The sequence below is a fragment of the Daucus carota genome, chromosome 9 (assembly GCF_001625215.2).
Source record: "Daucus carota subsp. sativus chromosome 9, DH1 v3.0, whole genome shotgun sequence".
Lineage (NCBI taxonomy): Eukaryota > Viridiplantae > Streptophyta > Magnoliopsida > Apiales > Apiaceae > Daucus > Daucus carota.
In genome coordinates, this window is record NC_030389.2 from 28,856,101 (window position 1) to 28,928,189 (window position 72,089).

Genomic DNA, 72,089 nt, shown 5'->3' on the forward strand with positions numbered 1-72,089 from the left:
TCGAGATATGTTTGTTCGTCTAAGCACGAAATCTGCAAAAAATAAAGTATCTAACATCAGTGATTCGTAATGATGAATCTATTTACATAACTACTCAAATTTAAAAGTGAATCGTTAGAGTAGTGAAAGGAACAATGTCGACGAACACTTGCAAGAACAAATTGAGCAGCGTTGAGCAGCAAAACACAGCAATCGAGCAACGTTGTTGAGAGATTTCTGTAATTTGGGGGTGATTTGCTAGTGAGAGTTTGAGTGGGTAACGTTGTTGGAACTGATTTTAATTTTTAAAAATCGCCGACGTTTAGAATGATTATGTTAATGGGCCTAATTTTAGCTCAATATCTAGTTCTATTTTAAGCCCAGTATCTAGTTCTCACCACTTAAAGACTAGAGTAGCCCTCTATATATATATATATGTGTGTGTGCATATATATATATAGAGAGAGAGAGGGGCTCATGATCAAATACAAACCACCCTCTAAATACAAACTAAAAACCTTTCTTTTATACTACCCACCAACTCCACATTATCTCTTTTATCAAACCCCCTTCATCTCTCTCTCTCTCCTCTCTCTCCACCTCTGCTAGCACATCTTTGCCGACCCACTCCTACCAACACTGCACTCATGTCATTGCTTCCGATTACACCATTATCATCACCACCAGCGGCTGATATGTATACAAAAATCGGTGATATTCTGGTATATAATTTAGTAATATCTGCTGTACATTTTAGTGATTTTCGCTTTAGAAATTAGTGATATTCACTGTAGAATTAGTGATATTCGATATAGAAGATCAGTGAAAATCTCTCGAACTTGATGAAGACCTCCAGATTTGTCTTGTTTGTTGATTCTGATGGTTGTGACGACGCTGGAGATGGAGGTGGTGGACACAAAAGGGGCGGGAGCATGGAGGATGCGGGGGTGGGGGTTGAGATGGCGGAGGTGGAGGTCGATGTCGAGTATGGCAGAGGTAGGGGCTGAGATAGTTGGCTGGGGTGAAGGTGGTGGTGGTAGAAGTCGAGGTGGACGTCGTGGTGGCAGAGGTTGAGATGAAGGCGGTGGAGGTGGGGTTGACGTTGGTGGTAGAGACGGTGGAGGCGAACCGGAGGGATGGTAAACGTGAACGGGGAGGCGGGGGCGGTAGACATGGAGGGAGCGGCGGACATGGAGTTGCCAGGAGCGGAGGCGGAGCCGGAGAAGATGGAGGTGGGGTTGTTGAAAGATTTAGTGATAGTGTGTTTAGAATTTAGTGATATTGGAGCTCGGTTTTAGGTTTGTAGATTAAGAGGGTTTGTATTGGAGTAGTACTCTCTCTCTCTATATATATATATATATATTCATTATGTGGAAAAAATAAAGCTTTTAGTTTCTGTCTTTATAGATACCTAGCTAACCGAAATGATAGTTCGAAAAATATTAATAGCAAGCAATATCTGCCGTGAATTTCAAAATTTCAGAACACTAATCAATAAGAAGGGAAATCCTATAAGACTCCCTTGTCAAGATCGTAGTTATAGAAGTCATATATGATTGGTGTCACAAATGCCTGTTGCACAACCAAAAAGAGTTGCCTTCAATTTTTTAAACCGATCCGATGTTTCATCTTTGCTCTAATCATATACACCCACATAAATCGGTTGATATCATCGACTAACAAGAGAAAATATTTGTTCCCGGATGGCGTTGCGGGCGAGATGGGACCACAGAGATCCCCATTAATAAGATCAAGACACTTCTTTGCTGTGAAGCTTGACTTGGGGGGGGGGGGGGGATTGTTGGGATATTATGGGCTCTGTGTCCAGCATCTCCCTAGTTATATAAACACGAACACAGGGGCGGATTGTTGGGGATATTATGGGCTCTGTGTCTAGCACGAGGCGCTTGTAATGTCCTAAGTATAAGGAAATAAGGCTGCACCTTCTCTAAACGCTCGGGCTTTTAGCGCACCGGTAAGCACATGATCCTAAAAATATTGAGGAAAATTAGAATAAGTGATTTAAAATATGCCACGTCAAATATATAGATTACTTCTAAATGTATTTTCTATGTGTATACTAAATGCAATAGATCATTGCAAGAATAAAGTCGTGCCCATACGGAAATGTATATATCAGGAAAAACATAAGGAACAACGCTAGAGATCTCTTGCACTGCAGAACAAAGCTAGAGATAATAAAATTAAAACATCAGACTTCTGTAGAAACGACAAGTACAAGCGTAACAATACTTGCTGCTTTCATGTGAGAGACCACCCTTCCTCCCATAAAATTACCGGAAGCATCTGCAAATTGAAAATGAAAACAACTAATAATGTGTCCAGAAGCAGCATTACAAACAACTGTAAGTCCCAGAATTAGAAATCAACTGGAAGCTTGTAGAAACGCACTGAGGAGGGATTGCACCTAGTGGATACGCAACATCAACAACAGAAATGTGTCCCTGGCTACTCTTCTGCATAAATATATAACTAACGATAGCAGATTCTGAACACAAATCCTTATTCTGGGCTTTTTGTAACTGTGCTTACTGGCCTGCAGGGACTCATTTCTGATGTCGATGTTGCGTATTCACAGGGTGCAATCCGTCTGCAGTGCAGTTCTACATGCTACCAGATAATTTCATTTTCGAGAACTTACCGTTGTTCAAATGCTGCTTCTGGACACATAATTGAACGAATAATGAGGAGATCCTCCATGCCTCCCTGGAGCTGTAGATATTGGGCTTGTTAAACAATGTTGGTTTGAATTACTCATCACTGAGAAAATGTTATTGCTGTCAACTAAACAATGAAAGAGATAAATATATATAGGGTGTTGCACTAGGAGGCGAGCAATTTATAGATGTTCATGATAAACCTCTCTGATAGCAATATGAGCTGTAATTTGTGATTTTTGTTATTTATATGAGTTTAAAAAGATAATAAGGGATATGAGATTTCACAGTTATTGAATAAAACAGCTGTGTTCATGGAATTTATAGCTAGAGACAATCTCTTGCATATTTTCTTCACATATATAATCTTTCCACTCATTCAGTGATAGAAGAGATATATATGTACTGAATTCTTAATAAAGAATTTATGAATTTTTATAGAATATAACAGATTTTGATTCTATGCAAACTCTGGCCATGTATTTGGTTGAGATTTTAATTGATTGTTTTTAATATATGGATTTTAATTGATTGTATTTGATTTTGATTTTATGTGGGTTCTTGGTAAATTGCCATAGAGTTGATATAATTTTTTTACGATTTAAGCACAATCCTTCAAAATCTCATTGATTTTGGTGTGATTTCAAAAAACATAAAATACACTAACCAATCCCACAAAATCCCTAATTTTTTTTAATCCAAAAAAATCCATCAACCTTCATATTTTAATAGATTTTAAACAATCTCAATTGAATATCATAGGATTTTTAAGCATAATTTGAAATCCTAATTGAATACCACCAGTAGCATAATTTAAAATCTCAATTGAATATTCCAAGATTTTAATAGATTTTAAATAATCCCAATTGAATACACTCGGATTTCATGGATGAAAAAAATCTTTTAAAATCCCAATCGAATACACCCCCTTAAAGTATAATATTCGTCCTAAATTATTCAAGTATACTCTACAAAAATCTCGTAGATTATGTTCGGGAAAAAAGATAACAATGAAGAAAATCATATATTTGATATCCACCAAAAGAATTCAAGTATACAGTATACTCTATCAAAATCTCGTAGATTATACTCCACAAAGGAAAAATAATTATGGAGAGGTAACAATCCCAAATTCTCAAGTATGTAATTATTATTTAATAACTTTATTTTTTAATTGTCAAAAAATTACTATTTATGAATAGGCGTGATTAATATTTATATTAACATAATTAATCTTTGATTAAAGTTACACTGACGCAAGAAATATTTAATAACTTAATTATATATTTTAAGTACCGTGACGAGGAAATAACAAGTGCGCGCGATAATAATATTTTTTATTGATGAGGTTACGAGATACACAATTATATATATATATAGGCAAGTGATCACATAGAAACCAAAGTTATTCTAGAAACTAGAAACCATTCCTTCTATTACCGTTTATAACTACAGAAATCACAAGTTTATATGTTGTTAATCACTATTTTATGCAATAATATCATCAATTTTATTTTTAATAATTAAGATAATTTCCTTATGATTGTTATTAGTGGTTGATTATTGATCATCAATTATAGTTGTAGGAGCTCCATGATGGTAGCAAATGAGGTGTGTGGTGGTGGTAGATAGTCATTAGTAGTCACAAGTTATGATGACAAGGAGCAATAGGCAAATCATGGTTATAGTAGTGGAAGAGGTTGATAATGATGCAAGTAGTTTCATTAATGTAGTGTGAGTGAAGATAATGATGATATACATTATATATATGTGTATTTATTTATATATCTATATTTTTCACATTTCTTATATATAACATAGTGATATATGATATCCAAATTATTGATTTATGCAGATAAAAACAGTGGTGAAAAATTGATCAGCGACTAGTTTCTAGTTTCTAGGCTAATTATTTTGTAGTGGAGTAAGCCCATATATATATATATATATATATATATATATATATATATATATATATATATATATATATATATGTATGTATGTATGTATGAAGGGTAGCTAACTGGATCATTCATGTACATTTGATATTACAATAGTCAAATACATGTGTTGCGTAGAGTATTAGAAAAATAATTATTTGTAATATGATAATAAAATTTATAAAAAATAATTTTGAAAAACTAAAATAATTTTAATTTATTAATTATTAAAATATGATATATTAAAATTCAACACCTTAAGGGACATGATGAGTTTGGTTTGTCAACATGGCGTTTTCACGAGCCTCCTCGTCTAATTGCATAGGTTGTGAGAGTTCTTGAAGAACCTCCCCCAAACCCAAAAATAGCTACTATTTTAAATAGAAATGACAAGCCCGTGTCACGGAGGATAAAATGACACAAGTTGCCGAATAGAGCAGAGACTGCTGCAAAGGCCGCAAGGTTTTCCGAACCATACATAGCCATTAATTCTTGTGCTGCATTTTATCTGGGACTCGAGTGACAATGCGATATGTTTTGCTGAGTTTGAAGTTATTTGCATGGATTGTTTTAAACATAGTCATGACTTCTACTAAGTAATCTTCCATGATCATTTTTTCTTGATATCAGATCAAATTGAAAGCAGGGAAATCATTAGTCTCGATGTGTACCTTGTGAAATCCCATGCCAGCTCCTGATTGTATTCCCCACATGACCGCTTTGAAATTAGTCATGTAATGCATAAGGACACAAGCTCCCTAGTCCCAATAGTCTCCTGCCATCTGCATTCATGAGAACACGAACCCGTAGGAGTTGCTGTTAAAGTCACTAGTTCATATTGGCACATTGTCAACTCTCCTAGATCAGCAGACCATGACTTTGTGGCTCAACAGTAAATAGCCGCATCTCATTTATTAGCTTAGACATTTACTATATGTTATTTCTGTATAAATATGTTCATCTCCTAAAAAAATCCTAAAAAAATATTCTATAATGCAAAAAGTGCAGCAGCAATGATTGCAATAATGTCGGCATTAGGAGTCACCACCATAGTCATCATTCCAAAAAGAGTGCTGCATAAAAGGGTGAAGAAGGTGAAGAATACATACCAAAAGAATTTCACTACTGTCCAATCAAATCCGATCATTGCATAAACGATAATACTATACATAATACACTCCAACTTGTGCAAGAGCATTATATGGTATTTCTACCAATACCTTTTTAGAGAAAAGAAGAGGGACTTGCTTAACATATATGGTACAAATAAGAAAATTCAATTTATCCGGGAACGTCATATCCACCTATATATTACATGTGCAAAGGCATATGGCAAGACGAGTACATTCATGCCGGTCGTTTTCCATAAAAGACGGTGCGTTTGACATCCACTTCTGGCTGCACTGACGTAACCATTTTCGGAACCGCTGATTTCTCATGTCTTCATCATTGCTCTACTCCCTCATTTCCCCTCCTCTCCTGTAATTTCTTCGCAGGCACAAAATATGTACTTGTGTGTATATATAAAAATATTCAACAAACTGAGTTAAAGCTTTTGGTTTCCGTCTTTATGGTAAAGTTCAATAATTAATAGTGAGATCTTTCAATTTATGGCGGGAATTTCAAGTTTTCAAAAGAACAATAAGTACTAAAATCCTAGAAATTGATGAAAAATACAATAAGAGATTTAGAAGACACGTCAGCCTCTTGAGATCCTCCTTTATATATAAGACTGCCTTGCCAAGATCGTAGTTATAGAAGTCATATAAGATTGGTGTCACAAATGCCTGTTGCACAAGCAAAAAGAGTTGCCTTCAATTTTTTAAAACCATCCAATGCTTCATCTTTGCTTTAATCATGTACACCCACATAAATCAGCTGAAATCACTACAAGCAAAAAGCTAATAGACATCAGTTTCTGGCCGATGTCTTTAGTTTTTTAGACCGATGTTGATGTCGGTGATGTCTATTCTAGACATCAGTCGACAACTGATGTGAAAACCTTACTCACACATCATTTTTTTACTGATATTCAGATGTCTATGCCACCATTTCTTACAAAATATATAACTTTTACTTAAGTTTATACTAAAGTTACTTGCAATTTAAGACATATAACATGTAATTACACTAACTAATTAAAGGCTTGAACATCAGGTTTTACACAAGAAAGTGATTTCTATTTTGTTTTAAACATCACCTTGTACTGATGTCATTGTCTCTATAGACATCGATTCTTTTAGAAAATAACTAATGTACTTAACAATTTTTCACATCGTCTTTAGATGATGTCTATTTTTGTAGAGACATCAGTCTTTACAGAAAAATTGTGATGTGCATTCTTCCAATAGACATCTCTTTGAGGTGATGACTTTATTATTTTTAGACATCTGTTTTAAATCAAAAAAACTGATTTGTATCTTAGTTTAAGACATCAAAATTTGTTGAAAAATCTGATGTGCTTCTTACAAATAGATATTACTTTCTACGGTTATATTAAAAAAACTAATGTCCATCCATGCACAAACAGAATTTAAAAAACTGGCATCCATAATATACCATCCTGAATATATATTGCACCATCCACAATACACATCCAAATCTACTTCAATCCAACCAAACAAATTCAATTTGCAAAACCAACAACAATTCTGCCATCAACCAACAAACCAACTACTACACAAAGCCAACTAAGATCATACGTCGTTCAATACGCAAAACAAACTACTAAATACTTAAGCATATGCAAACCACTTATCATTGTACCCATTCAATCCACAAAAGCTACCAAAAAACTACTAGTTACTGTATATCAAATTGTTCACGGTAGAAACCTCCACTTGTCCGCAACCAAAATGTTTAGACAGTTGAAACCTCGACTGCTAAGAAAGTACTGGTCATATGTGGTCCTGGCAGAACTGGAGAGCCTCAATACGCACTTCATCAAGCTGCTCCTCGGTGTAAGAAACTCGACTCTTGGCCAGCCACTAACAAATTCATGAAAATTGATAAGTGCACGTATATAACTAAAAGGTATCTGATATATATATAGCAAAACAACTATGCATACCTTTGAAGTAAAACTTAATCTTGTGTCAGCGATAATTTCTTTTATGTAACGCATGACTATGTAACCGCATTCATGGCCACCAGGTTGTTTGGGAGATCCCTATTTGAAAAATTAAAATTACACCACAATTAAACTACTTATTAACTATAACTATGTACTCAAATGATGAAGTGTAAAAGTACTTACACTTAAAAACTTTGCCTTAGCTGGCTTGTTGCTCCTACCAGTTTCAGAATTAAACGTCTTAATCGCGCTGCATATACAATGTACACGGTTTCAGAATTGACATTTAATTTCCATCAAAATGTTAATTAAGAAAAATAAAAAATTACCTTGATAACACTTATCAAGCTCTGGAAATTGTGTTGGGTGAGGGAGCGGATTGAGAATATATATTTCGCCTTCCCAAATAATAGTCAGAATCCAATGCATACTGTTTTCATCAAAAATTATAAACATTTTACAGCAGATGTTTCTTATACAAGTTTTTAATATAAGTAAAATTTAATAAACAACTTACTTCTGATTGTGTGGCCAAAAGAACAGCCGATCCGGGTTACCCTCTTTCAACCGTTCAACAATGTATTTTTCAAAATTGGCATTTAAGTGATAAGTGGATCCCGGGTCAATAAATACAAATGTCTCTGCCAGTGTTTGTTGTTCAGAGATCTCATTATGCAGGTGCCTACGAAAAAGAGTGCAAACATTATAACTACGAACAACTAGAAAATTAACAGAAAAAGAAAAAGAAAATAGAAAATTAACAGAAAAAGAAAACTTACGCCATGTAAGCTGCAAGTACAACTTGTCCTAGCATTTTAAACTCCAACAATGACAAGATATTCTCATCTATCAAGTAAACTGTCTTTTCATGTCCAAACACATCCGGATCGCATACAATCTTTATCGAAACGCCTGTATTTTTCATCCAGATTGTTGCGTGTTTGTACAATAAATTAAAGCCTTTCGGCACCTTTGGACTTGGCTTCACACTAATGAACTGCGACTTAATTTTCTGCAACTGATCATTCTGATTTTTTTGTGCACTTGGCCGCAACCTATCTTTCTTCTTAACCTGTAGATAATCAAACCATAAAAAATGTCAAGTATACACATCACATATATATTCCTACTACGAATCAAAATTCAACATCTCAAACAAAGAATTCACATACCACTGCAGTTGTGTAGCTGATTAATTCCTCAGGCCATGCTACAAAAGAGCCAAGTGCATCGCGGACTGTCACCATTTCACCACGTATCGGCACCGGAAGCAAGGCATCTGGTTTGATGAGGCCGTCGACAGAAACACACTTATGGCCATCTGGTATATCAATTCCATGAACTTTTTCTCTATCCACGCTAGGATACACCATACCAAATGCAACTTTATTTTCTTTCTTGTCCACAGATAATTCACAAGATCTTTGCCCCTACAATACGTAAATGACCAAATTAAAAAAATTAAGGCAAAAAGAATTTATAAATTCAGGAAATTATTTAATTAAATACAAAAAATTCAGGAAATTATACCGAAACTGCAGGAGGTGTAGGCTTAGGTTGATCATACATGACACATTCCTCATCATCATCCACATTTTCCTTTTCAAGCTGTGGACTTTCCTTTTCAGGCTGGGAACTTGCCTTTTCAGGCTGCTTTGGGGACTGAGGACCAACACTTGAAGCAAACATTGCCTTTAACTGAGCAATCTCTGCCTCAAGAGCCTGCATCTTTTTATCCGTCTTTTCATCCCTTTGCCGATCACGGGCCATCAACTCTTCCTTTGTGATTCGAATTTTTTTCTCTCTCGGCAGCTTAAAGTATTGTTTTGGGGTTATGTACCCTCCAACAGCCCGGACCTTTCCGGAATGCTCTTGACTCTCCAAAGCTGTGGTAAGAACATCTTCAGCTCCATAGAACTCTAATTCACCTGCCTTTTTCTTTTCCAACAAATCATCCTATTGACATAAAAGAAACAGAATTGGTCAAAAAATCAAGAAATTTATATTTTAATTATAATTGATGGCCCTACTAGCTAGTATGCAAATATAATTTAGAAAGCTTACAATTTTTTTGCATACAACAACAAATTCATCATCGACCTCTGAAACCTCGTCGACCTCATCGACCTCTTTAACCTCTTCAACCTCATCGACCTCTTTAACCTCTTCGACCTCTTCGTCAATTTTTCGCTTACGAGCCATTTTCATTAAAATGGCTCTATCTGGTTCGACACCTGGCTCCAACTTGCCTTTTTTGATCTGTTAAATTGCATTTTCCATAAAAAGTTGTTAAGTTGTTAAAATCCATGATAACTGTGGAGAGATAAAAGTGTTCTTACTTCATCTTCTTTTAAACCTATATAACCCTTCCTGGACAAGCGGTGATGATACTTTCTTTGAGAAACCCTGTTGTTTTGTGCTTCATTGATTTTCTAAGAACAACATCAGCAAATTAAATGTCATATATGTGCAAAATAGTAAAGTGAATAGAAAATTGAGTAGCAAAATTAAGAGTGCAACAAATTATACCGTCCAGGCAGAATTTGTCCACTGTTTCACAAATCGCTTCCAGGTGGACTTGCTAACATAAGCATATCTCCTTGGTGGCTTACTCAACTTTTTCTTGTCTCCAACAAATGGCAGCACAAACTTCCTCGTCAAATCAGTTTTAAATTGTCGCCATTTCGAGCCAGCAGACTTTAAGACAATGTCCTCACAATGTGGACCTATTTTAAATGTCGACTGGAAAATACACAAATAAGATATGAATTTTAATATTACGTTAAAAATGTGAATATAGAAATGCATTATTACAAACTAAAGCATTATTACAAAGTACCTGAATATCCATCCAAATCTTCGCTTTTAATTCAGGATCAACCTTGGGCCAACTCTCAATATCGATTGGAACTGTAGTCCTGGCCAACATACCGATGTAGGACTGCAATCGGGCCCTTGTTTCCCCGTTAGGCATTCCATACTCATCACAAGTGACTTTAGACTTTTTCCCATGAGCCTTCTTCACAATTACTTTGTACATTGCGCATACCCCGCGCTTACCTCCAGATTTTTTTACAACAGTCCCAGTTGTGTTAACAGTTAGTTGCTCTGATCCAGCTTGTTGAGGTTCCGATGCCTGCAATTCTTGGTTTTCTTGGATTTGTGATGCTGTGATCTCATTCTCCAGCAGTTTAGTGTCTCCACTTGCATTACCAGCCTTCTGTGTTTTCCTTTGCTTTTTAGGTGCCATGTTTCAATCTGCACAAATAACACACACACATTATAAGTCCACAGTAACTCAAATAAAATGCCAAATTCAAACAATATGCATATTTCAAACAATATGCAAAATTCAATCACAGCTATAATGTAAAATGCAGAGAAAATTCAAACAATTACAATGCAAACAATTCAAACAAGTACATATTGCTAAATTTAACAGATACAATTCAATCAAGTACATATTGCTAAATTTAACAAGTACAATTCAAACAAGTACATATTGCTATATTGCAGATGACTATATTGCTAAATATATAGACACCTATCACTGCTTAACCCAAATCCCCTCTACATCTTCTCTTTTATTACTAACAGTTGCATCAACACTAATAGTAGGGTCACATATCGGGATATGGCAACAGAACGGGGGAGGATTCCACGATATCTGCTCTGGAACATCTTCGTCATACAGGGCATGATAATCTCTAGTTGTCGATGATAACACAACTGACCAATGAGCATCACATGGATCCTCAACATAAAATACTTGGTTGACTTGATCAACAGAGACATATTTGTCCTTCTTGTGGCCTGGTCGATTGAAGTTCACGAGTGTAAAGCCAATATCATCGGACTTGATACCTCTATCATTTGATGCCCATGTACACAAAAATAAAGGGGCCTTGAATGCGTGGTAGTCTAACTCCTATATTTCTTCTATAATGCCATAAAATGTTAAATCACCCTCTATAGGATTTATATCCTTAGCACTGGACACTTGGACTGTCCTAGCAACTAATGACACGCCACTGTTTTGAACTACCCTAGCATTATTGATAGAGCATATATTTATATATGTTGTTATATGATTTTATTCCCATAATTTTAGTATTTTGTAAATAATCGGGATGTTACTAATTGATTATGAGTGTTTAATTTCAGCCTTTCAGGAAAATAAATATTCCTAAAGTTGGATTAAATCAAGTTTATTTGAGCTTAATCAAATGGAAATTCGGACTTTATGGATAGCCAGCGCACCAAATCTTATTTGGGCCGTAACTTGAGTTCCGGACGTCAGAATTGGGCGATTCAACAGCCCACGCGAAGATATTGGAATTCTCTACAAGTTTAAGGTGGTCCAGATATCAAAAGCCAACTGGATCAGCCCAGAATCAGGCCTGAACAGCAGCCTACGAATTTCAGCATCAGAATCCAACCCGTTTTAGGATATTATTTTATTTTCTTGTAAATTAAGAAAACTCTTATATATATTAGGGTTTGATAGAGATTAGAAACAACTAACTTGTATCATATAGAATAATTTAGAAATAGCCTTTTTAGAGAGAAAAAGGAGAGATCACTTGTGAGAGAGATTGGAAGGAGTGAAGGGATTCATCCGGACGTCAAGCACTTTCGTCAAGTTGTATTCTTCGTACTTATATTCTTACACTCATGGTTTGTGGTATAAATATATATTTGTTTCATCTTATCATGAGTATCTAATCCTTTGATCCAAGAGTTAGGTAGTATTCTTTGGCTTATTATGTTTGTTTAGTTGGATTGTGTTTTCTCTTGATTTGTTAATCTGTCATTGAGCGCTTTATACAATTAAAAGAGTAGCTAACTTTTAATTGAATCTCTAGGAGTTATAACGAATCGGGAGAGGAGTTATAATTCTAGTACATGATATGATGGACACAATTTGAGTATTAGATCGGGAGATTGATATGAGAATTGTGAGACATAAAATCCTTGGTTCTTAATAGTTTACAAGTGTTCAGCGGCGCCAATTTGTTGTCGAGTATTTTGAAGAGTATCGTTCGCAGGGAAGGACTGATATCAATACTAATTTCAAATCTCTTATCTCTTGCAATTCAGAAGTGTGGAGAAGAATTTGGTGATGTATGGTTATCAACTAATTAATATAATAAATAAATAAACTATATAATAAATATGAGAGAAAACAACCCAAGAATTAGAGTTCTTCAATGGCTATCATGAATGTCTAATTTGTGTCTCTTGTTTGCTAAAAACATCCTTCTAATATTTATAAAATCCTCTCCCAAGGTAGATTATAATGCCTACAATTATCCATTAAAAGCCACTCCCATGGTCAATCAAAGAACGCTTGTAAACTATTAAGAACCAAGGATTTTATGTCTCACAATTCTCATATTAATCTCCCGATCTAATACTCAAATTGTGTCCATCATATCATGTACTAGAATTATAACTCCTCTCCCGATTCGTTATAACTCCTCAAGATTCAATTAAAAGTTAGCTACTCTTCTAATTGTATAAAGCGCTCAATGACAGATTAACAAATCAAGAGAAAACACAATCCAACTAAACAAACATAATAAGCCAAAGAATACTACCTAACTCTTGGATCAAAGGATTAGATACTCATGATAAGATGAAACAAATATATATTTATACCACAAACCATGAGTGTAAGAATATAAGTACGAAGAATACAACTTGACGAAAGTGCTTGACGTCCGGATGAATCCCTTCACTCCTTCCAATCTCTCTCACAAGTGATCTCTCCTTTTTCTCTCTAAAAAGGCTATTTCTAAATTATTCTATATGATACAAGTTAGTTGTTTCTAATCTCTATCAAACCCTAATATATATAAGAGTTTTCTTAATTTACAAGAAAATAAAATAATATCCTAAAACGGGTTGGATTCTGATGCTGAAATTCGTAGGCTGCTGTTCAGGCCTGATTCTGGGCTGATCCAGTTGGCTTTTGATATCTGGACCACCTTAAACTTGTAGAGAATTCCAATATCTTCGCGTGGGCTGTTGAATCGCCCAATTCTGACGTCCGGAACTCAAGTTACGGCCCAAATAAGATTTGGTGCGCTGGCTATCCATAAAGTCCGAATTTCCATTTGATTAAGCTCAAATAAACTTGATTTAATCCAACTTTAGGAATATTTATTTTCCTGAAAGGCTGAAATTAAACACTTATAATCAATTAGTAACATCCCGATTATTTACAAAATACTAAAATTATGGGAATAAAATCATATAACAACATATATAAATATATGCTCTATCAAATATCCCCACACTTAGTCTTTTGCACGTCCTCGGGCAAATAAAATAAATAACACTAACACCTAATAGATATATACCACTTCCGTAGGTGATCACGGTTGCATTTGGCATATGCAACAAGCCCTTTAAACCCCTAGGCAGCCCTAGTGGACGAGTAAGGTCTCGTGAGGGCCTATAGCGAATGTACCCACAAAATTCATCTAGCTCATGTAATAATAATATAGATGACCACAAGAACACAAGCATGGGGTGCAACTACATAAATGCAACTAATAAATGAATATGTATGGATCCCAATAATAATAATAGTGTATTCCAAGTCAGTGATAACCATCAGATTATGCAACAAGTTTAGACACATCAGGCTCACACCGCAACAAAACCACTTAGTGAACACAAGTACAGAGTGTGCGTGTGTGCTTAGCTTAACGACATGCTCTTGTTTGAATCAAGAACAGAGACACACCAGTTTCAACATGACAAGTCATGCGAGTTAATAGCTCCCAAGTTGATTACTAGAATAGATCTTAAACACTTCGTTACTTAGAACTAGCTATCATTCAAGTTTACAAGGGATTTCCACGTCTTCTTTTTATTTCTATAATACTACTATATATAATTTTTTATTCTTTTTTTTTTCCACATGCCTGGTCTAAGGTCGGGACGCTCCTCAGGGTAAGTGAGTTACGACCACCAACAGACTTCACAAGCTCTTTTTTTTCTTTTTTTTTTTAAAGTCAAGTAATTCTCCAGTAATCAAGGATAATGAAAAGTCACCAAGAAAATTATATTTCTAGTACAATTGCACTTAATACCAGCACAAGTACATGGATCGTCCCTTTCATTTTTGACACTCATTGATCTCAAAGGAGTGCTTGATACTTTATTGATTTTTTCTTTTTTTTTTTCTCTTTTTTTTTTGAAGAAAACATTTACACCCCACAATCACCTCAAACTCAAGCATTTACGTACCAAGCTCAAAAGGGAATAGTCAAAATTCTAATCATCAACAAGCGGCTACCCCTCAAGAAGCAAGTATATCTAAGTCTCAATTCAATATTTAAGAGCAAAATAAGCTTGTGTCAATAAATAAGCTCTGTACTAGTGACACCACATATGTAACATCGCTAATATGTGATCATAGCAAGAATTAATCAAAAACAAGCTGCACATAGTATCATCATAGGTTACTAACTTGGACTATTACATGGGATCATGCTATGTTATGTCATGCAATGAAACATGTTATGCAACTATATGAACTAATGTATGCAATGTAAGAGGTCTATCCTAGCATGATATGATCATCTAACTATTTTACAAGGCTAGAATTATTTTTGATTATTAAATTTTTAATTTTTTTTCTTTTTTTTAATCAATAACTTAACACACTATTGAGAACACATCCCCACACTTGAATGAGTCAATATCCTCAATGACACACTAATATTACTCCTATAAATAAAAGAAAAGTAAGAATACTCCCCTATGCATACACATGAAGTGCCGTTTGAAAAATAAGCGAAGTGTGTTGCTTCCAAGTCGATGCACCGCGGGCACCTTAACCATGCCCATGGTGCAAATCATTCTGCCCGGACTTCATAAACTGACCTTCTGGACCTTAAAATCCGATCTCCACCGTTCAGAATTTAGATATTAGTGTAAGGAAGATGCTGTCCAAAATTCAGGACGATCCGACCGTTGGAACTCCGGGAAACGCAAAAACAATGCAGCTGATGCAACCAGAAAAATTGCTGCGAATTTTTTTATTTTTGCACCTGTAACAACCACTTCAAACAAACACATCAAGGTAACTTGTGGGAGTAAAAACAAATCAAAATCTACCTAATATTATAATCATGGGTTGCCTCCCAAGAAGCGCTTGTTTATTGTCATTAGCTCGACTTATTCACACACAGGTAACAAAACTAATGTGGTGAAAAAGCAAATAAATGCACATACCTACGAATCAATAATATGATTATGATGTGCAAATATATCATTGATCCACAAACATATAGGAAAATTTGTATGGACCACACTTGCTCAAGAGACCTCGAAAAATCAAAGTAGCTAGAAAAGTCGTCAGAATAATCATCATAAGTATGACTCATAAACTCCACCCAAATTGGATCCTTATATTCTAAAGCAAAATCATCAATTAGCACATCCTTCTCAATTAGAATTGGATACTCATCAATTTTTATCTCGTCTACCAATTCATTAAGCACAACATTATCTACTAAATCTGGCAGAATTTCAGTTGTATCCAATTTTTCATTATCAAGCACGGGACAATTATAATCTAAGAAAGTAGATTCATAAGACACAAAATTTTCATCAATTGCTAAATAAGTATCATGACAAAGTGGGAAGTCGACACAAGGAGGAATCCTAAAACAACCATTATGCATCACAAGTTGAACGTCCATAATAAACGTATTTCTTTTAGCATTCTCCTCGTACCAACTTATCGAATCTTGACATATTATATCAGTCTTATTAGCAACCTCAAATTTTGGTTGATCAATATGTGCAAAAAGTCCCATAGACATTAAAGAAGAATTGTAATGAATTAAGCTTCTATCAACATCATAACATGGGTAAGGATCATAACATTGATTTTCAGATGCATAAAAACAATCAATGTTAGGTGGGTATGGAGGGTAATATGAGTTGCAACAATCAAACGAATTCACCTGATCCGTATTAAAATTCTGAAAAGAATTATAATTTTGATATCGTTCTTGATCATTGTTGAAATTCTGAGCGTTATTCCAACCAAAATTGTAATCCATGACGTCTCTTTAGCTCGCACTCTTTTTGTATCTACCTCAAAGAACCTGTAGACACACCAAAAACAACAAAAGAAGGAAAAATAATAATATACAACAATAAAATCTAAACCACAAGAAACAATTAACCTAAAATCAGTATTGCTGCCTTCCCCGGCAGCGGCGCCAATTTGTTGTCGAGTATTTTGAAGAGTATCGTTCGCAGGGAAGGACTGATATCAATACTAATTTCAAATCTCTTATCTCTTGCAATTCAGAAGTGTGGAGAAGAATTTGGTGATGTATGGTTATCAACTAATTAATATAATAAATAAATAAACTATATAATAAATATGAGAGAAAACAACCCAAGAATTAGAGTTCTTCAATGGCTATCATGAATGTCTAATTTGTGTCTCTTGTTTGCTAAAAACATCCTTCTAATATTTATAAAATCCTCTCCCAAGGTAGATTATAATGCCTACAATTATCCATTAAAAGCCACTCCCATGGTCAATCAAAGAACGCTTGTAAACTATTAAGAACCAAGGATTTTATGTCTCACAATTCTCATATTAATCTCCCGATCTAATACTCAAATTGTGTCCATCATATCATGTACTAGAATTATAACTCCTCTCCCGATTCGTTATAACTCCTCAAGATTCAATTAAAAGTTAGCTACTCTTCTAATTGTATAAAGCGCTCAATGACAGATTAACAAATCAAGAGAAAACACAATCCAACTAAACAAACATAATAAGCCAAAGAATACTACCTAACTCTTGGATCAAAGGATTAGATACTCATGATAAGATGAAACAAATATATATTTATACCACAAACCATGAGTGTAAGAATATAAGTACGAAGAATACAACTTGACGAAAGTGCTTGACGTCCGGATGAATCCCTTCACTCCTTCCAATCTCTCTCACAAGTGATCTCTCCTTTTTCTCTCTAAAAAGGCTATTTCTAAATTATTCTATATGATACAAGTTAGTTGTTTCTAATCTCTATCAAACCCTAATATATATAAGAGTTTTCTTAATTTACAAGAAAATAAAATAATATCCTAAAACGGGTTGGATTCTGATGCTGAAATTCGTAGGCTGCTGTTCAGGCCTGATTCTGGGCTGATCCAGTTGGCTTTTGATATCTGGACCACCTTAAACTTGTAGAGAATTCCAATATCTTCGCGTGGGCTGTTGAATCGCCCAATTCTGACGTCCGGAACTCAAGTTACGGCCCAAATAAGATTTGGTGCGCTGGCTATCCATAAAGTCCGAATTTCCATTTGATTAAGCTCAAATAAACTTGATTTAATCCAACTTTAGGAATATTTATTTTCCTGAAAGGCTGAAATTAAACACTTATAATCAATTAGTAACATCCCGATTATTTACAAAATACTAAAATTATGGGAATAAAATCATATAACAACATATATAAATATATGCTCTATCAATTATCTCGCTCCTTTGTGTGGTATCGGACCCCGTCAACCACATAGCCTTCATAAGTCAACACTGAATAAGATGGTTTTCCTGCCAACCATCTTATTGTTTCTGAAATGGCTTTCCCGTCACTGATTTCTGTACTCACCTGCACATAAAGTCATAAGGCCTATAAGTTGATATCAAGTAAATCACAAATTGAAGAAAATTGAAATAAAATAGGAGAAGAATGTCACCCAACTGTCTGTTGAAACCAGTCTGCAAATTGTCGATTGTGCCCTCCCAATAGCCATTGTGCACCCTTCTTTTTTCCTTCGTAAATTCTTTCCAAATATTCCTTATGCAACCTGATCATAATTACATTAAATAAGAAAAAACCATTATAAAAAGGGACTACTACAGGACTTATAAGAAATACTACGTATAAATAATTTACTTACTTAATATATGCTTCCACTTCAATATTATTAAGGAGGACTGTGAGATGTGCCTCATCTCGTTCCTTTTCTGCCACCGACTTCATTGTCACGCCACCAACTGGACCAGAAAAATTTTCATCTTTGTCAAGACCAGCAGTTCTGCTACTCTCGGTAAAGAACCCCGTGCAAAATTCAATTGATTCTTCTTTAATATAACCTTCAGCTATACAACCTTCTGGATAAAATCGGTTCCGTACATAACTCTTCAATATTTTATTAAATCGTTCAAATGGAAACATCCACCTATAAAAAACCAGGCCACATAAACGCAATTCCCTTACTAAGTGGACTGTTAGATGTATCATAACATCAAAAAATGATGGAGGGAATATTTTTTCCAACTCGCACAAGGTCAGAATCACATCTGATTGGAGTTTACTCAATCTGGACACATCTACGACTTTGTTGCACAAAGAGTTGAAGAAAAAGCATAATCTGATTATACTTACCCTTACATTTTTCGGAAGCACGGAACGAATACAAACCGGTAGTAACTGTTGGAGGAGGACATGACAATCATGGGACTTCAGCCCATACAACTTCAAATCAGGCATTGAGACACAATTTTTAATATTGGATGCATGTCCATATGGTAGTTTCATATTGGACAATGATCCCAACATTATTTTCCTTTTCTTTTCTAGACAAAGTAAAAGGGGCAGGAGGTAAGTATGTCCTCTTTTCTCCTATTTCAGGAGCTAAATCAGGCCTTACACCCATCTCAACCATATCAAGACGAGAGGCAACGCCGTCCTTAGTCTTGAATTTCAGGTTAAGTAGTGTCCCAATTATGTTATCACACACGTTCTTCTTGATGTGCATAACATCTAAACAATGACGAACATGGTGAAACTTCCAATATTCTAACTCAAAAAAAATTGATTTTTACTTCCATGCATACTCCACCTTTTTCGACTTTCCCCCTTTCCCAAAACTGAATTCAAGTTTCTGTTGTTGCGCCAACACTTCTTCTCCACTGAGTGGCTCAGGTGCATCACCAAGTTCTTGTTCTCCATCAAAAGCCATTCGCTGCCTCCTATAAGGATGATGATGGTCTAAATATCGACCATGACCTAGGTAACACATTTTCCTACTATGATTTAAATATTTAGCCACAGTTTGATCACCACAGATTGGACAAGCCATATAACCCTTATTTCTGCAGCGTGACAGATTTGCGTATCCCGGGAAATCATTCACTGTCCACATTAGAACTGCCTTGAGAGTGAAGTAGGATTTACTATGTGCATCATAAACATTTGGTTCACCCTCCTCCCATAATTTTTTTAAATCATCGATTAATGGCTGTAGATATATGTCAATATTATTTCCAGGCTCGTGCGGGCCGGAAATCAATGTTGTTAACATCATAAACTTCCTCTTCATGCATAACCATGGAGGAAGATTATATGTTACTAACATAACTGGCCAACAGCTGTACCGATTGTTTAATCCATTATTATATAGATTTATACCATCTGTCGCTAATCCTAAGCGTATATTTCTGTCCTCACTTCCAAACTCAGGCCACCTACTATCTACATTTCTCCAAGAAGGGGAATCAGATGGATGACGCATCTTTCCATCTTTAGATCGATTATTCGCATGCCAACTCATTAATTTAGCAGTATCGGCAGATTTAAAAAGCCGTTTGAATCTGGGGATTATCGGAAAATACCACATAACTCTCGCTGGAACGTTAATCCTAACTTTACCGTCTTTTGCAATTTTCCAGCGAGAAATTTGGCACTTTGGACACTCATCTAAAGACTCGAGAACTGGACCCCTGTATAATACACAGTCATTTGGACAATCATGGAATTTAACATACTCAAGTCCTAAATCAGTCAAGGTTTTCTTCGCTTCATACATATTTGGCGGAAGCACATTACCTTTAGGAAGAAACGAGCCAACAGATTCAAGAAGATCAGTGAAGGCCTTATCACTAACTCCAAACCTAGCCTTCCAATTATGTAATTTCAAGACTGACTCTAGTTTGGTGCACTCACTTCCCTCAAAAAGAGGTTGTTCCGCATCGGAAACAAACCTCATAAAGTCATCTGATTCATTATCGCATTCTCCATCATTATAGGCTGCTTCACATACTTTAACCGTTTCGCTAACGTGTGTTGGAATTTTAGCAGGGCAAGAACTACCCGCATGTGAGTTAATAAAGTTACCAACCTCTTCCCCATGCCAAATCCAATCCAAATACCCTAAACTAAACCCAGATTCATATAGATGACCCCTGATTGCATTGACAGAAGTTTTTTTGAAGTTAGCACAACGTGAACAGGGGCAACGTATCTTCTTTGGGTTTTTAGCATTTTCCTCCGCGAAAATCAAGAAATTTTCTACACCAACTTCATACTGTAAGGAATCTCTATCTGCCTTTATCCAAGACTTGTCCATTTCAAACCACCTGGTATGTCACTAAAATTCAGACCTAATTTTATGATTAAATATTATTATGTATATCTTATGCCCTATATTTCATTTAGCCTACATCAACCAAACTTACAACAACAACCTACATTCATTTAATCAAATGCACATATAATTTAACCCCACACTATACAAACTGCAGTCCTGTAATACATGGTAACTATCCACAAACTTATCCTAAAAACATATAAACAAGTAACAAATAACAACAAGAACTAGGGTTTTTGACAAAATAAATAAATTCAAAAAATAAATACCAATTAGCTTAAATAAAGCTACAACGAGAACCCAGTATCAATTAACAAAACAAATAACAAAATTAGGGTTTCAATTTCATAAAACCCCCAATTTTAAGAACTCGGATTTTGATTCACAAAACTATGGGGCCTCAAGTTATAAGCAGAAGAGAAGAGACAAACCTTGAAACAGAGAGAGAGAGCTGAGCAGAGAGAGCGGCGGAGAGAGAGCTGCGAGTGGAGGTGGAGAGTGGCGAGAGAGAGCTGAGAGCGGAGGAGGTGGTGAGCGGAGCTGAGAGCGAAGCTGAGGTGGAGAGAGGAGGAGCGGCGCGGAGATCGTCGAGAGAGAGGTGTGAGTGAGAGAGAGTCGAGAGAGAGAGAGGTGTGAGTGAGAGAGAGTCGAGAGAGAGAGGTTTGAGTGTTTTTCTATTTTTAGTTTTTAGTTTTTAGGCTTTAGTTTGTCTGAATGTATGTGTTAGAGGGAAAGAAAAAACATTAAGGAGGGGATTTCCAGCTAAGGGGGGAAAACAATTGGGAGGCAGCGCGCTTAATTTTAATATTTGAACTTAAGACATCGGTTTCGAAATCTGCGATGTTTTAAAACTATATGGACATCAAATAAAAAATGGACGATGTCTATGATACTTTAGACATCAGTGGCCGAAGTGACTGATGTCTTATGTGTGATGTTTATTAACAGTTTTCTTGTAGTGAATCATCGACTAACAAGAGAATATATTTGTTCCCAGATGGCGTTGATGGCGAGATGGGACAACAGAGATCCGCATTAACTAGATCAAGACACTTCTTTGCTGTGAAGCTTGACTTGGGGGGATTGTTGGGATATCATGGGCTCTGTGTCCAGCATCTACCTAGTTATATAAACATGAACACGATGCGCTTGTAATATGTTATGTATAAGGAAGTAAGGTTGCACCTTCTCTAAAAGCTCGAAACCCAAGGAAGGCATCCTGATAGGCAAATGCTGGGGGGGGGGATTGTTGGGGATATTATGGGCTCTATGTCCAGCACGAGGCGCTTGTAATTAATGTCCTAAGTATAAGGAAATAATGTTGCATCTTCTTTAAAAGCTCCGGCTTTTAGCGCACTGGTAAGCACATGATCCTAACAAAATTGAGGAAAATTAGAATAAGAGATTTAGAATACGCCACGTCAGATATATAGATTACTTCTAAATGTATTATCTATGTGTATACTAAATGCAATAAATCATTGCAAGAATAAAGTGATGCACATACGGAAAAGTATGTATCAGCTTGAAAAACATAAGGAATAAATATTTGAAAATGATTTATTTGAACCCGATGGTTTATCAGTGTACATGGCTAGCGGATCTCTTGCACTGCAGAACAACGCTAGAGATAATAAAATTAAAACATCAGACTTCTGTAGAAACGGCAAGTACAAGCGTAACAATACTTGCTGCTTTCATGTGAGAGACCACCCTTCCTCCCATAAAGTTACCTCCAGCATCTGCAAATTGAAAATGAAAACAACTAATAATGTGTCCAGAAGCAGCATTACAAACAACTGTAAGTCCCAGAATTGGAAATCATCTGGAAGCTTGTAGAAACGCACTGAGGAGGGATTGCACCTAGTGGATACGCAACATCAACAACAGAAATGTGTCCCTGGCTACTCTTCTGCATAAATATATAACTAACGATAGCAGATTCTGAACACAAATCCTTAAATCCTTATTCTGGGCTTTTTGTAAGTGTGCTTACTGGCCTGCAGGGACTCATTTCTGATGTCGATGTTGCGTATTCACAGGGTGCAATCCGTCTGCAGTGCAGTTCTACATGCTACCAGATAATTTCATTTTCGAGAACTTACCGTTGTTCAAATGCTGCTTCTGGACACATAATTGAACGAATAATGAGGAGCTCCTCCATGCCTCCCTGGAGCTGTAGATATTGGGCTTGTTAAACAATGTTGGTTTGAATTACTCATCACTGAGAAAATGTTATTGCTGTCAACTAAACAATGAAAGAGATAAGTATATATAGGGTGTTGCACTAGGAGGCGAGCAATTTATAGATGTTCATGATAAACCTCTCTGATAGCAATATGAGCTGTAATTTGTGATTTTTGTTGTTTATATGAGTTTAAAAAGATAATAAGGGATATGAGATTTCACAGTTATTGAATAAAACAGCTGTGTTCATGGAATTTATAGCTAGAGACAATCTTTAGCATATTTTTTTCACATATATAATCTTTCCACTCATTCAGTGATAGAAGAGATATATATGTACTGAATTCTTAATAAAGAATTTATGAATTTTTATAGAATATAACAGATTTTGATTCTATGCAAACTCTGGCCATGTATTTGGTTGAGATTTTAATTGATTGTTTTTAATATATGGATTTTAATTGATTGTATTTGATTTTGATTTTATGTGGGTTCTTGATAAATTGCCATAGAGTTGATATAATTTTTTTACCATTTAAGCACAATCCTTCAAAATCTCATTGATTTTGGTGTGATTTCAAAAAACATAAAATACACTAACCAATCCCACAAAATCCCTAATTTTATTTAATCCAAAAAAAATCCATCAGCCTTCAGATTTTAATAAAATTTTAAACAATCTCAATTGAATATCATAGGATTTTTAAGCATAATTTGAAATCCTAATTGAATACCACCAGTAGCATAATTTAAAATCTCAATTGAATATTCCAAGATTTTAATAGATTTTAAATAATCCCAATTGAATACACTCGGATTTCATGAATGAAAAAAATTTTTAAAATCTCAATCGAATACACCCCCTTAAAGTATAATATTCGTCCTAAATTATTCAAGTATACTCTACAAAAATCTCGTAGATTATGTTCGGGAAAAAAAATAACAATGAAGAAAATCATATATTTGATATCCACCAAAAGAATTCAAGTATACAGTATACTCTATCAAAATCTCGTAGATTATACTCCACAAAGGAAAAATAATTATAGAGAGGTAACAATCCCAAATTCTCAAGTATGTAATTATTATTTAATAACTTTATTTTTTAATTGTCAAAAAATTACTATTTATGAATAGGCGTGATTAATATTTATATTAACATAATTAATCTTTGATTAAAGTTACACTGACGCAAGAAATATTTAATAACTTAATTATATATTTTAAGTACCGTGACGAGGAAATAACAAGTGCGCGCGATAATAATATTTTGGGATAATTAATTCTAACGTCCGTGAACTATAAGTGGTTTATTATCTAGGTCCCTCTCCTATTTTTCTCAATAATGTGATCCTTAAATTTTTAATATTTTCTGATTCACATCCTTCCGTTAAAAGTCAACTAACAGACGTTAGTCAATGCTATGTGGCTGATCCTTACGTGGCTAATGCTTATATTCTGTTGATTTGGCAACTTAAAATAATATTCAAAAATATGTTATTTCCATTTGCTCCTGCGCTTACGGCATTCAAACTCGTCCCCTCAGCTTAAAAAAACCGACGTCGTTTTGATTTTTAGGGTTTCAGTTCTTCAAGCAAGCATGTTTTCATTGCAGAAGGGTTGGCTTTAATTCAAGCATTGATTCGTGTCCTCGAATCGGGTTTCGGGTTTGCCAAAGAAAAAGTCTGTACTGTGGGAAAATGTGATTGGGTGTTTGTGTAATTTGTGTTTGATTAATGATGAAAGGTTGAAGCTTTTTATTGTGAAGGAAGGCGGGGTTAAGTTTTTGATGAATTATTGGATTCTGTTTCGAATGTTAGGGGTTTGAAGGTTGTGGTGTCATCCAATTGCTGAGGTTATTGTTTCGAGTGGATTTTGGGATGGATTGTGTTGGATTTGAATTGTAATGTGTTGGGAGTGAGAGACTGAGAGTTGTTGCTGCTAGGGCTGTTTATAATTTGGGATTACGATATAAAAACGCGAAAGGAGTTGGGGGAATTTGGGGGCATTGCACCTTTGGTGAGGATGCTGGATGGTAAAGCTGTTGAGGATAAAGAAGCAGCTGCTAAAGCATTGGCAATGCTTACGGGGTATGCTGGAAATCGAAGAAGATTGTGGATATGGATGTCGAGGGTGCAAAAAAGCTTTTGGAAAGTCAGCCACATAAGCACTAGACACGTAAGCATCAGACACGTAAGCATTGACTAACGTCTGTTAGTTGACTTTTAACGGAAGGACGCGAATCAGAAAAAATTAAAAGTTTAAGGATCGCATTATTGAGAAAAATAGGAGAGGGACCTAGATAATAAACAGCCTATAGTTCAGGGACGTCAGAATTAATTATCCTTAATATTTTTTATTGATGAGGTTACGAGATACACAATTATATATATATAGGCAAGTGATCACATAGAAACCAAAGTTATTCTAGAAACTAGAAACCATTCCTTCTATCACCCTTTATAACTACAGAAATCACAAGTTTATATGTTGTTAATCACTATTTTATGCAGTAATATCATCAAATTTATTTTTAAAAATTAAGATAATTTCCTTATGATTGTTATTAGTGGTTGATTATTGATGATCAATTATAGTTGTAGGAGCTCCATGATGGTAGCAAATGAGGTGTGTGGTGGTGGTAGATAGTCATTAGTAGTATCTTACTAGAAAATACTAGAGATACATGAATGTGAAAGTGCATTAATTCCAACACTCCCCCTTAATGCACTTGTTTGACAACTCCAATGCGATCTCGTAGATAGAAGAACTTCTCTTTGGGGAGGGCTTTTGTAAAAATATCAGCGAGTTGTTCTTGAGACTTGCAATACTGTAGTCTAATTTCACCTTCTTCAACTGCATCCCGGATGAAGTGATACTTGATAACTTTTCACTAACAACTAATGGTGTAGAAACAGGCTTGCAATTTGACATATTAAATTTTTCAAGAATACTTTTTGCATACCTCTTTTGTGAGACAAAAATCCCTTCTGCCTTCTGAGTTACTTCGATACCCGAAAAGTAGTGAAGTAGCCCTAAATCACTCATCTCATATGCCTTCATCATGTGTTCTTTAAAGCTTTGCATCATTTTGTCATCGTTTCCTGTAAAGATGAGATCGTCAACATAGAGACACACAATCAGAATATTGCTTCCATTTTTCTTTACAATATAAGGTTGCCTCACTCTTACTTCTTTGAAATCCATTTTTCAAGAGGTAAGTATCAATTTCTTTGTACCAAGTTCGAGGCGATTGTTTTAGACCATAAAGGGCCTTTTTGAGTTTTAATACTTTATTTCTCCCCCTTCTACCACGAAACCTTGCGGTTGCTCAACATAAATTTCCTCATCCAGCTTTCCGTTTAAGGAAGCTGACTTAACATCAAGCTGAGAAATTTTCCATATCTTTTGTGCTGCAAGAGCAATCAAGGTTCTTATAGTTTCTAGCCTTGCCACAGGTGAGAATGTCTCTGAAAAATCAATACCAGCCTTTTGTGTGAACCCTTTAGTGACTAGTCTCGCCTTATGTTTCTGTATTTCTCCATTTTGATTTAACTTAGTCTTGTAAATCCACTTTAGACCGATATTTTCTCTTCCTTCAGGCTTGTCTACCAGCTCCCATGTTTTATTTTTCTCAATCATATGCATTTCTTCTTCCATTACTTGTTGCCATACATCATGCTTCACTGCTTCTTCAAAGGTTTCTGGTTCACCAACTACAAAATTACAGGTCTGATAGATGTCGCTTAATCGCCTCCATTTTCTTGGTGGAGATTCATTATCATCCTCCAATTCAGATTCTGAGGTATGAGCTTGTACTTCTCTTTCGCCACTTTCTTCACATTCTTCACTTATTATTGAAGAATTAGGATGACTGATATGGTCCTCTTGTTTTTCTCTCCAATCCCAGGCTGCTTTTTCATCAAATAAAACATCTCTACTAACAATCAGTTTGTTAGTTTTGACATTATAAAGTCTGTATGCTAATTTAGTCTCAAGACTATATCCGATAAAAATGCATTTTGTACTTTTATCATCTAATTTAGTACGCTTCTCTGCTGGAATATGGGCATAACAAACACAACCAAAAATTTTAAAATGACTTACAGAAGGTTTTTCACCACTCCATGCTTCCAAAGGTGTCATGTTCTGTACAGCTTTCGTGGGACACCTATTAAGGATATATATAGCCGTGTTTGTAGCTTCTGCCCAAAACTTTTTTGGGAGCCCTTTTTCATTCATCATGGATCTGCTCATTTCAATAATGGTTCTATTTTTCCGCTCAGCAACTCCGTTTTGCTGTGGACTATATCCAGCTGTTAGTTGCTTCCAAATTCCTTCGTCTTTGCAATATTCTTCAAATTCTTTAGATGTATGTTCTCCTCCTCTATCGCTTCGAATGCACTTTATACTAGAACCTGATTGCTTTTCTACAAGAGCTTTAAATCTCTTGAACACAGTGAAAACTTCTGACTTCTCCTTCAAAAAGTAAATCCAAGTCATTCTTGTAAAATCGTCAATAAAAATGATAAAGTACCTTTGTTGTCCCAAAGATGGAGTCTTCATTGGGCCACAAATATCGGTATGTATAAGCTCTAGACGTTTCCTAGCTCTCCATGACTTCCCTTTAGGAAATGGAATTCTGTGATGTTTTCCCATGATACAACCTTCACAAGGATCCATCTTACTTTGTAATTCTGGTAGTCCGTCCACCATGTTTCTTTGCTTGAGAAGCTTTAATCCCTGAAAGTTCAGGTGACAAAATCTCTTGTGCCAAAGCCATGACTCTTCAACAACATCAGCCTTTAAAGTTTCTGTTGCTCTCCATTTTTACTTGAGCAATGTCCTGATTGTTGTTCTTCTTGTCAAAAATCTTGCAAAAGTTATCTTCAAAAACAAGAGAATAACCATGCTCCAGAAGCTGTCCAACACTTAACCAATTTTCCTTCAAATCTGGAACAAGAAGAACATCACGAATATATTTTACACCTGATTTTGTTTTGACAGCAATTGTGCCTTTGCCTTCAGCTTCAGCTACTGTCCCATTTCCCATTCTCACATTTAGATTTAATGTAGTATCCAGGTGCACAAAAATATTTTCATTTTCACACATATGATTGTTGCAGCCACTATCGAGGAACCAAACATTATTATCTTCATGGTGACTAGAATGACACGCATAAAATAAACAATCTTCCTCTTTGTTATCCACCTTTTCTTCATTAAAATTTGCTCTTTCCTGAAATTTAAATCTGCAATCTTTCTCGAGGTGACCAAATCTATTACAATAATGACATTGTAGTTTCCTCTTAAACCAGCATTTAGATGTCATATGACTAGTCTTTTTGCAAATTTTGCAGAATAGTTTAGAGTTAAAGCTTGTACCTCTGTCATTGTTTTCTACCTTCTTGTTGCTGTTAAAATATTCATTCTTTTTCCTCCAATCAGCCTTTTTCTGCTCTTGATTGTAACCATCCTTCCTTGTAAATGGTTGCGCCTTCACCTTTGTCTTTGACTGAAATGCATTCTCTGTTTGCTCCGTTTGTTTAAATCTTCTCTTTTCATGTGCTTGGAGAGAACCCATCAATTCTTTTAATGACAACTCGGTGAGATCTTTAGTTTCTTCAATAACAGCAACAATATTTTCATACTTGTCCGTCAAACTGATCAAGATTTTCTCCACAACATGTTGGTCAGATATATCATCATCATAAGTTCTCATTTGGTTCACAATTTCCATTACTCGAGCATGATAACTTTGAATATTTTCAGAATCCTTCAATTTTAGATTCTCAAAATCTTTTTTAAGAGATTGAAGATTGATACTTCTCACCTTCTCAGCTCCATGAAATTCAGTCTCGAGGATTTCCCATGCTTCTTTTGCCGTATTTGCCCTTGAAATCCTTGAAAAAATTAGTTTTGTGACACCTATCTGAAGCTTGCTTAGTGCTGTGGCATCTTGGCGACGAAATGCTTCAATTTTCTTTAATTCTGCTTCTGTCAAGCTAGCCTCGTCAGCAGGTTCTGCAAAGCCTTTCTCCATGATATTCCACAAGCCTTCAGCCCGTAGAACAGTCTTCATTTTTATCTTCCAGTAGTCATAATCTTCACCATCAAAGAAGGGAATTAAAGATGACTGGGACTCACCACTAGGAACTGAAGTAGACGCCATACTTAACTTCTTATTTTAATCCCAGTTTGGAATCGAAACACTGCTCTGATGCCAATTTGTAGGAATTTTTATTGAGTTGCTACTGCAGAGCTCTTAATATCTATATGAAACTTGTGATTTTGTATATATTCATGCTGAAGAAGTACAATGTAATATATATGACCTTACAGATGTTTCTAGAATAATTGTAGATATCAAATTCAATGAATCCCAGATGATCTGAATACTATGTTCATGAAAATATAATTAAAACAAATCTTACTAGAAAATACTAGAGATACATGAATGTGAAAGTGCATTAATTCCAACATGAGATAGAGATGCAATACAGCCTCCTAATGAGAGTTTATAAAGGGAAAGACCCAGCCATTGTTAAGTCATGACAGTAATACTACAAATCACCCGGGAGTACTAAAGCACACCAATAGGTGATATCTATTCCTAGGACTCGGAGTCTACTAAATGCAAACATATTTTAATTGAAAATGTTGCCAATAGATTTATTTTTTAAGTGTGTCCTTTTTGCAGGAATAACTTACTTATTATAGGTTATTTACTTATATTCTATACAAAGAAAAAATACACAGCTTCACGTTGTAGAAACGATCATATTATATATATTTAAGATATATTTTAGTTAATATTATAAAATACACATGCACATATAAAACCTCTCATCACTATTAACGAATTTTAATGCATGTAATGTTAAGAATGTTCAATTCCTTTAAAGGGTTCGGGTTCCCAATGTTATGTCATTTACCAATCAATGCTTTTTGTTTCTTTCCGTGGTTGCATTGTGTTTATTTGGTTCTCTAGAATGAATTACATCCTTCTTGATTTTTCTTTCTTTTCAAAGCTGCTCCATGATTTATCTGCGAGCTCTCTGCACATTTTCTCTTCTAGAAAATTATTTGAAACATTTCATGTAACTTTAAAAATTATCGAAAATATACATGAAAACATCAATCCATATTATATGGACAAACTTTGGAATCTAATAAGAAGAATACATCTCAAATCTTCAGGATTAAGAATAGAACACTACACAACAGACGGTACATACGAGCACACAGTCTTTGTAAATATGAGAAGAATTTAAAATTTAATGAAGAAATAAAGAGTGATACTAGATTTGTTGGTGAAGGTGAGTGCCGAGTAGATAATAACCGCAATAGCAGATTTTTAACCGAATGCCTGAACTAAAGTAAATTTAATTAAACATGTGTTGGAAATTTGACGTGCAACATTGTCACCAAATGATTCTTATATGTACATATACAATATTCTACTATATATACAATTCATGCATATTAATATGGCAACTATTACCGATCATAAAAATGCGACCATTTTTGACATTTGTCCCATAGTTATATTTGGTATTGCTCAATTTACCCCGCTGAAGGAAAAAAAATGTAAAATATTAAAAAATAAAAGACATACATATGAATATCGTTTCAACATTTGTTGTCAAAATTAAATAGAAAAAAAAGGTTTGCTTAACTATTGCATACATTTTCATGCTTCTCTAGAATGTATATACATGCTAAAGAGTATCAAAGAACTTACTGGCCTAGGGATAATAAAAATCCTAAATATTCTGTAATGCAAAAAATGCAGCAGCAATGATTTCAGCAATGTCGGCTTTTGGAGTCACCACAACAGTCATCATTCCAGAAAAAAAGTAAAAGAGGGTGCAGTATAGCAGGGTGAAGAATGTGTGAAGAATACATACCAAATCAATACTATACACACCAACTTGTGCAAGAACATATGGTATTTCTACCAATACTTTTTTAGAGAAAAGAAAAGGACTTGGTTAACATTTCTACAAATGACACATAGTACTTCACAGGAATACATTATATCTATTCCTTGGAATCAGAGTCTACACTGAATGTAAACATATTTTAATGCGAAATTTTGACAATAAATTTATTCTTTAAGTGTGTCCTCTTTGCATGAATTATTGACTTGTTATAGGTTATTTACTTAAATTCTATACGGAGGAAAAATACAGCCTTCATGCTATTGAAAAGATCATATTCATATATTTTTAAGATATATTTTAGTTAACATTATCAAATACACATGCACATATATATCCTCCTATCAATATTAATGAATTTTAATGCATGTAATCTTCAAAATGTTCTATTCCTTTAAAGGGTTCGGATATCTGTCCATATATATTCACATCACAAAACTTCCCAATGTTATAATATGATTTTACCGATCAATGCTTTCTGTTTCTTTCCTTGGTTGGAGTGTGCTTATATATCTCTGAGCTCTTTGCACATTTTCTCTTCTAGAGAATTATTAGAAATAGTTCATGTAACTTTAAAAATAATAGAAAGTATACATGAAAAGATCAAGCCATATTATATGGACAAACTTTGGAATCTAAATAGAACAATACGCATGAAATCTTTAGAATTAAGAAAAGAACAATACAGCTCAAACGATACATACGAGCACACAATCTTTGTAAATATGAGCACAGTTTAAAATTGATGAAGAAATAAAGAGTGATACTAGAGGTGAGTGCTAAGTAGATAATGACCACAATATAAATAACGATAGCAGATTTTTAACACAAATGCCTCAAGCAAACAAATTTAATTAAACATGTGTTGGAAATTTGACCTGCATAATGGTCACCAAATGATTCTTATATATGCATATACAATCTACTATATAATGCAATTATGCACATTAATATGGCAATTATTACCAATCATAAAAGAGCGACGACTTTTGACATTTCTCTTATAATAATATTTGGTATTTCTCACAATGTATTTCTCCCATAGTGATTTTTGGTATTTCTTCTCAATATTACATGGACAAACATTGGAATCTAAATAGAACAATACACCCAAATTCTTCTGTTTTCTTCAAGTTCTGTACCCAAATACTGTACAATCAGTCAGCCTTCTTTGAAGATTCATGCATAATCCAAGTCGTATACACTATGCAGTTGGAAAACGGTTTCTACGCTATCTTAAGGGTACAAAAAGTCATGGTCTCAAGTATGTTTATAATGAAGATAATAGGCTGATTGGGTATACATATAGTGATTGGGGAGGATCATTGGATAATGGCAAGAGTACATCTGGATATGTTTTCTTTCTAGGAACAAATGCTATTTCTTGGTCATAAAAAAAACAGAAAACAACACCTCTAGCTTCCACAGAAGCTGAATATGATTCTTCAACAGACACATCATGTATGTGAAGCTGTTTGGTTAAGACTGATTTTGTTTGACTTGGAGCAAGCCCAGAATGAACCAACTATTATTTACCGCGACAACAATTCAGCCATAGCAATAACTGAAAACCCTATTTTTCATTGTCAGACCAAGCATATTAAACTTCGTTATCATTTCATTCGGAATTTGGTACTGCAAAAGGAAGAAATTCGGTTGGACTACATTGGTACAAATGAGCAAGTTGCAGACATACTCACAAAGTCAGTCTCAAGTAATAACTTCACATACTTTAGAGATCAGCTGAGAATTACAAATTACTAGGGGATGTTAAAAATATAATTTGTAATTCCTATAAACCAAGTATCTAGAATATCCTAGTCCTAGTCCTAGAGTCATGATCAATGTTCAGTGTATGAAACCAAGAGTCTCCAAATTATTTATGTATCTAGTTAATGATGAATTCTAGGAAGAGTCTAGATATTTTGTCTATCTATATAAAGACTGTTATACCAGCACATGTAAATCATTAAGAAAAATAAAATCTTTTGTTGTCTTCAAGTTCTGTACCCAACACTTTTTATATGAAAGACTTGGCATTTAAAATCCACCACTGGCTGCACTAACGTAACCATTTTCATGGTAAGATGCAAAAACTAATTATAAGATACTTTCAGAACAGCTGATTTCTCATGTCTTCATCATTGCTCTATTCCCTAATTTCCCCTCCTCTCCTCTAATTTCATTGCAGGGACAAAGAATATAGGTGTGTGTATATACAAGAATCAACAAACTGAGTTAAAGTTTGTTTAGTATTGTAATTTGCACAAAATTTTATGATGCGTAGGCAGTCATTTTGAGGAAAGCCACCCCGCATATATCTTAATCCATATTCTCTTATTGTATTTCATTGATATTTATGTAACTTATAATTGATTTCCATATGTATATTCTGTGTGTATACCAAATGAAATATACTAATAATTAAGGAATGTTGTATATCATAAAAAACATAAGGAATAAATATTTGAAAATGATTTATTTGAATTGGATAGTTTATTAGAGTACATGGCTAGTGGATCTCTTGCACTGCAGAACAACACTAGAGAGATAAGAATTAAAACATCAGACTTGTGTAGAAACGGCAAGAACAAGAGTAACAACACTTGCTGCTTTCATCTGAGAGAGAATCTGTCCTCCCATAACATTACCTGCAGCATCTGCAAATTGAACATGGAAACAACTAATAATATTTCCAGAAGCAGCATTTAAACAACGGTAAGCCCCAGAAAACGAAATTATCTGGAAGCTTATAGAAACGCATGGGGGAGGGATTGCATTGACTGGATACGCAATATCAACCTCAGAAATGAGTCCCTGGCCAGTAAGCACAGTTACAGCAAGCCCGAAATGCAGTGCAAATTGCACCACACAACTTATGACATCAAATCCACTAGGGATTTCAAGTATGACTGTTTTGTTGATGCCATTCACTGGCTCACCGTTGGTCATTAAAGACCCATCAGAATTGAATGAATATTGAGGTGCTCCTCCATGCCTCCCTGGAGCTGTAGATATTGGGCTTGTTAAACCATTTTGGTTTGAATTACTCATCACTGCGAAAATGTTATTGCTGTGAACTAAATAATGAAAGAGATAAGTATATAGCCTCTCAGCTGATAGCATATATGAGCTGTAATTTGTGATTTTTATTGTTTATATGAGTTTAAAAAGATAATAAGGTATATGAGATTTCACAGTTATTGAATAAAACAGCTGTGTTCATGGAATTTATAGCTAGGGAGAATCTTTTGCATATTTTTTTCATGCATATAATCTTTCTACTCATTGATAGAAGAGAGATATATATATGTTGAATTCATAAACAATTTATGAATTTTCGTAGAATATAACAGATTAATCTGGCGGTGTATTCAATTCTGTTGATATTTTAATGTATTGTTTTTAATATATGTATTTTAATGGATTGCATGTGATTTAAATTTAATGGGCATTTTTGATAAAATGTCATAAAATAGAGTTATATAGATTCTTTAGGATTCAAGCAGAATACCTCCAAATCACATTAATTTTTTGGTGGGATTTCAAAAAACGGAATCCCTACAAAATCCATAATTTTATGAAATCCAAACAATCCATTACCATTCAGATTTTAATAGATTTTAAACAATTTCAATTGAATACCATAGGATTTTTAAGCATAATTTTCAATCCTAATTGAATACCACCAGATTTTGTAAAATAATTTAAAATCTCAATTGACTATCCTAAGATTTTAAAACATTTTGAATAATCCCAATTGAATATTCTCGGATTTCATTAATGAAAAAAAATCTTTTAAAATCTCAATCGAATATACCCCCTTAAAGTATAATACCCGTCCTAAAATTAGGGGTGAGTAAAACTGAACTGGAACCGAAAAACCAAACCGAATCGTGTAAATTCGGTTCGGTCCTAATTTTCTGAAAATTCGGTTCATTCGGCCCGGACCGAATAGACCGAAATAAAGTTCGGTCCGGTCCGTAAAAAAATATTCGGTCCGGCCCGAATAGACCGAATAGAACAATATATATATATATATATATATATATATGATTTTAATTAATATTTATGTTAGATATATCTTTTATGTTATAATTATAGTATCTAATTTGTAAATTTAATTATATATATCTTTAATGAATTGGGGGTGATTAATTAATATGAAAATTTAAAAATAAAAGATGAATTATAGTTTTATTTATAATATAATTTTTTATTTTAAAAATAATTTCGGTTCTTTTGGTCCGGACCGAACCGAATTATTTCTGTTCGGTCTAGTTCGGTCCATAAAAAAAGGATATCCACCCAAAGAATTCAAGTACACTCTATCAAAATCTTGCTCGATAAAGTAATAATAACTATGGCGATGTAACAACCCCAAATTCTCAAGTACGTAATTATTATTTAATAACTTTATTTTTTAATTGGACAAAAAATTACTATTTATAAATAGGCACGAGTAATAGTTAAATTAACATTATTACGCTTTGATTAAAGTTATAGTGACGTAATAAATATTTAATTATTTATTTTAAGTACTGTGATGAGGATATAAAAAGCGTGTGCGATAATTTTTTTATTATTATTGATGAGATAATCAATTATATATATATATATATATATATATATATATATATATTGAGTGTAGCTAATTGGAATATTTCTAAATTAATAATGGTTGCAATAAATCTAAATATTTAGATAGTGGAACGCATAAATTATATGTTTTATTTTCTCGATAGAGCCACTATAGATTGTCATTAAAATTATTTACTACAATTATTAAGTAGTAAGAATAAATAGTTAAAAATTAGTATTATTATAAATAAATAATAGACATCGAAAAGGAAAGAATTGTGTTAGATAACCATATAATCATAAAATAATTTTTCTGTATCTTTGTTAATGCTAGTTTAAAGGAGTGATTAATGCTTAACAATTCCACATCATTATGTAGAACCTAATTTTGTACATGTAGTATTATTGGGAAAAATCACGCACAAAATTGGCTACACAAAATGATGTGACATTAACATTAATAAGATTGTCTGTGTTTCCTCGACCATCACTCAACAACTTCATTTTACTATATTTTAGATAGCAATATGGCACATCATTATGTATAATAGTTTTATGCAAAAAACATTACTCTTTAATATTTTAAAAGATGAGTAGATTACAGGGTGATTTCACCATATTTTTTTTATTAAATATTGTTAATCACTAAAGGAAAACTGAATCACAATATATACAATATTAATTAAAGATTAGAGCCCTTATCTTTTTTTTTTTTTGATAAACATGGATATTCCATTAATAAGATAAAAATACACCACAGCCCATAGCCCTAACCAGCAATCATATACAAGCATAACATGTGAAGAGGGCATGCCTTCCTAAGAGAAGCTACCACTAAAAATTACCTAGAAAAACAAAAATTAACAATATTAGCTGCCATGTTACACCACTGAAAACTACATTCAAGCACTACATCATAGATGACCTAGGCAATTTTATGAACACTGAGTGTTGCAAAATTATGTTACTACTAATCCATACCAACAACAATGATAATCATTCATGTCCATTTCATGTTGCAATAGTCAAATACGTGTGTTGCGTAGAGTTTTAGAAAAATGATTATTTGTAATAATTTTGAAAAACTAAAATAATTTTAAATTATTAATTATTAAAATATAATATATTAAACTTCAACCCCTAAAGGGACCTGAGCTTGGTTTGTCAACATGGCATCTTCATGAGCCATTTCTTACGCTGCATTTTATCTCGGACTCGAGTGACAATGCGATCTGTTTTGACGAGTTTGAAGTTCAACACATCTGGCATCTCCTGATTGTATTCCCCACATGACGGCTTTGACATTAGTCATGTGATGCATAAGGACACAAGCTCCCCACAGTCTCAGGCCATCTGCATTCTTGAGAACACCAATCCTGTCGGAGTTGCCATTTGGAAGAGGAACTTCTGATGAAAAGCGGTGAACATTTATCTTGACACAATTTTCTTCGGAAGGAACTCATGCAACATTCATTATGATTGAGACAGAGATGCAATACTGAGTTTATAAATGGAAAGACCTAGCCAATGTTAAGTCATGACAGTATTACTACAAATGACGCAGGAGTACTAAAGCACACCAATAGGTGATATCTATTCCTTGGACTCAGAGTCTACTGAATGCAAACATATTTTAATACAAAATTTTGACAATAGATTTAATCTCTAAGTGTGTCCTCTTTGCCGGAATTATTGACTTGTCATGGGTTATTTACTTATATTCGGTATAAAGGAAAAATACACGCTTCGCCTTATTGAAAAGATCATATTATATATTTTTAAGATATATTTTAGTTAACATATAAATACACATGAACAAACTTTGAAATCTAAAAAGAACAATACATCTCAAATCTTGAGGATTAAGAATAGAACCATACACCACAAACGGTACATACCAGCGCACAATCTTTGTAAATATGAGAAAATTTTAAAATTTAATGAAGAAATAAAGAGTGATACTAGATTTGTTGGTGAAGGTGAGTGCCAAGTAGATAATGACCGCAGAAACATGATAGAAAATTTTTAACACAAATGCCTGAACTAAAGAAAATTTAATTAAACATGTGTTGGAAATTTGACCTGCAACATTTTCACCAAATGATTCTTATATGTGCATGTACAATATTCTATTATATAATACAATTCCTGCATATTAATATGGCAAATATTACATATCATAAAAAAGCGACGATTTTTGACATTTGTCCCATTGTGAATATTTGTATTGCTCAATTTACTTGGCTGAAGAAAAAAATAAATGTAAAATATCAAAAAGAAAAGACATACATATGAAATTTAATTAAACATGTGTTGGAAATTTGACGTGCATCATTGTCACCAAATGATTCTTATATGTGCATATACAATCTACTATATAATAAAATTCATGCATATTAATATGGCAACTATTAATGATCATAAAAAAGCGACAACTTTTGACATTTCTCCGATAGTGATTTTTGGTCTCAGTTTACGTGGCTGAAGCATAAAATAAATGCAAATTATTAAAAAGAAAGGACATATCTACACCAGACCAGCATTTTCTGTAGTCACAAATTAAATACCAAACCGAAATGATATAGTTCAATGATTAATAGTCTCACCTTTCAATTTCTGACGGAAATTTCAAATATAAAAACGCCAATAAGTAGTGAAATCCTAGAAATTGAGGAAAAATAGAATAAAAGATTTAGAACACGCCCTCATCCTCCTTCACTACAAGAAAAGCGGCTACTTATTACCAGAATTTGACGGACGAAAATGACCTCTTTTCTTGTAGTGCTTGAGCAGGGACTGCTGCAATGACCGGAAGGTTTTCCCGACCATACATAGCCATTTACTCAGCCGCGCAGCATTTTATCTTCCTGGGACTCGAGTGACGATGCGATCTGTTTCGCCAAGTTTGAAGTTATTTGCAAGGATTGTGTTAAACCTAGTCATGACTTCTACTAAGTCATTTCGATGACCATTTCTTCTTGATATCAGATAACACTGAAAGCTAGGAAGTCATTAGTCTCAATCGATGTGTACCTTGTGAAAACCCAGTTCAACACATCTGGCGGCTCCGATTGTATGCCCCACATGACCTCCTTGACATTAGTCGTGATGCTTAAGGCCACAAGCTTCCCACAGTTTCCTGCCATGTGCATTCATGAGAACACCAACCCCGTTGGAGTTGCCATTTGGAAGAGGACCTTCTGATGAAAAGCGGTGAACATTTATCTTGACACAATTTTCTTTGGGAGGAACTCATGCAACATTCATTATGATTGAGATAGAGATGCAATACAGCCTACTAATGAGTTTATAAAGGGAAAGACCCAGCCAATGTTAAGTCATGAAAGTAATACTACAATGACACAGGAGTACTAGAGCACACGAATAGTTGATATCTATTCCTTAGACTTAGAGTCTATGGAATATTGCAAACTTATTTTAATACAAAATTTTGACAATAGATTTATTCTTTAAGTGTGTCGGCCTCTTTGCAGGAATTATTGACTTGTTATAGGTTATTTACTTATATTCTATACAGAGGAAAAATACAGGCTTCACGCTATTCAAAGGATCATATTATATATATATTTTAGTGAACATTATAAAATTCACATGCCTGACAAAAAAAAAAAATTCACATGCACATATAAAACTTCCCATCAATATTACTAAATTTTAATGTTCTATTCCTTTAAAGGTTCAGGTATCTCCTCATATTCACACCACAAAAATTCCCAATGTTATATATTTTTACCAATCAATGCTCTTTGTTTCTTTCCTTAGTTGCATTGTGTTTATTTGGTTCTTTAGTATACATCACATCCTTCTTGATTTTTCTTTCCTTTCAAAGCTCCTTCATGATTGATAGTATACATTTCATGTAATATAATCAAAAGTATACATGAGAACATCAATCTATATTATATAGACAAATTTTGGAATCTAAATAGAACAATAGACCTGAAACATTGAGGAGTAAGAATAGAACAATACACCTCAAATGATACATACGAGCACACAGTCTTTGTAAATAAGAGCAAAATTTAAAATTTGATGAAGAAATGAAGAGTGATACTAGATTTGTTGGTGAAGGTGAGTGCCGAGTAGATAATGACCGGAGAAATAACGATAGCGCATTTTGAACACAAATGCTTGAACTAAAGGAAATTTAATTAAACATGTGTTTGGAAATTTGACGTGCATCATTGTCAACAAATGATTCTTATATGTGCATATACAATCTACTATATAATACAATTCATGCATATTAATATGGCAACTATTACCGATCATAAAAAAGCGACCACTTTTGACAATTGTGTGATAGTGATTTTTGGTATTTCTTAATTTACCTCGCTTAAGCAAAAAATAAATGTAAAAATCTTATAAAGAAAAGATATACCTATCAATATAATTTCCACCAGATCGACATTTTTTGTAGTCACAAATTAAATAGAAAAAAGGCTTGCCTAACCATTACATACATTTTCATGCTTGTCTAGAGTGTATATACATGCCGAAGAGTATCAAAGAACTTACTCGTTGAGGGATCATAAAAATCCTAAAAAACATATTCTATAATGCAAAAAGTGCAGCAGCAATGATTGCAATAATCTCGGCATTAGGAGTCACCACCATAGTCATCATTCCAAAAAGAGTGCAGTATAGCAGGGTGAAGAACGTGAAGAATACATACCAAAAGAATTTCACTACTGTCCAATCAAATCCGATCATTGCATAAACGATAATACTATACATAATACACTCCAACTTGTGCAAGAACATTATATGGTATTTCTACCAATACCTTTTTAGACAAAAGAAGAGGGACTTGCTTAACATATATGGTACAAATAAGAAAATTCAATTTATCCGGGAACGTCATATCCACTTATTACATGTGCAAAGGCATATGGCAAGGCGAGTACTATATTCATGCTGCTCGTTTTCTATAAAAGACAGTGCGTTTGACATCCACTTCTGGCTGCACTAACGTAACCATTTTCATGGTAAGATGGAAAGGCTATTTATAAGATACTTTTGGAACAACTGATTTCTCATGTCTTCATCATTCCTCTACTCCCTTATTTTCCCTCCTCTCCGGTAATTTCTTAGCAGACACAAAATATATACGTGTATGTATATATAAGAATCAACAAACTGAGTTAAAACTTTTGGTTTTCATCTTTACAAATACCTAAGCGAAATGATAAAGTTCAATAATTAATTGTGAGACCTTTCAATTTCTGGCGGGAATTTCAAGTTTTCAAAACAACAATAAGTACTAAAATCCTAGAAATTGATGAAAAATACAATAAGAGATTTTGAAGACACATCAGCATCTTGAGATCCTCCTTTATATATTCATTTATTTATATATATATATATAGGCTTGTGCTCAAATGAGAACTTTTAAAAAAATGAGAACTGAGATCTAATATCAGCCATTCATTTTTATAAGAGCAAAGTTAATCGTGGCCACTCAAATATATGGATTAACTTATAGTTTTATTCGACACTCTCTCACTGCGACTACTTCCGATGCTCTCCCCCCCTCTCTCTCTTGGTGTTTTCTCTCTCTAATTTCTCTCTCTCTCTCTATCTCTGTGTGTGTGTTTTCTTTCGCTAATTTTATCGCTTTCACTCTCTCGGTGTTTTCTCTCTGCAGTTTTATCTCTCTCTCTCGTTCGGTCCTGCCTCCCTCTATATCATTCAGTGCTATGTAGCTCCGTTTGTATGTGTTAATTGAATTAGGTGATTGAATAATTCGAGTATTATGAGCAATCTCCTTCTATCGAGTATTTTTGTGCATATAAAAGTTTGATTCTGTTTGTTGAGCTTTTTATGATTTTTGTTTTTGTGAGATTCTGAATATCAATTTTGCTGATTATGTTGTTAATTTTGTTTAGTGTTGTATCTATTTTTAACTGTTCTTTGTAATGTGAGTTCTATTTATTTTGTTGTTTTGTTGAGCTTTGTTGTTGTTGATGTTGTTTATGTCTAGTGAAGATGAGCATGTTATGTAAGTTGTTTCTGCAATAGAGTTTGTTATGGTGCTCTGTTTTTCTGTTTGTTTTTTTAATGTCTAATTGTGATAATTCGCGTAGGTGTTGGTAGTGTAGATTCAGCACGTGTTAAGCAATATGTTGATGATGCTACATCTATGTCAAGGTTCTGGTAGTGCATCAGGTGTGGAAAGCGATGACTCTTTTTCAAATTTTAGTATAACTCCATAAAGTAGTAGGTATTATTTGCCAAAGTGTCTTGATAATAGTTGTAGAACATTTGTTGATCAGTTTTTTGACTCTTTGGTAGCTGGTGTGAGTTTCTAGCAGCCGGTACTTCATTATGCTTTTTCATGTCCTATTTCAATGTCTGGAAATATAACATTCTCGTGAATCTCTGTGTTCTCGAGTTTCTTTGAACTTGATGCAAGTACAATGGGCATGAGTGTCTTGTTTGCAATCTATTTGTTGAAGCCTTTTGCCTTCTTTGATTCAATCTCTCTGTATTCATTCAAGTGAGATGTAAGGATTGCATTTGAGTATTTCACCCTTAATCGTTCAAGTTGTGCTCTCATTCCTATTTGAATCAACAAAAATTAGAAAAAAGGTTAAAATAGTAACTTAAATTATTTGATAATATAATGTGAAAACGCCTTTAATTTGCAAGTACCTTCTCTGCTTTAAATCCAGTATTCAAGGTATTCTATTCACCCAAATAAGTCTCCATATGTCTCATAACAAATATCTCACAGTCTTCATAATTCCTTAAAGTTTGTCACTTTAAGGAATTTTTTATGAAGTGCTTTGTGTATACTTTTAAGTGCTTTGTGCATATTTTATACTTAAGTGTATTCTTATACTTTTAAGTGCTTTTTTGTGCATACTTAAGTGCTTTGTGTATACTAGTAAGTACTTTGTGCATTTAATAAAGGCTTTAATTTAACATAACAACAGAATGAATGCTTTGTGTACTTATTTAGGACTTTGTGTCTTAAGGCAGAATCCTGGTGAATCTGAGAACAAGATTAATATCTTAAGGCAGAATCCTGTTGAATCAAATTGAGTTTGGTGAGCTCTGTGGGATTAAACCTAGAGACTTTAGGCCGCTCGAAGATCTTGATGTTACTGTTTACTTTGCTAACATCACACAGGTATGTTCATTTCATTCTCACTGGATATGCCGATGTTTATAAATGTATTTATTTGGGTGATCTTGATTGATGTGTTTGTTCAGGGAGGCTTGTCAACTATCTTCTTCGATTGCAAGGCAATTATGATCTTTGTGGTGATGAATGATGCTGGGCAACTTGAGATGGCATGTCCCCACTTGGCACATGAGCATGGCCAAGGACAACAAGGTTGTGGTGGCTTTCAGGAGGGCCAAGGACAACAAGGCCACGAAGGATCACAGGAGCAAGAAAAAAAATCACCTGCCGGAGAGGATTATCAAAGTGATTGGAGTGATGAAGATCAAGTTGAACTACTTTATTACTTTTCTCAATTTTTTGAATAAAGACTCTGTAATATCATTAAGAAATTATAGTGTGATTTTCTAAGCTCCGTAAAGATAATATTTGATGATAATGTCAAGATTTAGTCATTGTTTTTAGTTCAGCTATTTTTTATTTTAGTAATTTGTGTACATTTTTCAGTGTTTTGTATGTAAATATTTTGGTGCTTTGTATACACTACTAGAAAAAAGCCCTTAGACATCGGCTAAAAACCGATGTCTATGTAAAAAGAGAGCGATGTCTTCGCGTGTGATGTTAAAGATATATGTGCAAAGACATCGGGTAAAACCCGATGTCTAAAATAGACTTGCACAACGCTTCTAGGATGTACGTGATATCTATCCCATTTTAGACATCGGTTATGTTTCATTAAACTATTGTAATTTCAAGATTTTTAACATCAGTTAATTTAATATACAAGCGATGTGTTTTGAATTGAATTAAAATGGGCACCCCTGAATTAAAATATATATACCAAATCAAATACAAACAAGCCATATACAATCATCATATCACAACATTATATATATTCACTTCTCCAATTTCAATCCAGAAAACCAAGTACCTACTAACTACAATCCAACTTTCATCCAACCAAGCAAAACATATTTAAATTAAATACATAACAGCTTGAGAAATAAACTGCTAAGAATGACTCTAAACTATGCTTCATTTCCTTCGAGGCTTGCATCGTCTGCCTCAGCATGTTTTTCAGCTCTCTCATCTTTTGGAAATCATCCTCAACCTTGGTTATTCTATTCATAGTTGCATGAAATATTTGGGCAATGAGAAGCGTAATTACAAGGATCCCATATGAAGTTGTCATTGCTAGCCACGGCCAAGGGCATTTCTGCTTTAATCTGCACTAAAAGAATTTACTAAGGTAATGTAATAATAGTTGCATGAATATTTGTGTGAAATACTGAACACACTGGTGGTTCTCATATATACAATAGCTGTTAATTATCTTAGTTCAGAATTGAAGATAGTAAGTAGATAGGTGAGTGTAGATTATACCCTCCAGGCTGTTGAGAACGAGTGGAAAATGCTGATACTTAAGTGATTTTCCAGGTCCTCAAATTTGTCCATGCAGCAGTTGATATGTAGCAGACCAGTTATTCCTGGAGCCCTGTTGAGCCCTGTTCACAACTTCTAATTCACACACAAAACTCAAAATTAAGCAAAATCACAGGCATCGAGTCGAAATCCAATCAAATTAAATCACCATATAAAACAACATGTATAACCAAACTCAGGTCCTTACAATTATAGATACACAAACATAATCTTTTATAATATCCAATTTCCACAAAACAAATACAATTTAAATTACAAAGACCCTCGAAAAGTAGGTTTCAACTTAGGAAGATACATCTTCTATAACCTCAGGTTTGATATGCACTGAACAAAAGCTTATAACAGAGCTATACACAAACAAAATAAGACAAACCTCTTCCAGTTCAGTGTAAACTCTTCAAGTTCAGTAAAACTTCTTCAAGCCTTCAAACCTCCAGATCTGTTCAAAAATGAAAAACCCAAAAATTAGTGAAAACAAAACTTAATCGAAATAAACCTAATTAGAGAGAAATTAGGTGCTTCAGGTTGAGAAATTAGGTGATTCTCGAAGCACCAATTTGGGGTTAAATTGAAACCCTAATTTGATACGACGAAGATGTGAGAGACACCAGTGAAATGTGAGAGATGCGGAGGTGACAGCGAGGCGACAGAGTGGGGGAGTGAGAGGTGAGAAGTGTAGGGAGGGAGGAGGGAGAGGGAGATGTGTCGGGATGGAGGAGGGAGATGGAATATTTCGGGAGGGAGGAGGTATTTGGTTAAAGTGTCGGGAGGGAAAAGAGGGGCGGGTTTTGATTTTTGTTAAGTGAGGGAAATAAACGGGGCAAAAGTAATAAGCTGTTGTTTTTTAATTTTTTAAAAATATGATTTAATAACGGTCAGATATCTACATCGGTTATGCCTTGAACCGATGTCTACTTCACGATTCTCATTTTTTGAAAATAACTATTGACATTGGTTATTTTCTCAACCGATGTCTAAATTTCACAGTAACATCGTTTAAAAAAATACTGATGTGTTTAATGATGTTAACATCGGTCGTCTGACCAACCGATGTCTAAGCACCGATGTCGTAGGCACTAATTCTAGTAGTGATATATATTATAGTGCTTTGTATTTTATTTTTAGCTTATCTAAATTTGGTGATTTAATAACATCTTTTAGGGCTTTGAATACATATTTTTTAGGTGTTATACATGTCTATGTGTATGTTAATTTTTGAATCGTTATGTTCTTTTATTTTGAATTATTTGGTGTATGTTGATATTTAAGTTCTTTTTCTTCTATTTAGTTTGCAATCACTTATGAATTTGTGAATTGTTACTTACTGAATGTAAAAGATGAGTAAAAAATATGGAATGATATCTACATGCACAACAAGTAATTAATAAATTCCTTAAAGCACTAGTAATGACTGAAATTCAAATATTTAACACAAGTGATATATGTTTTTACGACAAATAGAATTCTATACATTAAACTTTCTAGCAGTCAGGTACTTCATCATGCTTCTTCATGTCTTGTTTCATTGTCTGGAAATATAACATTCCCTTGTATCTCTGTGTTCTTGGGTTTCCATGAACTTGATGCGAGTACAATGGACATGAGTGTCTTGTCTGCAATCTTTTTGTAGAAGCCTTTTGCCTGCTTTGGTTCAATATCTCTGTATTCATTCAACTGAAATGTAAGGATTGCATTTGAGTTTTTCACCCTTAATCGTTCAAGTTGTGCTCTCTGTCCCATCTGAATCAACAAAAAATAGAAAAAAGGTTAAAATAGTTGTACGTATTCTGTTCACCCATATAAGTCTCCATATGTCTCATAACAAATATCCCAAAATCTTCATAGTTCCTTAAAGTTTGCCACTATAAGGAATTTTTTAGTAAGTGCTTTGTGTATACTTTTAAGTGCTTTGTGCATATTTTATACCTAATTGTATTTTTTATACTTGTGAATATTTTTTGTGTATACTTAAGTGCTTTGTGTATACTAGTAAGTGCTTTGTGCATTTAATAAAGATTTTGAACAGACCATTTCAAGAAGTGGATGAGATATTAAGGGCAAACAGGAAAAAATGGTTATTCGTCCTCTATTCCGAGGTTTTGTAATATAGGGCTTTGATTTTGTTTTTGGTACTGGTGTTTCAAAGTCTTCATCATCACTGAATGTTGGATTCCTCATCATTTCAGTAACATCTTGACGACCATCATCTTCGATATTGCATGGAGCAGAAGATGATGTGGTTGGAAAGCTTTTTTCTTTAATCTTTTGCTTTGCCTTCTACTGGATCCTGATACAAGAAAATATATCATTTAAAATCACGCACATGTAGCACATAGCAACAGAGTAGATGCCTTGTGTATTTAAATGCTTTGTGTATACTTCTAAGTGCTTTGTGCATATTTTATAGTTAAGTGTATTTTTTTATACTTCCAAGTGATTTTTTGTGTGTACTTAAGTGCTTTTTTGTGTATATTTTATCCAAAGTCATGAGTGAAAATGATACATGAAAGGCTACAGGACATAAAACATTTATAAGGAGAGATCATACAAGCAAAAAAAATTTAGGCAAAACAAACAGAACAAGATACAAAAAACATTAATAAGTACAGATCATACTTGCTAGTCAAGTCTAATACTATGTGGGTAAAGGTTTCTGAGAGGTGTGATGTGTATAGTTTTGGGATCATGTTACTAGAGATCTTCACTGGAAGAAAGCCAATTGAGAAGCTCCCTGGTGGTGTCAAAAGGACAATAACTGAATGGTCAGAGCCACTGATCACAAAAGGAAAATTCAAAGATATTGTTGATCCAAAACATGATGGGAATTGTGACGAAAACCAGCTAAAACAATGCATCAATGCTGCAGCCTTTCTCTAAACCTCACACAATATATTTGCTGGCAATTCACATTTCACACATTAACTTAGCTATATATATTTTCAGGCTGGCTTTAATGTTGGTTATGTCTAGTCACGGACACAGGGCTATATTTGTTTCTTGCCACAGGCGCAAGTGCACCTCGAGGTAAAAACTAACAGCAACACATACTAGGTTATATTACATGTTTGTTCTACTGCAAATGAACAACCTAAGATAACCTCCCATATTCCAGACCTTGCAAGAATAATTAATCAACATTTTTCAGGAAACCTAGATATCACAGCTAAAACTCCTAAAACACTAAGTAAGATCAAATAAAGCACCTAAAACAAAAATAGATCAATAACAATAGTGACATAACCAAATAAACAATTAATATGGAGAAAAATTTATAAAGTGAGTTAAAATTTACGTACATGTGAAAAGTGCTTCCATTCTAGTTTCACCAAATATTAGATGCTCTGCACATGGTAAAATAGTGTAAATTACATAGCTGCAACTTTCAAATCTGATGAAGCATAAAACTCTGTCTTACAAGTTGACACTAAACGAACTCAATACCATCAACACCAACGGTAACACTAGTACTAAATGAGACAATAAAATGCTCAAACTACAAATACACCTACAAATAACACTAGCACTAAATTCGATAAAATACACCTCAAATCAAATGCAAACACAGAAAGTAAATAAACATACCGCCGCCTATCACAACCTCTGAGCACTAATCTACAAATACATAATTAGTGCTCTGCACATCTTAAACTGATTAAATCCTAAACAAAACCCTAAGAAAACTTTTTAATTAAACACATATACAAGTTGCTTCCAATACAGTTGAAACTAAAATTAAATACAAACTTATTGCTTTGCAAGTGATTAAGTGATAAGCACTTCACAAAAACAAACTAAAAACACATGCATACTATATGTACAACTCACATACAATTTTTTTAGTGCTCGAGATATGTTTGTTCATCTAAGCACGAAATCTGCAAAAAATAAAGTATCTAACATCAGTGATTCGTAATGATGAATCTATTTACATAACTACTCAAATTTAAAAGTGAATCGTTAGAGTAGTGAAAGGAACAATGTCGACGAACACTTGCAAGAACAAATTGAGCAGCGTTGAGCAGCAAAACACAGCAATCGAGCAACGTTGTTGAGAGATTTCTGTAATTTGGGGGTGATTTGCTAGTGAGAGTTTGAGTGGGTAACGTTGTTGGAACTGATTTTAATTTTTAAAAATCGCGGACGTTTAGAATGATTATGTTAATGGGCCTAATTTTAGCTCAATATCTAGTTCTATTTTAAGCCCAGTATCTAGTTCTCACCACTTAAAGTTCTCACTAGAGTAGCCCTCTATATATATATATATGTGCACATATATATATATATAGAGAGAGGGGCTCATGATCAAATACAAATCACCCTCTAAATACAAACTAAAAACCTTTCTTTTATACTACCCACCAACTCCACATTATCTCTTTTATCAAACCCCCTTCATCTCTCTCTCTCCTCTCTCTCCACCTCTGCTACCACATCTTTGCCGACCCACTCCTACCAACACTGCACTCATGTCATTGCTTCCGATTACACCATTATCATCACCACCAGCGGCTGATATGTATACAAAAATCGGTGATATTCTGGTATATAATTTAGTAATATCTGCTGTACATTTTAGTGATTTTCGCTTTAGAAATTAGTGATATTCACTGTAGAATTAGTGATATTCGATATAGAAGATCAGTGAAAATCTCTCGAACTTGATGAAGACCTCCAGATTTGTCTTGTTTGTTGATTCTGATGGTTGTGACGACGCTGGAGATGGAGGTGGTGGACACAAAAGGGGCGGGAGCATGGAGGATGCGGGGGTGGGGGTTGAGATGGCGGAGGTGGAGGTAGATGTCGAGTATGGCAGAGGTAGGGGCTGAGATAGTTGGCTGGGGTGAAGGTGGTGGTGGTAGAAGTCGAGGTGGACGTCGTGGTGGCAGAGGTTGAGATGAAGGCGGTGGAGGTGGGGTTGACGTTGGTGGTAGAGACGGTGGAGGCGAACCGGAGGGATGGTAAACGTGAACGGGGCGGCGGGGGCGGTAGACATGGAGGGAGCGGCGGACATGGAGTTGCCAGGAGCGGAGGCGGAGCCGGAGAAGATGGAGGTGGGGTTGTTGAAAGATTTAGTGATAGTGTGTTTAGAATTTAGTGATATTGGAGCTCGGTTTTAGGTTTGTAGATTAAGAGGGTTTTTATTGGAGTAGTACTCTCTCACTCTCTCTCTATATATATATAAATTCATTATGTGGAAAAAATAAAGCTTTTAGTTTCTGTCTTTATAGATACCTAGCTAACCGAAATGATAGTTCGAAAAATATTAATAGCAAGCAATATCTGCCTTGAATTTCAAAATTTCAAAACACTAATCAATAAGAAGGGAAATCCTATAAGACTCCCTTGTCAAGATCGTAGTTATAGAAGTCATATATGATTGGTGTCACAAATGCCTGTTGCACAACCAAAAAGAGTTGCCTTCAATTTTTTAAACCGATCCGATGTTTCATCTTTGCTCTAATCATATACACCCACATAAATCGGTTGATATCATCGACTAACAAGAGAAAATATTTGTTCCCGGATGGCGTTGCGGGCGAGATGGGACCACAGAGATCCCCATTAATAAGATCAAGACACTTCTTTGCTGTGAAGCTTGACTTGGGGGGGGATTGTTGGGATATTGTGGGCTCTGTGTCCAGCATCTCCCTAGTTATATAAACACGAACACGGGGGCGGATTGTTGGGGATATTATGGGCTCTGTGTCTAGCACGAGGCGCTTGTAATGTCCTAAGTATAAGGAAATAAGGCTGCACCTTCTCTAAACGCTCGGGCTTTTAGCGCACCGGTAAGCACATGATCCTAAAAATATTGAGGAAAATTAGAATAAGTGATTTAAAATATGCCACGTCAAATATATAGATTACTTCTAAATGTATTTTCTATGTGTATACTAAATGCAATTAATCATTGCAAGAATAAAGTCGTGCCCATACGGAAATGTATATATCAGGAAAAACATAAGGAACAACGCTAGAGATCTCTTGCACTGCAGAACAAAGCTAGAGATAATAAAATTAAAACATCAGACTTCTGTAGAAACGGCAAGTACAAGCGTAACAATACTTGCTGCTTTCATGTGAGAGACCACCCTTCCTCCCATAAAATTACCGGAAGCATCTGCAAATTGAAAATGAAAACAACTAATAATGTGTCCAGAAGCAGCATTACAAACAACTGTAAGTCCCAGAATTAGAAATCATCTGGAAGCTTGTAGAAACGCACTGAGGAGGGATTGCACCTAGTGGATACGCAACATCAACAACAGAAATGTGTCCCTGGCTACTCTTCTGCATAAATATATAACTAACGATAGCAGATTCTGAACACAAATCCTTATTCTGGGCTTTTTGTAACTGTGCTTACTGGCCTGCAGGGACTCATTTCTGATGTCGATGTTGCGTATTCACAGGGTGCAATCCGTCTGCAGTGCAGTTCTACATGCTACCAGATAATTTCATTTTCGAGAACTTACCGTTGTTCAAATGCTGCTTCTGGACACATAATTGAACGAATAATGAGGAGATCCTCCATGCCTCCCTGGAGCTGTAGATATTGGGCTTGTTAAACAATGTTGGTTTGAATTACTCATCACTGAGAAAATGTTATTGCTGTCAACTAAACAATGAAAGAGATAAGTATATATAGGGTGTTGCACTAGGAGGCGAGCAATTTATAGATGTTCATGATAAACCTCTCTGATAGCAATATGAGCTGTAATTTGTGATTTTTGTTGTTTATATGAGTTTAAAAAGATAATAAGGGATATGAGATTTCACAGTTATTGAATAAAACAGCTGTGTTCATGGAATTTATAGCTAGAGACAATCTTTTGCATATTTTTTTCACATATATAATCTTTCCACTCATTCAGTGATAGAAGAGATATATATGTACTGAATTCTTAATAAAGAATTTATGAATTTTTATAGAATATAACAGATTTTGATTCTATGCAAACTCTGGCCATGTATTTGGTTGAGATTTTAATTGATTGTTTTTAATATATGGATTTTAATTGATTGTGTTTAATTTTGATTTTATGTGGGTTCTTGGTAAATTGCCATAGAGTTGATATAATTTTTTTACGATTTAAGCACAATCCTTCAAAATCTCATTGATTTTGGTGTGATTTCAAAAAACATAAAATACACTAACCAATCCCACAAAATCCCTAATTTTTTTTAATCCAAAAAAATCCATCAGCCTTCATATTTTAATAGATTTTAAACAATCTCAATTGAATATCATAGGATTTTTAAGCATAATTTGAAATCCTAATTGAATACCACCAGTAGCATAATTTAAAATCTCAATTGAATATTCCAAGATTTTAATAGATTTTAAATAATCCCAATTGAATACACTCGGATTTCATGAATGAAAAAAATCTTTTAAAATCCCAATCGAATACACCCCCTTAAAGTATAATATTCATCCTAAATTATTCAAGTATACTCTACAAAAATCTCGTAGATTATGTTCAGGAAAAAAGATAACAATGAAGAAAATCATATATTTGATATCCACCAAAAGAATTCAAGTATACAGTATACTCTATCAAAATCTCGTAGATTATACTCCACAAAGGAAAAATAATTATGGAGAGGTAACAATCCCAAATTCTCAAGTATGTAATTATTATTTAATAACTTTATTTTTTAATTGTCAAAAAATTACTATTTATGAATAGGCGTGATTAATATTTATATTAACATAATTAATCTTTGATTAAAGTTACACTGACGCAAGAAATATTTAATAACTTAATTATATATTTTAAGTACCGTGACGAGGAAATAACAAGTGCGCGCGATAATAATATTTTTTATTGATGAGGTTACGAGATACACAATTATATATATATAGGCAAGTGATCACATAGAAACCAAAGTTATTCTGGAAACTAGAAGCCATTCCTTCTATTACCGTTTATAACTACAGAAATCACAAGTTTATATGTTGTTAATCACTATTTTATGCAATAATATCATCAATTTTATTTTTAATAATTAAGATTATTTCCTTATGATTGTTATTAGTGGTTGATTATTGATCATCAATTATAGTTGTAGGAGCTCCATGATGGTAGCAAATGAGGTGTGTGGTGGTGGTAGATAGTCATTAGTAGTTACAAGTTATGATGACAAGGAGCAATAGGCAAATCATTGTTATAGTAGTGGAAGAGGTTGATAATGATGCAAGTAGTTTCATTAATGTACTGTGAGTGAAGATAATGATGATATACATTATATATATGTGTATTTATTTATATATCTATATTTTTCACATTTCTTATATATAACATAGTGATATATGATATCCAAATTAGTGATTTATGCAGATAAAAACAGTGGTGAAAAATTGATCAGCGACTAGTTTCTAGTTTCTAGGCTAATTATTTTGTAGTGGAGTAAGCCCATATATATATATATATATATATATATATATATATATATATATATATATATATATATATATATATATATATATATATATATATATATATATATATATATATGAAGGGTAGCTAACTGGATCATTCATGTACATTTGATATTACAATAGTCAAATACATGTGTTGCGTAGAGTATTAGAAAAATAATTATTTGTAATATGATAATAAAATTTATAAAAAATAATTTTGAAAAACTAAAATAATTTTAATTTATTAATTATTAAAATATGATTTATTAAAATTCAACACCTTAAGGGACATGATGAGTTTGGTTTGTCAACATGGCGTTTTCACGAGCCTCCTCGTCTAATTGCATAGGTTGTGAGAGTTCTTGAAGAACCTCCCCCAAACCCAAAATTAGCTACTATTTTAAATAGAAATGCCAAGCCCGTGTCACGTAGGATAAAATGACACAAGTTGCCGAATAGAGCAGGGACTGCTGCAAAGGCCGCAAGGTTTTACGAACCATACATAGCCATTAATTCTTGTGCTGCATTTTATCTGGGACTCGAGTGACAATGCGATATGTTTTGCTGAGTTTGAAGTTATTTGCATGGATTGTTTTAAACATAGTCATGACTTCTACTAAGTAATCTTCCATGATCATTTTTTCTTCATATCAGATCAAATTGAAAGCAGGGAAGTCATTAGTCTCGATGTGTACCTTGTGAAATCCCATGCCAGCTCCTGATTGTATTCCCCACATGACCGCTTTGAAATTAGTCATGTAATGCATAAGGACACAAGCTCCCCAGTCCCAATAGTCTCCTGCCATCTGCATTCATGAGAACACGAACCCGTAGGAGTTGCTGTTAAAGTCACTAGTTCATATTGGCACATTGTCAACTCTCCTAGATCAGCAGACCATGACTTTGTGGCTCAACAGTAAATAGCCGCATCTCATTTATTAGCTTAGACATTTACTATATGTTATTTCTGTATAAATATGTTCATCTCCTAAAAAAATCCTAAAAAAATATTCTATAATGCAAAAAGTGCAGCAGCAATGATTGCAATAATGTCGGCATTAGGAGTCACCACCATAGTCATCATTCCAAAAAGAGTGCTGCATAAAAGGGTGAAGAACGTGAAGAATACATACCAAAAGAATTTCACTACTGTCCAATCAAATCCGATCATTGCATAAACGATAATACTATACATAATACACTCCAACTTGTGCAAGAGCATTATATGGTATTTCTACCAATACCTTTTTAGAGAAAAGAAGAGGGACTTGCTTAACATATATGGTACAAATAAGAAAATTCAATTTATCCGGGAACGTCATATCCACCTATATATTACATGTGCAAAGGCATATGGCAAGACGAGTACATTCATGCCGGTCGTTTTCCATAAAAGACGGTGCGTTTGACATCCACTTCTGGCTGCACTGACATAACCATTTTCGGAACCGCTGATTTCTCATGTCTTCATCATTGCTCTACTCCCTCATTTCCCCTCCACTCCTGTAATTTCTTCGCAGGCACAAAATATATACTTGTGTGTATATATAAAAATATTCAACAAACTGAGTTAAAGCTTTTGGTTTCCGTCTTTATGGTAAAGTTCAATAATTAATAGTGTGATCTTTCAATTTCTGGCGGGAATTTCAAGTTTTCAAAAGAACAATAAGTACTAAAATCCTAGAAATTGATGAAAAATACAATAAGAGATTTAGAAGACACGTCAGCCTCTTGAGATCCTCCTTTATATATAAGACTGCCTTGCCAAGATCGTAGTTATAGAAGTCATATAAGATTGGTGTCACATATGCCTGTTGCACAAGCAAAAAGAGTTGCCTTCAATTTTTTAAAACCATCCAATGCTTCATCTTTGCTTTAATCATGTACACCCACATAAATCAGCTGAAATCACTACAAGCAAAAAGCTAATAGACATCAGTTTCTGGCCGATGTCTTTAGTTTTTTAGACTGATGTTGATGTCGGTGATGTCTATTCTAGACATCAGTCGACAACTGATGTGAAAACCTTACTCACACATCATTTTTTTACTGATATTCATATGTCTATGCCACCATTTCTTACAAAATATATTACTTTTACTTAAGTTTATACTAAAGTTACTTGCAATTTAAGACATATAACATGTAATTACACTAACTAATTAAAGGCTTGAACATCAGGTTTTACACAAGAAAGTGATTTCTATTTTGTTTTAAACATCACCTTGTACTGATGTCATTGTCTCTATAGACATCGATTCTTTTAGAAAATAACTAATGTACTTAACAATTTTTCACATCGTCTTTAGATGATGTCTATTTTTGTAGAGACATCAGTCTTTACAGAAAAATTGTGATGTGCATTCTTCCAATAGACATCTCTTTGAGGTGATGACTTTATTATTTTTAGACATCTGTTTTAAAGCAAAAAAACTGATTTGTATCTTAGTTTAAGACATCAAAATTTGTTGAAAAATCTGATGTGCTTCTTACAAATAGATATTACTTTCTACGGTTATATTAAAAAAACTAATGTCCATCCATGCACAAACAGAATTTAAAAAACTGGCATCGATAATATACCATCCTGAATATATATTGCACCATCCACAATACACATCCAAATCTACTTCAATCCAACCAAACAAATTCAATTTGCAAAACCAACAACAATTCTGCCATCAACCAACAAACCAACTACTACACAAAACCAACTAAGATCATACGTCGTTCAATACGCAAAACAAACTACTAAATACTTAAGCATATGCAAACCACTTATCATTGTACCCATTCAATCCACAAAAGCTACCAAAAAACTACTAGTTACTGCATATCAAATTGTTCACGGTAGAAACCTCCACTTGTCCGCAACCAAAATGTTTAGACAGTTGAAACCTCGACTGCTAAGAAAGTACTGGTCCTATGTGGTCCTGGCAGAACTGGAGAGACTCAATATGCACTTCATCAAGCTGCTCCTCGGTGTAAGAAACTCGACTCTTGGCCAGCCACTAACAAATTCATGAAAATTGATAAGTGCACGTATATAACTAAAAGGTATCTGATATATATATAGCAAAACAACTATGCATACCTTTGAAGTAAAACTTAATCTTGTGTCAGCGATAATTTCTTTTATGTAACGCATGACTATGTAACCGCATTCATGGCCACCAGGTTGTTTGGGATATCCCTATTTGAAAAATTAAAATTACACCACAATTAAACTACTTATTAACTATAACTATGTACTCAAATGATGAAGTGTAAAAGTACTTACACTTAAAAACTTTGCCTTAGCTGGCTTGTTGCTCCTACCAGTTTCAGAATTAAACGTCTTAATCGCGCTGCATATACAATGTACACGGTTTAAGAATTGACATTTAATTTCCATCAAAATGTTAATTAAGAAAAATAAAAATTACCTTGATAACACTTTTTCAAGCTCTGGAAATTGTGTTGGGTGAGGGAGCGGATTGAGAATATATATTTCGCCTTCCCAAATAATAGTCAGAATCCAATGCATACTGTTTTCATCAAAAATTATAAACATTTTACAGCAGATGTTTCTTATACAAGTTTTTAATATAAGTAAAATTTAATAAACAACTTACATCTGATTGTGTGGCCAAAAGAACAGCCTTCAACAATGTATTTTTCAAAATTGGCATTTAAGTGATAAGTGGATCCCGGGTCAATAAATACAAATGTCTCTGCCAGTGTTTGTTGTTCAGAGATCTCATTATGCAGGTGCCTACGAAAAAAAGTGCAAACATTATAACTACGAACAACTAGCAAATTAACAGAAAAAGAAAAAGAAAATAGAAAATTAACAGAAAAAGAAAACTTACGCCATGTAAGCTGCAAGTACAGCTTGTCCTAGCATTTTAAACTCCAACAATGACAAGATATTCTCATCTATCAAGTAAACTGTCTTTTCATGTCCAAACACATCCGGATCGCATACAATCTTTATCGAAACGCCTGTATTTTTCATCCAGATTGTTGCGTGTTTGTACAATAAATTAAAGCCTTTCGGCACCTTTGGACTTGGCTTCACACTAATGAACTGCGACTTAATTTTCTGCAACTGATCATTCTGATTTTTTTGTGCACTTGGCCGCAACCTATCTTTCTTCTTAACCTGTAGATAATCAAACCATAAAAAATGTCAAGTATACACATCACATATATATTCCTACTACGAATCAAAATTCAACATCTCAAACAAAGAATTCACATACCACTGCAGTTGTGTAGCTGATTAATTCCTCAGGCCATGCTACAAAAGAGCCAAGTGCATCGCGGACTGTCACCATTTCACCACGTATCGGCACCGGAAGCAAGGCATCTGGTTTGATGAGGCCGTCGACAGAAACACACTTATGGCCATCTGGTATATCAATTCCATGAACTTTTTCTCTATCCACGCTAGGATACACCATACCAAATGCAACTTTATTTTCTTTCTTGTCCACAGATAATTCACAAGATCTTTGCCCCTACAATACGTAAATGACCAAATTAAAAAAATTAAGGCAAAAAGAATTTATAAATTCAGGAAATTATTTAATTAAATACAAAAAATTCAGGAAATTATACCGAAACTGCAGGAGGTGTAGGCTTAGGTTGATCATACATGACACATTCCTCATCATCATCCACATTTTCCTTTTCAAGCTGTGGACTTTCCTTTTCAGGCTGGGAACTTGCCTTTTCAGGCTGCTTTGGGGACTGAGGACCAACACTTGAAGCAAACATTGCCTTTAACTGAGCAATCTCTGCCTCAAGAGCCTGCATCTTTTTCTCCGTCTTTTCATCCCTTTGCCGATCACGGGCCATCAACTCTTCCTTTGTGATTCGAATTTTTTTTCTCTCTCGGCAGCTTAAAGTATTGTTTTGGGGTTATGTACCCTCCAACAACCCGGACCTTTCCGGAATGCTCTTGACTCTCCAAAGCTGTGGTAAGAACATCTTCAGCTCCATAGAACTCTAATTCACCTGCCTTTTTCTTTTCCAACAAATCATCCTATTGACATAAAAGAAACAGAATTGGTCAAAAAATCAAGAAATTTATATTTTAATTATAATTGATGGCCCTACTAGCTAGTATGCAAATATAATTTAGAAAGCTTACAATTTTTTTGCATACAACAACAAATTCATCATCGACCTCTGAAACCTCGTCGACCTCATCGACCTCTTTAACCTCTTCAACCTCATCGACCTCTTTAACCTCTTCGACCTCTTCGTCAATTTTTCGCTTACGAGCCATTTTCATTAAAATGGCTCTATCTGGTTCGACACCTGGCTCCAACTTGCCTTTTTTGATCTGTTAAATTGCATTTTCCATAAAAAGTTGTTAAGTTGTTAAAATCCATGATAACTGTGCAGAGATAAAAGTGTTCTTACTTCATCTTCTTTTAAACCTATATAACCCTTCCTGGACAAGCGGTGATGATACTTTCTTTGAGAAACCCTGTTGCTTTGTGCTTCATTGATTTGCTAAGAACAACATCAGCAAATTACATGTCATATATGTGCAAAATAGTAAAGTGAACAGAAAATTGAGTAGCAAAATTAAGAGTGCAACAAATTATACCGTCCAGGCAGAATTTGTCCTCTGTTTCACAAATCGCTTCCAGGTGGACTTGCTAACATAAGCATATCTCCTTGGTGGCTTACTCAACTTTTTCTTGTCTCCAACAAATGGCAGCACAAACTTCCTCGTCAAATCAGTTTTAAATTGTCGCCATTTCGAGCCAGCAGACTTTAAGACAATGTCGTCACAATGTGGACCTATTTTAAATGTCGACTGGAAAATACACAAATAAGATATGAATTTTAATATTACGTTAAAAATGTGAATATAGAAATGCATTATTACAAACTAAAGCATTATTACAAAGTACCTGAATATCCATCCAAATCTTCGCTTTTAATTCAGGATCAACCTTGGGCCAACTCTCAATATCGATTGGAACTGTAGTCCTGGCCAACATACCGATGTAGGACTGCAATCGGGCCCTTGTTTCCCCGTTAGGCATTCCATACTCATCACAAGTGACTTTAGACTTTTTCCCATGAGCCTTCTTCACAATTACTTTGTACATTGCGCATACCCCGCGCTTACCTCCAGATTTTTTTACAACTGTCCCAGTTGTGTTAACAGTTAGTTGCTCTGATCCAGCTTGTTGAGGTTCCGATGCCTGCAATTCTTGGTTTTCTTGGATTTGTGATGCTGTGATCTCATTCTCCAGCAGTTTAGTGTCTCCACTTGCATTACCAGCCTTCTGTGTTTTCCTTTGCTTTTTAGGTGCCATGTTTCAATCTGCACAAATAACACACACACACATTATAAGTCCACAGTAACTCAAATAAAATGCCAAATTCAAACAATATGCATATTTCAAACAATATGCAAAATTCAATCACAGCTATAATGTAAAATGCAGAGAAAATTCAAACAATTACAATGCAAACAATTCAAACAAGTACATATTGCTAAATTTAACAGATACAATTCAATCAAGTACATATTGCTAAATTTAACAAGTACAATTCAAACAAGTACATATTGCTATATTGCAGATGACTATATTGCTAAATATATAGACACCTATCACTGCTTAACCCAAATCCCCTCTACATTTTCTCTTTTATTACTAACAGTTGCATCAACACTAATAGTAGGGTCACATATCGGGATATGGCAACAGAACGGGGGAGGATTCCACGATATCTGCTCTGGAACATCTTCGTCATACAGGGCATGATAATCTCTAGTTGTCGATGATAACACAACTGACCAATGAGCATCACATGGATCCTCAAGATAAAATACTTGGTTGACTTGATCAACAGAGACATATTTGTCCTTCTTGTGGCCTGGTCGATTGAAGTTCACGAGTGTAAAGCCAAGATCATCGGACTTGATACCTCTATCATTTGATGCCCATGTACACAAAAATAAAGGGGCCTTGAATGCGTGGTAGTATAACTCCTATATTTCTTCTATAATGCCATAAAATGTTAAATCACCCTCTATAGGATTTATATCCTTAGCACTGGACACTTGGACTGTCCTAGCAACTAATGACACGCCACTGTTTTGAACTACCCTAGCATTATCTCGCTCCTTTGTGTGGTATCGGACCCCGTCAACCACATAGCCTTCATAAGTCAACACTGAATAAGATGGTTTTCCTGCCAACCATCTTATTGTTTCTGAAATGGCTTTCCCGTCACTGATTTCTGTACTCACCTGCACATAAAGTCATAAGGCCTATAAGTTGATATCAAGTAAATCACAAATTGAAGAAAATTGAAATAAAATAGGAGAAGAATGTCACCCAACTGTCTGTTGAAACCAGTCTGCAAATTGTCGATTGTGCTCTCCCAATAGCCATTGTGCACCCTTCTTTTTTCCTTCGTAAATTCTTTCCAAATATTCCTTATGCAACCTGATCATAATTACATTAAATAAGAAAAAACCATTATAAAAAGGGACTACTACAGGACTTATAAGAAATACTACGTATAAATAATTTACTTACTTAATATATGCTTCCACTTCAATATTATTAAGGAGGACTGTGAGATGTGCCTCATCTCGTTCCTTTTCTGCCACCGACTTCATTGTCACGCCACCAACTGGACCAGAAAAATTTTCATCTTTGTCAAGACCAGCAATTCTGCTACTCTCGGTAAAGAACCCCGTGCAAAATTCAATTGATTCTTCTTTAATATAACCTTCAGCTATACAACCTTCCGGATAAAATCGGTTCCGTACATAACTCTTCAATATTTTATTAAATCGTTCAAATGGAAACATCCACCTATAAAAAACCGGGCCACATAAACGCAATTCCCTTACTAAATGGACTGTTAGATGTATCACAACATCAAAAAATGATGGAGGGAATATTTTTTCCAACTCGCACAAGGTCAGAATCACATCTGATTGGAGTTTACTCAATCTGGACACATCTACGACTTTGTTGCACAAAGAGTTGAAGAAAAAGCATAATCTGATTATACTTACCCTTACATTTTTCGGAAGCACGGAACGAATACAAACCGGTAGTAACTGTTGGAGGAGGACATGACAATCATGGGACTTCAGCCCATACAACTTCAAATCAGGCATTGAGACACAATTTTTAATATTGGATGCATGTCCATATGGTAGTTTCATATTGGACAATGATCCCAACATTATTTTTCTTTTCTTTTCTAGACAAAGTAAAAGGGGCAGGAGGTAAGTATGTCCTCTTTTCTCCTATTTCAGGAGCTAAATCAGGCCTTACACCCATCTCAACCATATCAAGACGAGAGGCAACGCCGTCCTTAGTCTTGAATTTCAGGTTAAGTAGTGTCCCAATTATGTTATCACACACGTTCTTCTCGATGTGCATAACATCTAAACAATGACGAACGTGGTGAAACTTCCAATATTCTAACTCAAAAAAAATTGATTTTTACTTCCATGCATACTCCACCTTTTTCGACTTTCCCCCTTTCCCAAAACTGAATTCAAGTTTCTGTTGTTGCGCCAACACTTCTTCTCCACTGAGTGGCTCAGGTGCATCACCAAGTTCTTGTTCTCCATCAAAAGCCATTCGCTGCCTCCTATAAGGATGATGACGGTCTAAATATCGACCATGACCTAGGTAACACATTTTCCTACTATGATTTAAATATTTAGCCACAGTTTGATCACCACAGATTGGACAAGCCATATAACCCTTATTTCTGCAGCGTGACAGATTTGCGTATCCCGGGAAATCATTCACTGTCCACATTAGAACTGCCTTGAGAGTGAAGTAGGATTTACTATGTGCATCATAAACATTTGGTTCACCCTCCTCCCATAATTTTTTTAAATCATCGATTAATGGCTGTAGTTATATGTCAATATTATTTCCAGGCTCGTGCGGGCCGGAAATCAATGTTGTTAACATCATAAACTTCCTCTTCATGCATAACCATGGAGGAAGATTATATGTTACTAACATAACTGGCCAACAGCTGTACCGATTGTTTAATCCATTATTATATATATTTATACATTTCTCCAAGAAGGGGAATCAGATGGATGACGCATCTTTCCATCTTTAGATCGATTATTCGCATGCCAACTCATTAATTTAGCAGTATCAGCAGGTTTAAAAAGCCGTTTGAATCTGGGGATTATCGGAAAATACCACATAACTCTCGCTGGAACGTTAATCCTAACTTTATCGTCTTTTGCAATTTTCCAGCGAGAAATTTGGCACTTTGGACACTCATCTAAAGACTCGAGAACTGGACCCCTGTATAATACACAGTCATTTGGACAAGCATGGAATTTAACATACTCAAGTCCTAAATCAGTCAAGGTTTTCTTCGCTTCATACATATTTGGCGGAAGCACATTACCTTTAGGAAGAAACGAGCCAGCAGATTCAAGAAGATCAGTGAAGGCCTTATCACTAACTCCAAACCTAGCCTTCCAATTATGTAATTTCAAGGCTGACTCTAGTTTGGTGCACTCACTTCCCTCAAAAAGAGGTTGTTCCGCATCGGAAACAAACCTCATAAAGTCATCTGATTCATTATCGCATTCTCCATCATTATAGGCTGCTTCACATACTTTAACCGTTTCGCTAACGTGTGTTGGAATTTTAGCAGGGCAAGAACTACCCGTATGTGAGTTAATAAAGTTACCAACCTCTTCCCCATGCCAAATCCAATCCAAATACCCTAAACTAAACCCAGATTCATATAGATGACCCCTGATTGCATTGACAGAAGTTTTTTTTGAAGTTAGCACAACGTGAACAGGGGCAACGTATCTTCTTTGGGTTTTTAGCATTTTCCTCCGCGAAAATCAAGAAATTTTCTACACCAATTTCATACTGTAAGGAATCTCTATCTGCCTTTATCCAAGACTTGTCCATTTCAAACCACCTGGTATGTCACTAAAATTCAGACCTAATTTTATGATTAAATATTATTATGTATATCTTATGACCTATATTTCATTTAGCCTACATCAACCAAACTTACAACAACAACCTACATTCATTTAATCAAATGCACATATAATTTAACCCCACACTATACAAACAAAAACATATAAACAAGTAACAAATAACAACCAGAACTAGGGTTTTTGACAAAATAAATAAATTCAAAAAATAAATACCAATTAGCTTAAATAAAGCTACAACGAGAACCCAGTATCAATTAACAAAACAAATAACAAAATTAGGGTTTCAATTTCATAAAACCCCCAATTTTAAGAACTCGGATTTTGATTCACAAAACTATGGGGCCTCAAGTTATAAGCAGAAGAGAAGAGACAAACCTTGAAACAGAGAGAGAGAGCTGAGCAGAGAGAGCTAAGAGAGCGGCGGAGAGAGAGCTGTTTGCGGAGGTGGAGAGTGGCGAGAGAGAGCTGAGAGCGGAGGAGGTGGTGAGCGGAGCTGAGGTGGAGAGAGGAGGAGCGGCGCGGAGATCGTCGAGAGAGAGGTGTGAGTGAGAGAGAGTCGAGAGAGAGAGAGGTGTGAGTGAGAGAGAGTCGAGAGAGAGAGGTTTGAGTGTTTTTCTATTTTTAGTTTTTAGTTTTTAGACTTTAGTTTGTCTGAATGTATGTGTTAGAGGGAAAGAAAAAACATTAAGGAGGAGATTTTCAGCTAAGGGGGGAAAACAATTGGGAGGCAGCGCGCTTAATTTTAATATTTGAACTTAAGACATTGGTTTCGAAATCTGCGATGTTTTAAAACTATATGGACATCAAATAAAAAATGGACGATGTCTATGATACTTTAGACATCAGTGGCCGAAGTGACTGATGTCTCATGTGTGATGTTTATTAACAGTTTTCTTGTAGTGAATCATCGACTAACAAAAGAATATATTTGTTCCCAGATGGCGTTGATGGCGAGATGGGACAACAGAGATCCGCATTAACTAGATCAAGACACTTCTTTGCTGTGAAGCTTGACTTGGGGGGATTGTTGGGATATCATGGGCTCTGTGTCCAGCATCTACCTAGTTATATAAACATGAACACGATGCGCTTGTAATATGTTATGTATAAGGAAGTAAGGTTGCACCTTCTCTAAAAGCTCGAAACCCAAGGAAGGCATCCTGATAGGCAAATGCTGGGGGGATTGTTGGGGATATTATGGGCTCTGTGTCCAGCACGAGGCGCTTGTAATTAATGTCCTAAGTATAAGGAAATAATGTTGCATCTTCTTTAAAAGCTCTGGCTTTTAGCGCACTGGTAAGCACATGATCCTAACAAAATTGAGGAAAATTAGAATAAGAGATTTAGAATACGCCACGTCAGATATATAGATTACTTCTAAATGTATTATCTATGTGTATACTAAATGCAATAAATCATTGCAAGAATAAAGTGATGCACATACGGAAAAGTATGTATCAGCTTGAAAAACATAAGGAATAAATATTTGAAAATGATTTATTTGAACCCGATGGTTTATCAGTGTACATGGCTAGCGGATCTCTTGCACTGCAGAACAACGCTAGAGATAATAAAATTAAAACATCAGACTTCTGTAGAAACGACAAGTACAAGCGTAACAATACTTGCTGCTTTCATGTGAGAGACCACCCTTCCTCCCATAAAATTACCTGCAGCATCTGCAAATTGAAAATGAAAACAACTAATAATGTGTCCAGAAGCAGCATTACAAACAACTGTAAGTCCCAGAATTGGAAATCATCTGGAAGCTTGTAGAAACGCACGGGATTGCACCTAGTGGATACGCAACATCAACAACAGAAATGTGTCCCTGGCTACTCTTCTGCATAAATATATAACTAACGATAGCAGATTCTGAACACAAATCCTTAAATCCTTATTTTGGGCTTTTTGTACGTATTCACAGGGTGCAATCCGTCTGCAGTGCAGTTCTACATGCTACCAGATAATTTCATTTTCGAGAACTTACCGTTGTTCAAATGCTGCTTATGGACACATAATTGAATGAATAATGAGGAGCTCCTCCATGCCTCCCTGGAGTTGTAGATATTGGGCTTGTTAAACAATGTTGGTTTGAATTACTCATCACTGAGAAAATGTTATTGCTGTCAACTAAACAATGAAAGAGATAAGTATATATAGGGTGTTGCACTAGGAGGCGAGCAATTTATAGATGTTCATGATAAACCTCTCTGATAGCAATATGAGCTGTAATTTGTGATTTTTGTTGTTTATATGAGTTTAAAAAGATAATAAGGGATATGAGATTTCACAGTTATTGAATAAAACAGCTGTGTTCATGGAATTTATAGCTAGAGACAATCTTTTGCATATTTTTTTCACATATATAATCTTTCCACTCATTCAGTGATAGAAGAGATATATATGTACTGAATTCTTAATAAAGAATTTATGAATTTTTATAGAATATAACAGATTTTAATTCTATGCAAACTCTGGCCATGTATTTGGTTGAGATTTTAATTGATTGTTTTTAATATATGGATTTTAATTGATTGTATTTGATTTTGATTTTATGTGGGTTCTTGATAAATTGACATAGAGTTGATATAATTTTTTTACCATTTAAGCACAATCCTTCAAAATCTCATTGATTTTGGTGTGATTTCAAAAAACATAAAATACACTAACCAATCCCACAAAATCCCTAATTTTATTTAATCCAAAAAAAAATCCATCGGCCTTCAGATTTTAATAAAATTTTAAACAATCTCAATTGAATATCATAGGATTTTTAAGCATAATTTGAAATCCTAATTGAATACCACCAGTAGCATAATTTAAAATCTCAATTGAATATTCCAAGATTTTAATAGATTTTAAATAATCCCAATTGAATACACTCGGATTTCATGAATGAATTTTTTTTTTTAAAATCCCAATCGAATACACCCTCTTAAAGTATAATATTCGTCCTAAATTATTCAAGTATACTCTACAAAAATCTCGTAGATTATGTTCGGGAAAAAAAATAACAATGAAGAAAATCATATATTTGATATCCACCAAAAGAATTCAAGTATACAGTATACTCTATCAAAATCTCGTAGATTATACTCCACAAAGGAAAAATAATTATAGAGAGGTAACAATCCCAAATTCTCAAGTATGTAATTATTATTTAATAACTTTATTTTTTAATTGTCAAAAAATTACTATTTATGAATAGGCGTGATTAATATTTATATTAACATAATTAATCTTTGATTAAAGTTACACTGACGCAAGAAATATTTAATAACTTAATTATATATTTTAAGTACCGTGACGAGGAAATAACAAGTGCGCGCGATAATAATATTTTGGGATAATTAATTCTAACGTCCGTGAACTATAAGTGATTTATTATCTAGGTCCCTCTCCTATTTTTCTCAATAATGCGATCCTTAAATTTTTAATATTTTCTGATTCACATCCTTCCGTTAAAAGTCAACTAACTAACAGACGTTAGTCAATGCTATGTGGCTGATCCTTACGTGGCTAATGCTTATATTCTGTTGATTTGGCAACTTAAAATAAGATTCAAAAATATGTTATTTCCATTTGCTCCTGCGCTTACGGCATTCAAACTCGTCCCCTCAGCTTAAAAAAACCGACGTCGTTTTGATTTTTAGGGTTTCAGTTCTTCAAGCAAGCATGTTTTCATTGCAGAAGGGTTGGCTTTAATTCAAGCATTGATTCGTGTCCTCGAATCGGGTTTCGGGTTTGCCAAAGAAAAAGTCTGTACTGTGGGAAAATGTGATTGGGTGTTTGTGTAATTTGTGTTTGATTAATGATGAAAGGTTGAAGCTTTTTATTGTGAAGGAAGGCGGGGTTAAGTTTTTGATGAATTATTGGATTCTGTTTCGAATGTTAGGGGTTTGAAGGTTGTGGTTGAGTTATTTAGGTGTTTAGTTTCGTGTCATCCAATTGCTGAGGTTATTGTTTCGAGTGGATTTTGGGATGGATTGTGTTGGATTTGAATTGTAATGTGTTGGGAGTGAGAGACTGAGAGTTGTTGCTGCTAGGGCTGTTTATAATTTGGGATTACGATATAAAAACGCGAAAGGAGTTGGGGGAATTTGGGGGCATTGCACCTTTGGTGAGGATGCTGGATGGTAAAGCTGTTGAGGATAAAGAAGCAGCTGCTAAAGCATTGGCAATGCTTACGGGGTATGCTGGAAATCGAAGAAGATTGTGGATATGGATGTCGAGGGTGCAAAAAAGCTTTTGGAAAGTCAGCCACATAAGCACTAGACACGTAAGCATCAGACACGTAAGCATTGACTAACGTCTGTTAGTTGACTTTTAACGGAAGGACGCGAATCAGAAAAAATTAAAAGTTTAAGGATCGCATTATTGAGAAAAATAGGAGAGGGACCTAGATAATAAACAGCCTATAGTTCAGGGACGTCAGAATTAATTATCCCTAATATTTTTTATTGATGAGGTTACGAGATACACAATTATATATATATAGGCAAGTGATCACATAGAAACCAAAGTTATTCTAGAAACTAGAAACCATTCCTTCTATCACCGTTTATAACTACAGAAATCACAAGTTTATATGTTGTTAATCACTATTTTATGCAGTAATATCATCAAATTTAAGATAATTTCCTTATGATTGTTATTAGTGGTTGATTATTGATGATCAATTATAGTTGTAGGAGCTCCATGATGGTAGCAAATGAGGTGTGTGGTGGTGGTAGATAGTCATTAGTAGTATCTTACTAGAAAATACTAGAGATACATGAATGTGAAAGTGCATTAATTCCAACACTCCCCCTTAATGCACTTGTTTGACAACTCCCATGCGATCTCGTAGATAGAAGAACTTCTCTTTGGGGAGGGCTTTTGTAAAAATATCAGCGAGTTGTTCTTGAGACTTGCAATACTGTAGTCTAATTTCACCTTCTTCAATTGCATCCCGGATGAAGTGATACTTGATAACTTTTCACTAACAACTAATGGTGTAGAAACAAGCTTGCAATTTGACATATTAAATTTTTCAAGAATACTTTTTGCATACCTCTTTTGTGAGACAAAAATCCCTTCTACCTTCTGAGTTACTTCGATACCCGAAAAGTAGTGAAGCAGCCCTAAATCACTCATCTCATATGCCTTCATCATGTGTTCTTTAAAGCTTTGCATCATTTTGTCATCGTTTCCTGTAAAGATGAGATCATCAACATAGAGACACTCAATCAGAATATTGCTTCCATTTTTCTTTACAATATAAGGTTGCCTCACTCTTACTTCTTTGAAATCCATTTTTCAAGAGGTAAGTATCAATTTCTTTGTACCAAGTTCGAGGCGATTGTTTTAGACCATAAAGGGCCTTTTTGAGTTTTAATACTTTATTTTCTCCCCCTTCTACCACGAAACCTTGCGGTTGCTCAACATAAATTTCCTCATCCAGCTTTCCGTTTAAGGAAGCTGACTTAACATCAAGCTGAGAAATTTTCCATCTCTTTTGTGCTGCAAGAGCAATCAAGGTTCTTATAGTTTCTAGCCTTGCCACAGGTGAGAATGTCTCTGAAAAATCAATACCAGCCTTTTGTGTGAACCCTTTAGTGACTAGTCTCGCCTTATGTTTCTGTATTTCTCCATTTTGATTTAACTTAGTCTTGTAAATCCACTTTAGACCGATATTTTCTCTTCCTTCAGGCTTGTCTACCAGCTCCCATGTTTTATTTTTCTCAATCATATGCATTTCTTCTTCCATTACTTGTTGCCATACATCATGCTTCACTGCTTCTTCAAAGGTTTCTGGTTCACCAACTACAAAATTACAGGTCTGATAGATGTCGCTTAATCGCCTCCATTTTCTTGGTGGAGATTCATTATCATCCTCCAATTCAGATTCTGAGGTATGAGCTTGTACTTCTCTTTCGCCACTTTCTTCACATTCTTCACTTATTATTGAGGAATTAGGATGACTGATATGGTCCTCTTGTTTTTCTCTCCAATCCCAGGCTGCTTTTTCATCAAATAAACCATCTCTACTAACAATCAGTTTGTTAGTTTTGACATTATAAAGTCTGTATGCTAATTTAGTCTCAAGACTATATCCGATAAAAATGCATTTTGTACTTTTATCATCTAATTTAGTACGCTTCTCTGCTGGAATATGGGCATAACAAACACAACCAAAAATTTTAAAATGACTTACAGAAGGTTTTTCACCACTCCATGCTTCCAAAGGTGTCATGTTCTGTACAGCTTTCGTGGGACACCTATTAAGGATATATACAGCCGTGTTTGTAGCTTCTGCCCAAAACTTTTTTGGGAGCCCTTTTTCATTCATCATGGATCTGCTCATTTCAATAATGGTTCTATTTTTCCGCTCAGCAACTCCGTTTTGCTGCGGACTATATCCAGCTGTTAGTTGCTTCCAAATTCCTTCGTCTTTGCAATATTCTTCAAATTCTTTAGATGTATGTTCTCCTCCTCTATCGCTTCGAATGCACTTTATACTAGAACCTGATTGCTTTTCTACAAGAGCTTTAAATCTCTTGAACACAGTGAAAACTTCTGACTTCTCCTTCAAAAAGTAAATCCAAGTCATTCTTGTAAAATCGTCAATAAAAATGATAAAATACCTTTGTTGTCCCAAAGATGGAGTCTTCATTGGGCCACAAATATCGGTATGTATAAGCTCTAGACGTTTCCTAGCTCTCCATGACTTCCCTTTAGGAAATGGAATTCTGTGATGTTTTCCCATGATACAACCTTCACAAGGATCCATCTTACTTTGTAATTCCGGTAGTCCGTCCACCATGTTTCTTTGCTTGAGAAGCTTTAATCCCTGAAAGTTCAGGTGACAAAATCTTTTGTGCCAAAGCCATGACTCTTCAACAACATCAGCCTTTAAAGCTTTGTAGTCGAATGTTATAGGAAAGTTTCTGTTGCTCTCCATTTTTACTTGAGCAATGTCCTGATTGTTGTTCTTCTTGTCAAAAGTCTTGCAAAAGTTATCTTCAAAAACAAGAGAATAACCATGCTCCAGAAGCTGTCCAACACTTAACAAATTTTCCTTCAAATCTGGAACAAAAAGAACATCACGAATATATTTTACACCTGATTTTGTTTTGACAGTGCACAAAAATATTTTCATTTTCACACATATGATTGTTGCAGCCACTATCGAGGAACCAAACATTATTATCTTCATGGTGACTAGAATGACACGCATAAAATAAACAATCTTCCTCTTTGTTATCCACCTTTTCTTCATTAAAATTTGCTCTTTCCTGAAATTTAAATCTGCAATCTTTCTCGAGGTGACCAAATCTATTACAATAATGACATTGTGGTTTCCTCTTAAACCAGCATTTAGATGTCATATGACTAGTCTTTTTGCAAATTTTGCAGAATAGTTTAGAGTTAAAGCTTGTACCTCTGTCATTGTTTTCTACCTTCTTGTTGCTGTTAAAATATTCATTCTTTTTCCTCCAATCAGCCTTTTTCTGCTCCTGATTGTAACCATCCTTCCTTGTAAATGGTTGCGCCTTCACCTTTGTCTTTGACTGAAATGCATGCTCTGTTTGCTCCGTTTGTTTAAATCTTCTCTTTTCATGTGCTTGGAGAGAACCCATCAATTCTTTTAATGACAACTTGGTGAGATCTTTAGTTTCTTCAATAACAGCAACAATATTTTCATACTTGTCCGTCAAACTGATCAAGATTTTCTCCACAACATGTTGGTCAGATATATCATCATCATAAGTTCTCATTTGGTTCACAATTTCCATTACTCGAGCATGATAACTTTGAATATTTTCAGAATCCTTCAATTTTAGATTCTCAAAATCTTTTTTAAGAGCTTGAAGATTGATACTTCTCACCTTCTCATCTCCATGAAATTCAGTCTCGAGGATTTCCCATGCTTCTTTTGTCGTATTTGCCCTTGAAATCCTTGAAAAAATTAGTTTTGTGACACCTATCTGAAGCTTGCTTAGTGCTGTGGCATCTTGGCGACGAAATGCTTCAATTTTCTTTAATTCTGCTTCTGTCAAGCTAGCCTCGTCAGCAGGTTATGCAAAGCCTTTCTCCATGATATTCCACAAGCCTTCAGCCCGTAGAACAGTCTTCATTTTTATCTTCCAGTAGTCATAATCTTCACCATCAAAGAAGGGAATTAAAGATGACTGGGACTCACCACTAGGAACTGAAGTAGACGCCATACTTAACTTCTTATTTTAATCCCAGTTTGGAATCGAAACACTGCTCTGATGCCAATTTGTAGGAATTTTTATTGAGTTGCTACTGCAGAGCTCTTAATATCTATATGAAACTTGTGATTTTGTATATATTCATGCTGAAGAAGTACAATGTAATATATATGACCTTACAGATGTTTCTAGAATAATTGTAGATATCAAATTCAATGAATCCCAGATGATCTGAATACTATGTTCATGAAAATATAATTAAAACAAATCTTACTAGAAAATACTAGAGATACATGAATGTGAAAGTGCATTAATTCCAACATTAGATAGAGATGCAATACAGCCTCCTAATGAGAGTTTATAAAGGGAAAGACCCAGCCATTGTTAAGTCATGACAGTAATACTACAAATCACCCAGGAGTACTAAAGCACACCAATAGGTGATATCTATTCCTAGGACTCGGAGTCTACTAAATGCAAGCATATTTTAATTGAAAATGTTGACAATAGATTTATTTTTTAAGTGTGTCCTTTTTGCAGGAATAACTTACTTATTATAGGTTATTTACTTATATTCTATACAAAGAAAAAATACACAGCTTCACGTTGTAGAAACGATCATATTATATATATTTAAGATATATTTTAGTTAATATTATAAAATACACATGCACATATAAAACCTCTCATCACTATTAACGAATTTTAATGCATGTAATGTTAAGAATGTTCAATTCCTTTAAAGGGTTCGGGTTCCCAATGTTATGTCATTTACCAATCAATGCTTTTTGTTTCTTTCCGTGGTTGCATTGTGTTTATTTGGTTCTCTAGAATGAATTACATCCTTCTTGATTTTTCTTTCTTTTCAAAGCTGCTCCATGATTTATCTGCCAGCTCTCTGCACATTTTCTCTTCTAGAAAATTATTTGAAACATTTCATGTAACTTTAAAAATTATCGAAAATATACATGAAAACATCAATCCATATTATATGGACAAACTTTGGAATCTAATAAGAAGAATACATCTCAAATCTTCAGGATTAAGAATAGAACACTACACAACAGACGGTACATACG

General features: G+C 34.6%; 2 protein-coding genes across 2 annotated transcripts; both read right to left on the minus strand.

Moving 5' to 3' along the window:
* Positions 1-18,196: 18,196 nt before the first annotated feature.
* Positions 18,197-21,080, minus strand: LOC108204008 (uncharacterized). The gene is made up of 4 exons (XM_017373251.2): positions 19,570-21,080; positions 18,630-18,911; positions 18,431-18,536; positions 18,197-18,337 (listed from the first exon to the last, which is right to left on the minus strand). Exons 1-4 carry the CDS (start codon positions 21,078-21,080, stop codon positions 18,197-18,199), a joined length of 2,040 nt encoding a protein of 679 aa, XP_017228740.2.
* Positions 21,081-33,796: 12,716 nt separating this feature from the next.
* LOC135149580 (AT-hook motif nuclear-localized protein 23-like) lies at positions 33,797-34,285 on the minus strand. Its single transcript, XM_064085321.1, has one exon. It carries the CDS (start codon positions 34,283-34,285, stop codon positions 33,797-33,799), a length of 489 nt encoding a protein of 162 aa, XP_063941391.1.
* Between the last annotated feature and the right edge of the window lie 37,804 nt (positions 34,286-72,089).

Bases quoted from the DNA above. Each gene is read 5' to 3' on its own strand.
- LOC108204008 (XM_017373251.2), bottom strand. From the start codon at position 21,080: ATGGACAAGTCTTGGATAAAGGCAGATAGAGATTCCTTACAGTATGAA. The intron at 18,537-18,629 runs GTAAGTAAATTA...AATTATGATCAG, and splicing joins GAAGTGGAAGCATATATTAA to GTTGCATAAGGAATATTTGG. The intron at 18,338-18,430 runs GTTGGGTGACAT...CTTTATGTGCAG, and splicing joins CAGACTGGTTTCAACAGACA to GTGAGTACAGAAATCAGTGA.
- LOC135149580 (XM_064085321.1), bottom strand. From the start codon at position 34,285: ATGAGTAATTCAAACCAAAATGGTTTAACAAGCCCAATATCTACAGCT.